Raw genomic sequence first — 71,325 nt, forward strand, 5'->3', positions numbered from 1 at the left:
ATAATGTTCTGCATCAGCTCTGCAAATTTTAGTGACTTTTAGCTGCCCGTTGATATATTTTATTTTGGTTGAGTAAAATAAATTAAGCCCAATAATTTTTTTTAGAAAAAACAGTGCTTAATATAAAAATTTTAGTATGATTGGCCCATTACACAAACGAGGAAAACTAGGGCTTCATTAAGTTTATAAGCTTCTAGCTCCCTAGGGTTTTGGGTGCCGTCTGGGGGAAAATGAAGACCATGGATATTCCAGAGGGCGTCAAGATCAAGTCGACTTGTTAGACATTTTTGAGGACGAGTTTACAACTTGTCGATTGAGAATTCACCCCTCCATTAATCGGTAGATGAGATCCTACCTATATGGGCACTATCTTTACTTCATTTCAACGGGTAAGATCTTGCCACACATATAATTTCAAAAAAAAAGTGGGTCTTATATATGCATGTGCAAATCTTGGTCATCCATCCTATCATGGGGACAATGCCCACATAGGTAGGATGAAATAAATCTCATTAATCATCCTTTGAAGTTAGAATCTACTGTGTTTTTGTCGTCATCATAAATGTGAAACTTGGCCACAATTGGATTAGTCTTGCAATCTTGCTATTTCTTAGCAATGATACCCTTTGAAAATGATAATTAATTCCCTTGACTAGATTTTCTAGAGTTTATGAGATGCTCTGATAATTTATATGCTTCTATATCCTTTTTTAATTTAAAACAGTTTGGATGAAATAGACATAAAATTAAGGGAGAAGATGAACAAATCACTTGGGTTTAAGCCAAATTGATTTGGAGTGTAAGATAAATATTGAGCTTGTTTTGGATTAAAATTGTAATAACCTTCTCTCTTATTTTCAAAGACTACATTTATAAAAAAAAATAAAAAAATTAATTGTTTGGATAGTAAAAAGGTGGCTGTAGCATCAAGTAAAAAGGAGTTTAACAATTTTCTTTTGGCAAAAACTTACGTGAGACGGTCTCACATGTTGTATTATGTGACATGAATATCTTATTTGAGTCATCTATGAAAAAATATTTTTTTATGCTAAGAGTATTACTTTTCATTGTGAATATCGGTAGGATTGACATGTCTCACAGAAAAAGATTCGTGAGACCGTCTCACAAAGACCTACTCTTTTCTTTAAACTGAGGTGTTTATATCATAGTAGTAGACCTTGTCATAGAATTACTGATCAGAGTCTCTTCGGGTCGACCCAACTCTGACTTTAGATTTTTGAATTTTTTGTAAAACCTTCAATCATTTTGTAGAATATTCTATAATGAAGATTATCAGATCGTGATCTTTATTAATTAAACTAAACTTTAAATGTTGGACCAATTTCCTCACAAATACACTATACCATATTATCAATACAAGAATATTCCAGTTTCTTCGATGTTAAAGAAGAGGAATAGAAATATCACGCCAAGATTTTTGAGCAGTGGGCTCCGAATAATTGAATAGCTTCGTTGTGTGGTCTATTGCGTATGGAACAACTCTGTTGGTATGATATTCTTTTTAGTTGGGAAATTTAAGGATAGATATGGGTGAACCAAATGGCTAGGAGAAAAATAGTCGAGGTAAGAGTTTGACTCTTTTTCCTTAAAACGATATTGTCCCGCCCCGATGCTCACGGTTGTTGGCAATTCGTTTCCCAAGATACAGCGAATACGGCTTTAAAATAGTAGCACTACAAATTTTAAAGCCACACGAACTTGAAATGTTTAGAACGCTATCAATATGGTATGCAAACTTTCTAATTTCGAATTCTAAGCGTTAAACTTAAAAATCCAATTCCAAGAGTTTAAATCTTGCAAAACTTGGATTTAAGCGCAAATGCTTAAAAAACTCAAAACTAGAAGACAACTATCAAATTTAATTCCAAAGTTCGAATTAAGTGTATAAGCTTAGAAAATTCTAACTCAAGATTTTATATCTTTATAATTTGAACTTTAAGCGCTAGTTCTTAAAATTCGCATAAAGAATTAAACTTGAGAGAAAAGAAGAAGAAGATAAATGGTGCAATGAATGCAAATGAGGGTGGACCTATTTATAGAAAATGAAAAGTCTTGAATCAAAAGACATGTCTTTTGGAGCTGAGAGCGCTCGGCAGCGCGCGTGCTCGTGCAGGCGCGAGCGGGTGCCTGCAGGTTTTCGTGTCCCTTCGATTTTTCCTGATGTTTTTTCATTTCTTTGGCATTGTTTGATGATTGTAATCAGTTACAATGGCCAAGGGATACACCATATGAATTAAAGATCATGCTTTTTCATTTGAAAAACATTAAATGCATGATTATTTAAAATCAAACACACATAATTTTAACATCATATGCATATTGTCTTCTTCTTCTTCCTTCTTCAAGAGAGAGTTTCTTCATTTCTTTGTGAAAGAACTTGAATATTTGAGTGCTCATTGTTCAAGAGTTGTAGTTGTATCTTGGGAGAAGATTGTCACCAACCTCTAACACATTGTGAGGGACAAATTGTGGGGCCCTTAGCTCATAATCGTTATTACAATGCAATCAGATTAGGATTTAATTAATCACAGCGGAAAACGGGTTTAAAATTTCTTTTACGACGAGCCCAAAACATCTCTTCTAGATTTATAATACTAAAAATAGTATTTAATCTCAAATCATAAAACATGCCAACACGAAATCAAAACCAATCATATACAAACAACTTATATCCTCGGGACATGCCCCGGTATATAGATACATATACATATATACTGGAAACAAGACATAAACAAAAACCTCAGCCCAAGCTGTGGCTTCCTTCAGAAGTGCCCTCTCTGGCCTCCTGATATCCTGGAGTACCTGCCATTGTCCACACACAAAGACAACAACAGCCCCCCTTGGGGGTGAGCAAAGCTCCGTATGGAACAACCAATCATATATACCACATATATCTAAACAATGATATATGGTATGCAATGCATGTATGTCGTGGAGGTATCAGGTCAAATGCCCATCCACTGAGCACATGTCAGAATCAATCGAATCGCTATCAAATCAAATCAATGCTCGAGCTGGCACACCGGCCGATATGGGAATACACATATGATAGCGTCGACGAAGCGCCATCAATCCCACATCTCATATCCAATCATATGGGGCCACAATTGTCTATGCTTTACGGGTCATATAATACCGGCATAGCGATTGTGTTCACAAACCCCGGAATCCAATCCAATCATATCAAGGTATCCAAGGATCATAGCTCAACGTGCATGTCATGTATCGATGTATGCATAAAATGATGTGTGTTAACAAAACATTTATTTTGTACATCGATACTCAAATTTCAATGTCATGTATGCCACATCAAATCATCAAATAGGCACATAGACACGTATTCCAATCCAATCAATCCAATCAAACCGACATATATCATATAATACAGATACCTGTCGTATGTTACCCGGTCGCAATATACCTCAATTCTTCGTTTTCAATTGATGTAGCCTGAAGATATCGGTATAATACTTTATCTACATCAATAACATACTCATTCCAATCAACAACATACTCCAAAATCATTAATATGAGTTTCAAATATCATTTGAAACTTCAAAAATTCATATCAAATCAAAATCATATCATAATTCAATTCCGACTTCAAAACTTAGTTTCTTGTCGGTTATTCTATCGCATATATTTATCAGAATTAATAACAACTGACAAATAATTCTCCGATCTCAATCCAACTATTAAAATTCTCTAATTATAATAAATTAAGAATAATTCAAAATAACATCACTATAATCATCTCTTCTTCGTTAAAATCATACACTATTTAACAATCTTCAATTTCTGTATGATTTAACAATTTATCGGATTTATTCCAAAAATCGACGAATTTCAAACATCACCAAAAATATAAAATTTATACCTCAAATCGAAGACCTCGTGTCAATGATCTCAGATCTAAAGTCGGTTCGTCGATTGGATAAATCGATAAATCGCACGATCGAAAATAAAAAATCAAAATCCCTTCTTCTCCATTTCTTTCTCTGTAACTTTCAAAATGAAAGTTACGATGATAATTTTTAAAGTTATTTTTTTTTATATATATATTTTTTTAATATTATATTATATTATATTATTATATTATATTAATAATAATATAATATAATATATATTATTTAACATTTTAACTTCGGTACATCTCTTTGGACCAGTCAAACGATCAAATATTCCAAAACTCAAAACATGAAACTTCTATATATTTGAGTTTTCTACGTTATACCCAAATTTCAAATCATTTGCACTTCATATGAAAAAGATATGTCAATATTTACCATTTTGCCCTTAAAATTAATTCATTATTTTTCAACTTATTTACGAAAATGCCATCAAAATAAATTGAATATTTTTCAACTTATTTACCAAAATGCCATCAAAACTATTTTAGTCTCGGGGTCTCACACAAATTCTTCTTAAGGAGAAAGTGTTCAACACTTGCATCTACAAAACCATTCATCTATTTTCTTCTTGCTTCTCCTTTTAATTTTGAATACCACAAACAACAAACTCCACATCGCCAATTAAATACAATCAATTAATCATACAAATGGTTCTCAATTCATCATTTGAAAGAAGCACAAGAGTAGCCACTGCATAACGCAGTGCCACTGCTATATGGGAACAAAGATACCGGTCGACTGAGAGGCAACTCGGGTACCGGTTTATCGACATTCAAGAACTCCACAACTTGCTCCATGCTTGGCCTCCCTTTGTTGTCATTGAGCGTACACATCAACCCAACTTCCAAAACCCGATTAGCTTGATCTGCGTTCACCGCCGAGCCCATTCTCTTATCCACCAACTTAACCTTTTCGCCACTTTCGTGCATGGCCCACGCCAGGTCCAGTAAGTCCATCTTCCCAGGGTCAGATCTCCTGCCCCTGCCCGACACAACTTCCAATATGAGCACTCCAAACTCGAAGACGTCAACTTTCTGGCTCACTAATGCCTCAAACTGGGTCGACCCAGTTGAAGACAATACGAATCCATAATCCCCAACCACCGCTCTGAAGCTGACATCAACAAGTACACTGCTAGTTTTAACATTCTTGTGAGCTAATTGCTTAGAATGAACATAGCTAAGCGCTTCTGCAACCTCCTTGATAACCTTAAATCGCCGTGTCCATGGCAATTCTCCAAATCCAAATAGCCATTTATCCAGACTGCCGTTTGGTATGAAATCATACACAATAATTGTCTCTCCACGATCGAAGCACCACCCTCTTATAGAAACTAAATTCGGATGCCGAATTTTTCCCATCTCCTTAATTTCCTTGTGCATTCTTTTCCTGTCTGATGCGCTTGAACTGAAGAACTGATCGGAATATCTCTTAACGGCCACGTTACAGCCGTTTACAAAGGTTCCTTTATATGTAACACTCCGACTGTCACCTCCCAACAACTGCAACTGACCAAAACCCCGAGTAACGGAAGAAATTTCAGCAAAACTGAATTTTCGGGTCCTATTTGGAGGCATCGGGCACCCTACGTTTAGCTCAGAAGCCACGACCGTTTCATCGGAGCTTTTCTTCCTTCTTTTCCCTATCAAGAAAAGACTGATCATGATTGCCAGCACAAGTACAAATACAGCTAAGAAAATCAAGAATATGCTCGGCGTCTTGTGATGAGCATTTTGATTATTTCCTTCGTTTTCCACGCGAATCTTACTGTCGCACGTTTCAGTGGACGCAACCCGAAGAAACGCCCGACTTACAGATGTGAAATTCCAGGAGCATACGCTGTAAACTTGAGCAAGATTGTTTCCAGTAGAAGCAGAGAAGCCAACAAACATATACTCATTCAAATAAGGTGACAGATCAAGAGTCTCAGAATAGATTCGTGTTGCATGTAAAACAGTTCCATCAGGCCCAAGAAAAATGTTGATGAAATTCTTAGTTCCGTCGTAAACAATCCAGGCCCGATAAACTGAACCAGCGTTGATGTGAACCCTGAAATCCATAGCATTTACCGCTATGGTGGAAACCATGCTACCCAATTTGACGCCGACTTGGATATTACCTTTTGAGTGCCCGAATTTGTGGTCCATGCGAGCATCTAATACCACAGCGACGGCTTTGTATTCTTCATCACACGCATCGTCTTGCGTTCCATATCTGCCTATCGTGAATTCATCCGATGCTATGATAAAACTCAGCCCACCTGAATTCGAGCCTGAAATGTTTGATAAGCTGTCAAATTGGAAGGAAAATGTGGTTTGAAACGAAGCTGGTGCTTGAGTAGTCGGATCGAACAGGCGGATGGGGGAAGAATAAATTGCTCTTCCTGCTGAATATGGAAGACTATTTTCAGGGACTTGGATACAGCCCTTTTGTTTTGAGATTGCTGCACTTCCTAAGAGAGTGATATCTTGATTGATAGTGGGATTGTTTGGGTTGAAATCCAGGAAAGATAGGTTCTTTGTGACGCTAATTTGAGGGCCGGAGGTGGTGGATGATTCAGCGAATGTGGTGTACGAGGTTGTGAGGATGAAGAACAATAAGAGATGGGCAGGAGTGGAGTCCATAGTTGACAGCACAGTAGAGAAGAAAAGGTTTATAACAATTAGTCACATGAAAAGGAATAAAAAAATGTATGTGCTCTTGTCGTGAGGGTATGGCGGTGGGGAAGCCGTGCCCGTTTCTTTTGTTTCGGTGAATATGTTTGATTCCTTATTTATATAATTTCCACACGCACAACTCGATTCTAATAATTGTGTTGGTATGAGATATATTTTGTTTAATGTTTTAAACGGTTGTGTATATCAAATTTAAATGTTGTCTCAAATCTTGTAATACCTAGTGACAAAACGTAGCTGAATAAAATAACACAAAAAAATAACTTAAATCATAATAATTATGAACAAGTTTAAATATTTACGTGGTGTCTCAGGCAAAATAATCACTAGAAAATCAATTTAAGTTTACAAAAACCAACACTAGTGATTTTAACGAAATCAATTTTCTCAACACGTTGAGAAAGCAAATTACTTTCTAAACCAAATAATCACACTAAAACGTATTCAAGAACGTAAAAACATTATGCCAAAAACGAGATTAATAAAAACACGATCTTCAGCCAACATTTCCACGCGTATTGTCTGCAGATGCCTTCAACAATCACGACAACATGTAAAACAACACTCTTCAAAACAATGGCTTCCTTGTTGATTTTTTATATATGAAAACCATGTTGTGTAGTAGTGAAAAAGTAAGCAGTCACCGAACGTCCAAGCTTCAGTTAAACACCAAAAGTCTTTTTCCTTTGCTTGCTTTTTTGTTTATAGTTTTCTTGTGTCCTAGAGTTTATCTTAAGAAGGAATCCTACAAGATATGGAAACCAATTGTTTTATTAGAAATAAACTTTTTTTAAATTATAATATCATATCATAAAATCCTATAAAGATCATATCTAGAAAAACAAAACCCTTAATTAATTTTTTTACACAATCTTATCAATAAGAAATAATATTTAAAAAATTATTATTTTAAGAAATAAATTATAACTTGAAAATCAAAACTGATTTTCTTTTCAAATTGAATACAAGGTAGTTTTAATTTCATCGACGAGTGGTGGAAACTAAGTGACAAGTAACATGGAACATGTATGGAGAACATACATATACAGACATGGATATGTGTGGTGGGTAAATTTTGGCACATGTGTCGACAACAAAATTTGATGTATATATAGGTGGTCCACATGCAAAAGGATTATTGATAAATGCTCCATACATCAAGATCAGTAATTAAATGTCACATGCAGGATTTTGTTATGGTAGGATATATGTAAATATATATGTTAAAGTTGGTATGGTAGGATAAATGTAAATATATATGTTAAACAGTGAGTCTCATGTGAGACCGTCTCACGGATCTTAATCTGTGAGATGGGTCAACCCTACCCATATCACAATAAAAAGTAATACTCTTAGCATAAAAAATAATACTCTCTCGTGGATGACCTAAATAAGAGATCCGTCTCACAAATACGACCCGTGAGACCGTCTCACACAAGTTTTTACCTATGTTAAAAGAGTTATGAGGAAGTTAAAAAGTGTGAGTTTTTAATTAGTTTGATGAAATATTGTATGGAGTTTAATAATTTTTGAATATGTTATGGTGTTTTCAAATATTATATTGGCTATAATGTACAATATTAACAGTTGCATCACCAGAAAGAAGCTTATCGAAATCTAAGTTTATAAAAACTTATATTCAATCAGCAATACTGTCACAAAATAGACTAAATGAGCTAGTTATGATGTTGATTGAAAAAGAAATTGTTTGACAACTAGATTATATAGATTTAATAAATATTTTGCATCTAAAACAACTAGATTAGTAGTATTTATGTAATTATTTCAAATATTTATCGACTTGTTTTTTATGTATATATTATTTCTGGTGTATTTATGTATTTTTTATTATATTTATTCTTTGTTAGTTGAATTTTACCGCTATTTATCACAACAAGATGGTTTATATTTAAATTTTCGCTACAGGCTCCATCAAACAGAGATACAGCTCTACCCTCTTGATGGACACTTCATATCACGCCCCGACCCCTCTAGAAACTACATCGTACCCATTCTCGTTTTACGAAAAATGGTTAACTCAAGTTACTATACGAGTCTAGCGTAATATTTTAAAATTTTATTTTCAACTAATGTGGGACGAGAGTATCACAATCACCATTCCTTAAGAATGTGATGTCCTCGTTGCGGCCTGCCCTCACAAGCACCGTGAATCTAGAGATGAGTCCTACATGTTCAAGAGACGGATCTCGTATTGTAACACTTTGTCCCGTAGATTAAAGAGGTGACTCTCACCCACAAAGAACTTTGCCTCGCATAACACTTATTTCTCGATTTTCTTGCTGATGATGGTCTCTGATATCATTTTGTCAAGCTCCGAAACAAGGTGAAACACCCCACTTAAATAAACATTTTTAAATTTAAAAATAACTCGACATCAGCGGAAGCATTTATCTTTAAAATAAAATATACTGTATATACGTTGCAAACATTATCTTACAATACATACAATACATAATCTCAAACATCTAATTCAAATAACATTATTACATATAATAAAATACATGCTATTTTTAAAACTTTAAATGTTCATCACACCCCAATAAAATCATTAACATATTCAAATAAAACTTTTCCAATACAGTAGCTATATGACTTCTTCCCCTTCGACAATCTGGTTCAAATCTTTTTATTACCTGCATCACATGACATTAACTGAAATGAGATAAAACTCAGTAAGTAGAGAACTTTACATAACAAATACATATTTATATGGCTTGGCTTGAAACATTGCAATGGCAATAAACATTGAATAATATCATCTTCGATGAACAATAATGATAAAATCGATATAGATGGTATATCATAACATGAATTAAAGGAAATGAAACAATAGCTCAATGATCTGTAATCTGTGAATGCTATCTCTGTTAATATATATAAATATATATCGGACTGTGAGAGATAACCATGAGAGGAAATGATAGTCTGTAACTTGTAATCTGTGACCTGTGAATGTTATCTCTGTTAAAATATATATAAATATATATCGGACTGTGAGAGATAACCTATGGATAGTATCTCTGTGATATATGAAAATATATACCAGACTGTGAGAGATACTCTTCATGTGATTGGCCAATGACATGCATGAATTACTATCATTCCTTGAATTGTAGCATATGAAATTCATTTGGACAATTGAACAAACACTTGATAGGCACAATAGCTTGCTAGCTTCTTTATCAATGAAATCGATAAAATTCTTGGATCAATGAATATATATCAACAAATATGGCAATAACATGTCCATTAAAGAAGCTAGACATCAATAAAAATGGCTTGGATACATATATATCATGTGAGCACAAGGAATAGCCTCTACTTACGACCCAATCAACACTTGGTGGCAAAGATGACCTCAAAAGAATCCCTACAACAATAAACACCATAAAATCTATGAATTAACACCATATATACATAGATCCAAAAATTCAACTCAAACCTTCAACCCAACAATTCCTTGCAAAACCAAAGAATAACTAAGATCTTACCTTGTAGCTTGCACCTAGACTAGGAGATGCTAAGATTTCCTCAAAAATCCTTGAACTTGGTTGAAGATTTGGAAGAGAATTTTGGGGAAGAAGATGAGAAGGAAGCGTATGAGAGAGAAGGAGAAATGAAGGAATGAAGATAAATCTCAAAACCAAGCATAAAAATCAATCCCCAAGCTTAAAATCGTGATTTGAAATAACACTTTCGTCAAATAATGCAGGGCAGCGCACCCGCGCTCGACTGTGCAGCGCTGCCCCACGCAGGCAGCGCACCCGCGCTGCACATAGCAGCGCGGGTGCGGCGCTGCTGCCGCACAGGCAGCGCACCCGCGCTGCATATAGCAGCGCGGGTGCGGCCTGCTGCCGCATAGCGCTGCCAGAACGCAGGTGCGGCCTGCCCTCGGCCAGGCAGCGCCCCTGCGCTGCCAATGGCAGCGCAGGTGCGGCGCTGCTGCACCCGAGCGCTACTCCTCCGACACGAACTCCTAAAAACATCCTTTCTTGACTTAATATCCAACCTTTTCTTATTCCACTAAATTCTTATGAATTATAACAACCAAACTCCTTCTATAATCAAGCATAAAACATCTCCCAAAACTTGATCATATCAATATATGAATATCTCTTAACCATAACACATGAAATCAATGATCATAGCACAATAAAAACTTGGGATATTACAATCTCCCCTCCTTAAAAAAAATTTCGTCCCCGAAATTACCTACTGTCGAATAGATTAGGATAACGTTGCTTCATCTCCTCTTCCGGTTCCCACGTGGCCTCTTCAATCACTTGATTTCTCCATAGAACTTTGACAATGCCAATTTCTTTGTTCCTTAACACCTTAACTTTACGATCAATAATTTGAACCGGCATTTCATCATAACTTAGGTTAGGCAAAAGCTCCAATGACTCGTACCGAAGAACATGAGATGGATTCGCAAGATACTTACGAAGCATAGATACATGAAATACATTATGAATTCGGTCCAAGTCCGGTGGCAATGCAAGACGATAGGCTCGGTCTCCAATCTTATCTAGAATTTCAAATGGTCCAATGTATCGAGGACTTAACTTACCTTTCTTGCCAAATCTCATAACTCCTTTTAGAGGAGCTATCTTGATAAAAACATGATCACCAACCTCAAATGCCAAAGGCCGTCTTCTCACATCGGCATAACTTTTCTGTCTAGACTGAGCTGTCTTCATTCTTTCTTGAATTAACGCCACAACTTCTGCTGTTTGTTGAATCAACTCAGGGCCCAACATCTTTCTTTCACCTACTTCTTCCCAATACAAAGGAGATCTACACTTTCTTCCATATAAGGCTTCATAAGGTGCTAAGCCAATGGAAGACTGATAACTATTATTATACGTGAATTCAACCAATGGCAACTTGGAATCCCAACTCCCAGGGAAATCAATTGTGCAAGCTCTTAACATATCCTCAAGAATTTGAATTACTCTTTCTGATTGTCCATCGCTTTGACGATGGTAGGCGGTGCTAAAGGCTAACTTCGTGCCTAAAGCTCGATGTAAACTTTTCCAAAACTCTGATGTAAATCTTGGATCATGATCTGACACTATAGATACCGGTATACCATGAAGTCTCACAATTTCTTGAATATATACCTCGGCATATTGATTCATAGAATATGTTGTCTTGACAGGAAGAAAATGCGATGACTTGGTCAATCGATCTACAATCACCCAAATAGAATTGAAACCTTTCTGAGTCCTTGGCAATCCAACCACAAAATCCATTGTGATGTGTTCCCATTTCCATTGCGGTATAGGCAAAGATTGCAATAATCCCGCCGGTCTTTGGTGTTCAATCTTAACCTGCTGACAGGTTATACATTCAGAAACAAATACTGTAATATCTTTCTTCATACCTGGCCACCAATAAAGACGTCGAAGATCTTGGTACATCTTAGTACCACCAGGATGTACAGAGTATGGCGCCGTATGAGCTTCTATGAGTACATCTCTTCGAATGTTATCACCTATAGGAACACATATTTTACCTCGAAAGGTCATCAAACCATCACGATTCAATCCAAATTCAGAAACTCCTGTTAATTCATTACTCCTTTTTAACTTCAATAACTGAACATCGGACTGTTGTTCTTTCAAAATTCGATCAAACAAAGTTGAGCGGAGAACTAATGTAGATAATCGAGCCACTGTCCCTGAAGATACCAAATTTATCTCATTCCTTTGCAAATCAAGGAACAAAGGTTTAGAAATCATAGCATTCAATTCTGAACTTGACTTGCGACTCAAAGCATCTGCAACTACATTAGCTTTACCAGGATGATAGCTAATGGTGCAATCATAATCCTTGACAAGTTCTAACCATCTCCGCTGCCGCATATTCAATTCTTTCTGTGAAAACAAATAACTCAAACTTTTGTGATCCGTAAAAATTTCACATTTTTCGCCATAAAGATAGTGTCGCCAAATCTTTAACACAAACACCACAGCTGCTAACTCCAAATCATGAGTAGGATAATTTTTCTCGTAGTCCTTCAACTGACGAGAAGCATAAGCTATCACTTTCCTATGCTGCATCAGTACAACAACTAACCCCAATTTTGAAGCATCTGAATAGATAACAAAATCTTCAGTACCACAAGGAAGTACTAACACAGGGGCAGAAGTCAACTTATCTTTCAACTCTTGAAATGCTTGTTGACATGCTATAGTCCACTCAAACTTGACTGACTTACGAGTTAAACTCGTCAATGGCAATGCTATCTTTGAGAAGTTCTCTATAAATCTTCGATAATATCCTGCTAAACCCAGAAAACTTCTCACCTCTGAAACTGTCCTTGGAATGGACCATTGCATAATAGACTCAATCTTAGAAGGATCTACAGAGATTCCTTCTTTAGAAACATATGACCCAAAAACGCCACTTGTTCTAACCAAAATTCACATTTCTTGAACTTTGCATATAATTGTTTTTCCCTCAACAATTTCAACACAATCCTCAAATGATCTCTATGAAGTTCTCGTGTCTTAGAATAAATCAAAATGTCATCGATAAAAACAATTACAAATGTATCCAAATACGTCGTAAAGACACGATTCATTAAATCCATAAACACTGAAGGCGCATTGGTTAATCCAAAAGACATCACCAAAAATTCATAATGTCCATACCTCGTTCTAAAAGCACTCTTTGGTATATCCTCATTTCTCACCTTTAATTGATGATATCCAGACCGGAGATCAATCTTCGAGAACACTGTGGCTCCTTGCAATTGATCAAAAAGATCATCTATCCTTGGCAAAGGATATTTATTCTTAATAGTTACCTTGTTCAGTTCCCGATAGTCAATACATAATCGCAATGATCCATCCTTCTTTTTCACGAATAACACTGGAGCTCCCCAAGGTGAGAAACTAGGACGGATGAAACCTTTATCTAATAGCTCCTGCAATTGATTCTTTAATTCTTTCATTTCAGTAGGAGCCAATCTGTATGGAGCCTTAGAAATTGGGGCTGTACCTGGAATTAAATCAATAACAAACTCTACTTCTCGATCAGGTGGTAATCCAGGTACATCCTCCTCAAATACATCAGGATAATCCTGAACCACGTCAATGTCCTGTAATTGTATTCTACTTTCCTTTCTTGTATCCAAAACTGAAGCTAAGTAACCAACACAGCCCTTGTGCAACAATTTAGTGGCTTGAAGACAAGAAATAATAGGGATACTTAATGAAGAGGTAACACCAACAAATAAATCCTTCTCATAATCATCTGCTAAAAATTTTACTGTCTTGCTAACACAGTTAATCACAGCACGATAAGCAGACAACCAATCCATACCCAATATCACATCAAATGCAACCATTGTAATTACAATTAAATCTGTATACAACAATCTGGATCCCATCAACACAGGACAAGCCTTAAACATACTATTTGTCCAAATTTCTTCTCCAGAAGGCAACACAATATTAAATTCAACAGGCACCAGAGTAGGTTTAACAGATATAGTATGCATAAACTCCTCAGATATAAAAGAATGTGTTGCACCAGTATCAATTAAGGTAAGTGCTTCTTTGCCCAAAATGAAAATATTACCTGATATGACTGAAGCATCAGGATTTGCGCCCTCTTTTGTGATCGTAAAGATTCTTCCCTGAACTTTTCCTTTTCCAAACGAAAGAGGACAATTATATACTGTGTGTCCCATTTCCTTACATATATAGCAACGACCACTTCCGATTAAACATTCTCCTTTGTGTGGCTTTCCACACTTGGGACACAATGGTCGTTCACTATCTGTAGGAGGCAAAGGAAGCCTACTACGCTGCTCCATCTTGCCTTTGCCTTTATAACCTCCTCGAACATTTACACTTGAACCCTGACCTTTAGCTTGAAAAACTTGTCTCCTCAACTGTCTTTCCTTCTCTATCTCTTGCTCATCATGTTCAGCAAGTAAGGCTCTTTCCACAATTTCTTGATATGTCACCACCTTGGACATATGCACATCCCTTATAATTTCGGGCTTCAACCCACGAAGAAAGTGTTCACCTTTATCCTTGTCATTCTTGGCAATAAACGGAACAAATACACAACCTTCTTCAAATTTCAATATGTACTCAGCAACAGACAAAGAAGCCTGTCTTAACTCAATAAATTCTTTCACCTTCTTGGCCTTAATTTCCCTTGAAAAATATTTGGCATGAAATAAATATTTAAACTCGTTCCACTTCAGTTCTTTTACATTAATAGTCACTTTGGTGGCTTTCCACCAAATACGAGCAGCCTTGACCAACATAAACACAGCACAACCAACCTTCTCTTGATCAGTGAATTTCAAATAGTCGAAGATAGCTTCCAAAGCTTTGACCCATTCTAGTGCTACTAATGGATCAGGACCACCAATAAATTCAGGAGGGTTCATCCGCCTGAAACGATCATAAGCACCATTTTCAGAACTATTTGTCGTGCCTTGAACTCTTTCTTGAACTTGACCTTGGATCGTCGTTTGCATAGTCAATAACTTTTGAATCTGTTCACCATGAACCTTAGCTTGCTCTTGTAATAACTTAGTGAATTCATCTACTACACGAGTAGTCTTGTCTGTGGGAGGGGTACTATCATCCCCTTCAACATTCTTACGCTTGGGAGGCATTTCCTATACATATGCTCACGTTAACATGGATAGGATGAAAGAATACGTCAATGGCAATGAAATAGAATCAACTGTCAATGTTAAAATCAATAGATGCAGGATCGAAAACATACCAGATTGTCCTAGGCAGAAGAAGTCATATATGGTCCAAAGAACTTTGCTCTGATACCAATTGAAACACCCCACTTAAATAAACATTTTTAAATTTAAAAATAACTCGACATCAGCGGAAGCATTTATCTTTAAAATAAAATATACTGTATATACGTTGCAAACATTATCTCACAATACATACAATACATAATCTCAAACATCTAATTCAAATACCATTATTACATATAATAAAATACATGCTATTTTTAAAACTTTAAATGTTCATCACACCCCAATAAAATCATTAACATATTCAAATAAAACTTTTCCAATACAGTAGCTATATGACTTCTTCCCCTTGGACAATCTGCTTCAAATCTTTTTATTACCTGCATCACATGACATTAACTGAAATGAGATAAAACTCAGTAAGTAGAGAACTTTACATAACAAATACATATTTATATGGCTTGGCTTGAAACATTGCAATGGAAATAAACATTGAATAATACCATCTTCGATGAACAATAATGATAAAATCGATATAGATGGTATATCATAACATGAATTAAAGGAAATGAAACAATAGCTCAATGATCAGTAATCTGTGAATGCTATCTCTGTTAATATATATAAATATATATCGGACTGTGAGAGATAACCATGAGAGGAAATGATAGTCTGTAACTTGTAATCTGTGACCTGTGAATGTTATCTCTGTTAAAATATATATAAATATATATCGGACTGTGAGAGATAACCTATGGATAGTATCTCTATGACATATGAAAATATATACCAGACTGTGAGAGATACTCTTCATGTGATTGGCCAATGACATGCATGAATTACTATCATTCCTTGAATTGTAGCATATGAAATTCATTTGGACAATTGAACAAACACTTGATAGGCACAATAGCTTGCTAGCTTCTTTATCAATGAAATCAATAAAATTCTTGGATCAATGAATATATATCAACAAATATGGCAATAACATGTCCATTAAAGAAGCTAGACATCAATAAAAATGGCTTGGATACATATATATCATGTGAGCACAAGGAATAGCCTCTACTTACGACCCAATCAACACTTGGTGGCAAAGATGACCTCAAAAGAATCCCTACAACAATAAACACCATAAAATCTATGAATTAACACCATATATACATAGATCCAAAAAGTCAACTCAAACCTTCAACCCAACAATTCCTTGCAAAACCAAAGAATAACTAAGATCTTACCTTGTAGCTTGCACCTAGACTAGGAGATGCTAAGATTTCCTCAAAAATCCTTGAACTTGGTTGAAGATTTGGAAGAGAATTTTGGGGAAGAAGATGAGAAGGAAGCGTATGAGAGAGAAGGAGAAATGAAGGAATGAAGATAAATCTCAAAACCAAGCATAAAAATCAATCCCTAAGCTTAAAATCGTGATTTGAAATAACACTTTCGTCAAATAATGCAGGGCAGCGCACCCGCGCTCGACTGGGCAGCGCTGGTGCAGCGCTGCCCCACGCAGGCAGCGCACCCGCGCTGCACATAGCAGCGCGGGTGCGGCGCTGCTGCCGCACAGGCAGCGCACCCGCGCTGCATATAGCAGCGCGGGTGCGGCCTGCTGCCGCACAGCGCTGCCTCTGGCAGCGCAGGTGCGGCGCTGCTGCACCCGAGCGCTACTCCTCCGACACGAACTCCTAAAAACATCCTTTCTTGACTTAATATCCAACCTTTTCTTATTCCACTAAATTCTTATGAATTATAACAACCAAACTCCTTCTATAATCAAGCATAAAACATCTCCCAAAACTTGATCATATCAATATATGAATATCCCTTAACCATAACACATGAAATCAATGATCATAGCACAATAAAAACTTGGGATATTACACAAGGCCCTCGCGACTGTAAAATATACACCTATAGAAACTACTTCACATCCATATTTGATTTATGAAAATGATTAACTCAAGTTGCTATATGAATCTATTGTAAGTTCTTATGACCCCTTTCATGAGCACGATAGGCGGACCCAAGATTTTTTTCGGCGGACAGATAGCCATAGATCACAAATATTTATATATATATAATTAAAATATAATGACGAAATCTAAAAAAAATTTTAAAAAAATTTTGATCTAACTTATAATGTCCCCTATCAATTGAAATTAATTAATAATAATTATATTCGACAAACTAAAAATATATATCAATTTTTATATGAGCAATTAAACTATAATTTTATAATAATCTTACATTCGATTAATTGATAAAGACTTTGGTTGGAGTATCGAAAAATAGCAACATAAATGAATTATTGTAAGGAAGAAAGACAATATCTTTTCATTCTCTAAATGTGTGTTGTTGGTTAATCGTGGAGAGATTGGGAAGATATTTTATTATTTTATTAATAATAATTATGTGTACAATTTTAAAAGCATCGAAAATAAAATTTCACATCAAAAGGGGGACAGCTGCCCTATTCTTCTATGTGGTGTCCATTTACGATGTTCATGAGATGTCCAACAGAAAAGCAGTGTATCAAAATTATCTATTTATTATATAAATAAATATGTGATTTTATAAGTGAATTTCCATTAATCTAATTCTCGTTAAATGTTAGCGTTAATTGTGTTTTTTTTTTCATTCATTTTTTAAATATATGTGATTATTAATATTTAGTGTTTTTTTTTGTATCTATCAATATTATAGTATTTAATTTTTTTTATGTAATGATTTAGATTTTTTTATATATTTTTTCATTACATAAATTAGTATGTGGTCTTTTTTACACATACCCACATGTTATTTTTAATTCTTTAGAACTTGTTATTTATCTCTCTATTATGTAAATTAAATTAATTAAAGTTTATAAATAGTTATTATTGAATTGTGAATTTTCTTTGGTATCTTATTAATTATTTTTCTTCATGTCCTCGTTAATTTTTTTGTGGTGTTGGCTATAACTTATGTGTTTTTAAAAAATTTTTTTGTAAATATTTATATTTAAAAATTAATTTAATAAAAGATGGTCAAAAAATTTATTGTAATACACATTTTTTTAATAAAAAAGAGTTTATAATTTTTAAGTATCTTTACCTGTACGTGACTGTTGGTTAGAATTTATTTGTTTAAATAAAGTTTTTTTTTACAACCAACATTTTTTTGTGATTTATATTTATAAATTATTTGAATAAAACAAGTTAAAATATCGCTGTGATTAGAGCCGTCAATTTGAGTCGAGTCTGTCGGTTTGACCCACTCCGCCAAACAATTTAATTGGGTCTGTTAAGATCGAGAAAGAGTTTAGAGAGGAGTGTGAATGAATTCTTTCAAATTTTTGTTTTTTAAAACTTTGATTTCAGCCGTTTTTGAGGCGGTTGAAAAATCTTCTCAAATGGTTGGAAATGTAAACCACTATCAAGTGCGAAAAACGGTTCACAATTTCCAATGACATCTTAAAAAAGTTGACATGCATTACAAAATGAAGCTGGAAAAGTATGTGCTTGCAAGAAATTAACAACACAAGGCTTTTATGGATGTTCGGAGATTGAATACTCCTACGTCACCCATTCTTTTTTTTCAGGAAGTATTCCACTAAAAGACTTTGGCTTTACAAACTTTTTGCAACAGCCCATTCCAATCAGGACTTATCACACTGCATGTTTTGGAACTTTTAGTGATCACTTTACACTTCTGGATTTTAAGAACACTTTGTTCACCAGACACCACAACTTAACCAAATAACCAAAATGGTACTGATATGAATAATCTGATTTTAGTAGCACGAAAATGATCCTTGAATGATCGAGTATCTTTCTGTTCAAAGCGTGCTAATTGAGCGATGAATCAAGTAAAGCTTTGAGTGCTCTCCGAATCTTCAAAGTATGCAATCAGATGATAGTTTTACAGATGTGAAAGGAGTTGTTTTTTCTCTTGCTACTTCTCTGTTAATATAGCCGATTGTTCCAATGGTCGGGAAGGACAAACAACGTTAACCTGAGCCCCTGAATAGATGTGTATCTGTCATCTTTAAGAGCATTAATTGTTCTTTAATCGATTCATTTAATATTCTTTTTGCTTAACATAGTTCTGAATCACATCTTTTGAAGAGTTCTCTTTTATGGTAACTGTTTGCAGTATCAGAACTTTGTAGTCTATACATGATCTCCCTTTTCTGGGATTTTGAAATGAATGCAGATCATTCTTGGAACTGGTGTAGAGATAAGTTGATTTTCGAGGCGGTGTAATTCTTTGAATGTCTAGAAGCGGTCAGAGAATGTCTTTCAATAATTGAGCAATAAATAGCTCTCTTTAATGATCCGGTTTTGAGAAAGATCATTCAAGTCCACACTTCATTTTATCCAAACGATTGAATTTGTAGGCGGTCTGAAACTCAAGCGGTTAGTCTTCTTGTGTTTTAGCCGATTGGAATATATTCCAGTTGCTGTGCTGGGCGGATGAACTGATACCTGTTACATATACGAAATACAGTTGTTCCCTGAAACAGTGAAGTACTGTCTTGATTTTGTCATACACCAAAATTCTTGGGCAATAATGATTTCTTAACAATTTTCTCCTTTTTGGTGATGACAAAACTCAGCTGCAAAAACTATTCAATACAATGATATTTAAAGAGATAAGAAAAAACAAAACATTGTATTTCATTAAGTAAATGAAATTACAATCCAAAACAAAATAACTAACTAAATGGATACAACAATTAATGTTTCTTTTGACCTGAAATTTGTTCTGCTTTGGCCCTTTTCTTCTTTTTCTCTTAATTATTTCATTACAGATAATTCTGCTTCTTGAATCTCCCTTTGTCGTTCTCGTTCCCCTTTTTTGACATCACCATAAACAAGAGACTCCATAATTTCCGTGAGTTGAGCTCCTTGGGCATTCATACGTTAGTCGACATGTTCTTGCAGACGATTCATCTGGCTTGAGAGCTCAAGACACATGTTTAGATATGTAGAATTATGTTTTTCTTGACGTAGGGAGAAGCTGGCATTCATGGAGGAGAATTTGTTACAAACATCTGACGCCATAATTTTAAATATCTTTACATGTAACTGTTGGCTAGAATTTATTTGTTTAAATAAAAATATTTTGCAACCAACATTTTTTTGCGGTTTATATTTATAAATTATTTGAATAAAACAAAGTAAAATATCGTTGTGATTAGAGCCGTCAATTTGGGTTGAGTATGTCTGTTTGACCCACGATGCCAAACAATGAAATATTGTCAGCCCATTTAAAGGTGGGCCTAAATGAGCATGCACGGATTTATGTTAAATATTTATATATCTATATTATCAATTTTCAACCATACTTTTCTCATTAGTATTTATTGTATTTTTTTTATTTCTACCAACATCATAATATTTTATTTTTTAATCTAATTATTTAGATTTTTTATTTATCTTTTCATTACGTAAATGAGTATCTGGTCTTTTTCATGCCTACACACATATTAATTTTAATTTAATTAATTAGATTTTTTCTTTATCTTTTCATTATGTAAATTAAATTAATTAAATTTTATAAATAACTCATTGTGAGTTTTCTTTGTTATCTTATTAATTGCTTTTTTCATGTCCTTGTTAACTTTATTTTGTGGTATCGGTGTTAACTTATGCGTTTAAAAAAATATTTATTACAAAGGTTTATATTTAAAAAATAATTTAATAAAATATGATCAAAAAATTTATTGTAATATACATTTTTTTATAAAAAAATTTATAATTTTTAAATATATTTACTTGTGACCGTCGGCTAGAATTTTTTTGTTTATATAAATATTTTTTGCAACCAACATTTTTTACAGTTTATATTTATAAATTAGTTGAATAAAACACGATAAAATATCGTTGTGATTAGAGACATCAATTTGGGTTGGATCTATAGGTTTTGCTCATACAAACAATTTAATTAGGTCAAGTTGAAATTTGTCAACCCATTTAAAGGTGGACCTAAATGAGCCTGCATGATTTTATATTAAATATCTATATTTTCGATTTTCAATCATGGTTTTCTCATCAGTATTTGGTGCTTTTTTATGTCTATCAACATTATAGTATTTTATTTATTTTTTATCTAATTATTCAGATTTTTTATTTATCTTTTATTCTGTAAATTAGTGTTTGGTCTTTTTTGTATGCTTACCCACATGTTATTTTTAATTTAATGATTTAGATTTTTTTCTTTATCTTTTCATTATGTAGATTAAATTAATTAAAGTAGAAATAGTCCATTATTGAATTATGAATTTCTTTGGTGTCTTATTATTATTTTTTCTATTCATGTCCTCGTTAATTTTTTTTTTTGTGTTGGTTATAATTTATGCGTTAAAAAAATATTTTTTTCAAGGTTTTATATTTAAAAATTACTTTAATAAAATATGGTCAAAACATTTATTGTAATATACATTTTTATTAAAAAAATTAATTTTTAAATATCTTTACCTGTGACTGTTGGTTAGAAATAATTTGTTTAATAAAAGTTTTTTGTAAACAACATTTTTGTTGGAACTTTTCAAGTTCGCAATCTAGCTTTTGATGTTAACAAAACTCGTTATTTTGTATTAGTAATAATCTACCTTAATGTGCAGAACCTAGGATCAGTCACGAGCTGTCTACATCGCAAACTGAAGATTCAACTTATCACACAAACTGAATCAGTCTAACTGTTACGTCAATTGAGCAGGCCAGCTGATTTTCTAGTTGATAAGTGGTTCAGCAGGAGAACCTCAGAGGCCTGGCCAGCCGAAGGAATGTTCAACTGATGAAGAAACCCAGCTGATCAGTACAACTGAACGAGAGTGAAATCAGTTCATCTGACGAGTCAACTGATATCACCAGCCCAACTGAAGATCAGTTCAGCTGACTAGTTCGAAGCATCAGTCAGAATCTTTCAGTTGTAGATCAAGACAAGCTCTTTCTAATGGATTCCACCTATACACAAAGGTAAAAAGTAATTGTCCAGTCAAAAGACAATAATGGACGTTGTATCAGAACATTAAAGACAAACGTTTCAGAAGGGCAGTCGAAAAATCGAGACACAAAGTCAAAGAAACGAATTCAAAATGCAACGGATACATTAAATGAGTCTCACTGTACAATCTAACTTTGCGCCTATAAATGGAAGATGAAGATCAGTGAAGACAGAGAGAGCTACAATGCAAATACCACAGAGAGTGTGGTAAAAGAAAGGCACGCTTATCTGCTCATCAATTTTCAAGAAACAACTAGCCCAGAGGGATACCAAAACCATATCAACTTAGTTTAGAACCTTATCTCTCTCAGTGTGTGAGAACATCCTTGTTGGGTTCTCACACACAAACACTATCACCACCACTCAAACATAGTCTTGCACAAAGACTTTAAACTTGTGTATGTAGTCTTTGACACATACACGTTAAAGAAGTGTTGGCTGGAAGGTGCTTTCTTCAGTCGTAGCTAGAAGTTCAGTTTAGGCAGTAGTGTAAGTCCTAGCTGAGTGGGTTTGTACAAGTAGTTGTATAAATCAAAGTCTTCTAGTGGATCCTACCCGTGGAGGTAGAAGGGGTGACATAAGAGCAGTTGAAGTTTCCGAACATTCATAAACATATTTTGTGTATTTAACTGATTAACTGTTGTTTTCAAATTGTTTGAATCATTTAGAGTATCTGTCAGTTCAGTTGTCACCATAACTGAATTGATAAATGCAAAAACTAATCTACCATTTTTCAGTTATTCAGTTTATATGAGTTAAAATATTTTCTAATACAACAGTCTTCTTCACGAATGATTAGTTCGAGTTTCTTCCGCTTGGTTTTAACCAAACTCGGTTTAATTCATCGGTGTTAACATTATTAGAACACGAGCTATTGCAGCTCATTGGAGAATATAGTGTTCGAAATGCCTTCAAAGGCACTAGCACACTCGATCTTTCAATTTTTTGTGGTTTATATTTATAAATTATTTGAATAAAATATGGTAAAATATCGTTGTGATTAGAGCCATCAATTTGGGTTGGGTCTATTGGTTTGACCCAATCCGACAAACAATTTAATTGGACCAAGTTGAAATTTTGTCAATTGATCTAAATGAGCCAACACGATCTATATTAAATATCTATATATCTATATTATCGATTTTCAATCATGTTTTCCTCATATAAAGGAGAAAATATCGCCTTGATTTTAAATTGTGGTGTTTCTATCTTGTCCATAGATTACGGGTTGTTGAGATATTTTGGTAGTTACTGAAAATCGAGTGTCAAAGTTAACATTTGAATTGTATTTTTGGATTCTTGACAATATGTTCGTTTGACATATTATTTTTTTAAGTTATTTTTATCAGTATCGTGAGGGATAAACATGTTTATTGTAATATATAAATATTATCATCTCTTTAAATTCATATTCAATGTTTGACATGTTATGTGTCTTCGAAAAATAAGGAACAATAAATTCAAGCAAACGAATACACAAATATCAGGCGAAACCAGAATTATGTGGTAGCGAGAATTAAAATATAAATCAATAAATTTTTAGTGAATTTATTGATGTTAAGATGCATAACAAATCTTCTATCATAATATATAAAATTTCAACCTTATAAATGAAATAAATCAAACATATATAAAATATACAAAATTTCATTATAAATACAATCAAATAGTTTATTGTAGTTTTGTTTTATTCTACAAGAATTCTTATCAAACTCAATGATTTTTGACTTAATATCTATAAAATCAGCAAATTAAAGAGCGTGTCAATCAAATTAATTGAGTAACCACATATTCGTAAATTTTCTAATTAGTTTTTTATCTTGATAATGTTTCGAGTCCTTGTGAAATTTTTTTTTAAAAAAATTGATAATTTATTTCATTTAGTATTTTAAATCACAAGACATCGTTACTATAACTAAAGACAAAATTTTTTTTTAAACAAATGTTCATAAGGACTCAATAAATAACTCATATGGGAAAAAAATTATCAACATATTATATTGGAACATTCTAATTAATTCAGCAAATCTTTTTGAACTAACACAATTGTTTCATAAGATATTTATCACAATTATTTATTAGTATCTTAATCTTTAAATCTGAATTATGATATATATTTTTGTTGGGTGCAATAATTGTCCCTGCTTGGTAGAGCGATCGAACCGTGGTGCTTGTGCTGCTGTGCGGTTTAAAAAGATTTGAGTTGCACCATTACTACTAGCTATAGCTTTCGGTAAAGCGGTAAGCACTCGGTCCTACAATTGGTATCAAAGCCAAGGTCACGGGTTCGATTCCCATTGATTGCAAGGAGTGCAATTATTGGGAGGGAGATTGTTGGGTGCAATAATTATCCCTGCTTGGTAGAGCGATCGAACCGTGGTGCTTGTGCTGCTATGCGGTTTAAAAAGATTTGAGTTGCACCATTACTACTAGCTATAGCTTTTGGTAAAACGGCAAGCACTCGGTCCTACAATTTTTTTTCCTAAAAGTTCTTAAATAATAATTTAACACATTTATTTGATACTTCAATATTCATATTTTAAAATATATTAATTTTATATGTATATTGTAAGGGTGCAATAATTCTGATCTTGATTATAAAAATTCAATAAAAATTATTAAAATAAATTAAGTCGGACATAAAAATTTTACAATTAAACAAAAAATAGAAAATAAAAACTAAATAAATGTTTATTACTTATAAATTATTAATATCGACTTCTAAAGATTGAAATTGGTGAGAGTGGAGATTACTATTTACTAAAATAATCAAAATCTAATGTTTGAATGAGTCACATAGGTTGATGTCTACACTGTTGGGTTAAGCATGAATGAGTGAGAGTAGTACTGAGATAAGTAACTGATGCAATCCGGTTGAAATGGATGAGCAAGGTCGGGTGCTCCACTGGATCAGCTATCAGTATGATGAGGGAAATAAGAGCAAAATATTCGGATCAGAAGCTTTCCTCCCTTGGACAGGCAAGAAGATCTGCGAACAAGAAAGTAACCACGTGAATGGGTGTCGGAGGGGTGTCCGGTGTGACCACTCCGATGCTTAAGTCAGTGGAGGACCCAAGCTATAAACCAATGTAACCAGATGATGGTTGTGAGATTGGTGTGGAAGTTGATAGTAAATGAACAATAAATGTGTGTATTCAATATCTGAATAGACAGTAAATGCAAAGATGGAACCTTATATTTATAGCAGAGGATATAACGACGACCTCGTTCTTTGTGTTGATCATTAATTAAGTAAGACGGTTGATTATACCCTATTATTCTGACATGTCAAATCTCATACTAGTCTCATCCAGCCTACCTGATTTTGTCAACCACTTGTATGGGTGTCAGAGATAGGTCGGCTACACACACCCTACTTTGTCGGCGTAATTAAATGCGGCACTTATATCGAAGCAGCCCTGGAAGAAAGCCTTCTGAGTACTTGCATGAGAGCCCGGGCACACAATAGCCCGGGAAGGTTACATCCCTGGTGTTCCACGGCCCGGCCTCTTCACAGATTCTCCCTGTCAAGTCGTACTCTCCATGTCCCGGGTAGTTTGAGATCTGGATTTTTACTCAAATTGTCGTCTTATTGACCCGAGTAGCCCACGACCGGGGTATAATCTATCTTCCTGACCCGGGCACTCCATGGACCGAGACATCCTGAGCATCATCCATGACTCGGGACGTCCCGGGGTATTAGTGACCTTTTGGGAAGTTCTCATGCGTCAAGCTGGTGGCGTTGCGTTGATAAGTGCATTTTATGCACTTAAATTATCTTTATAAATCATACAGACTGTTAGTCTTTTTGAGCGGAATTACGCGCTTTTGTTGTTTTTTGGTGTGATTGCAGGAATCTAGGTGCGGATACAACACGTGCATGAAAACAAGCTAAAATGGCGCCCAGGAGAAGAAGTGGGAGCAATGCCTCGAAGGGTGGAATGCAGTAAGTCCCGCGCACATGCGCGACTTATTCCCGCGCACATGCGCGCCACTGGCAGAAAGATTGGCGCATATGCGCCCCCAAAGACGCGCACATGCGCGACCCATACAGAGAGTTCAGCACATATGCGCCACTCAAGCTGCGCATATGCGTGAGAGACAACATGCCACAACCCGAGAGCAGAGACAACAAGCCAATGGGCAAGCAGAGATATCCAACCGGGAGATCAAACAAATATTAGAAAAGACAGTAAAGACAAACCGGAAGGATTGGGCGATCAAGCTAGATGATGCATTATGGGCATACAGGACTGCATATAAGACACCTATCGGGATGTCGCCTTATAGGTTGGTCTTTGGGAAAGCTTGTCATTTACCTTTGGAACTGGAGCACAAGGCATTTTGGGCTGTCAAAAATTAAACGGGCGAACAACGACTGCTGCAGCTGAATGAGATGGAGGAGTTTAGGAATGATGCATACGAAAATGCCAAGATATACAAGGAAAAGACCAAGAGATGGCATGACAAGCAGATTCTTCGACGACTTTTCGAACCGGGGCAACATGTGTTATTATTCAATTCCCGACTGAGGCTGTTTCCTGGTAAGTTAAAATCACGATGGTCTGGACCATTCACAGTGGAAACAGTGTACCCACATGGGGCAATTGAGCTAAAATGCAAAAATGGTGAGACATTCAAAGTCAATGGTCAGAGGGTCAAGCATTACTTTGGAAATGAAGTGCGACACATGGACAATATCCCACTGGGAGAACCAAAGTAGACTGAAGAAAGTCAGGCTGATGACGTTAAACCAAGCGCTGTGTGGGAGGCAACCCACGTTTATTTAATTTTTGCATGCGTTTTGTTTTTATTATTTTATTTCGATTCCTTAGTTTATTAATTTTAATGTTCTCGATTCAAGTATTAATTTGCATTTTGTTATTTTTTGTGCAGGTATTTAAAAAAAAAGCAAAGATAGTATGCCCTGCGCACACGCGCGACGAATTTTCACGCACATGCGCGACATTGGCCGAGAGCTCGGCGCATATGCGCCATTCCGAGCGCGTACATGCGCGATATTTACAGAGAGGTCGGCGCATATGCGCCAATCCGGGCGCGCATATGCGCCACATTCCAACATGCCGACAGTAGCTGCGGCGCATATGCGCCACTTTAGGTCGCGCATATGCCCGCGACCTGTTATATAAAAAAAAATCGGCCACTCGAATCAGACAGCAGCCCCCTCACCAAAAACACTGAACCCTTGTCCTCACACACCACCGATCGCTGCCGCCACTCGAAGAAAATCGGTCGCCGCCGCTCAAGCACCGACCCAAATTCCGGCACACTCCTAATTCCGGTCATCCTCTCGTTCAAGTAAGGGGTTTCTCTTCAGATTTTGTTAAAATTTTCAGATTTCATAGAAATTGGTTCAAGTAATTTGGGGGAACTCTTGATATCGTGAAGTGGGTACGTCGAATTGGTATACATTCTCTGTGACTGGGTTGTACGTTGCATTGATTATTGGATTTGTTGGTGTGGTGAGATATTTGCTCTGCTACTTGATTTGTTGAATTTAGTTGGTGTTGGTGTGAATTGTGATACATTAATTGAGATGGCCCCAAAAAAGAAGTCAAAGAAGGGTGTTTCTTCCTCTTCGAGCTTTGATTCGCACCGATTTTGGAATGAAGAAGCCCAATAGGTGTATGAGAGCTCGATGACTCAGTCGATTATCCCAGAGAGGGGATTTAATTTATCAACATTACGTGGTTTTATTAAGCGTGAACTGCAAAGAAGACAATGGGTTGAATTTGCTCAACCGCCTCTAGAAGCTGTGATTTCTGTCGTGCGAGAATTCTAGGCCAATCTGCGGATACGGCATGATGAGTCAAAGGTACTAGTGCGAGGTAAATTGGCATCGTTTGATTCTCAGACGATAAATACGATATATTAGATGCCAAGCCTCGAAGAAGATGAGTACAGTGCATTCTTAGACGACGGGGTTGATTATTCAGAGGTCATCCGGACTGTGTGTCAGGCAGGCGCCGTATGGAAAATGAGCGCGAGTTGTCCAATCTCACTGAAGAAATCCGAGATGAACCCTAATGCAAGTGCGTGGACGTCATTCGTGTTGGCTCGGGTTCTCCCATCCTTGCATTACCACGACGTAACCAAAGACAAAGTTGCGCTTGTCTTTGCTATCTTGATGGGCAAATCTGTTAACTTGGGAAGAATAAGATATGGATCGATCATGAGAGCCGGCATTGGATTAGCCCCGGTCGCCCTTCCATGCCCTCACATTGTCACCGAACTATGCAGACAGGCCGGCGTCTCTTGGTCGCCTGATGAGCAAGTGCTTAAGCCGAAGGCTCCCATCATTGCTCCCTATATGCCTCCCGTTGATTCAGATGACGATGACCTGCCACAGGCACCGCTTCCACCACCACCACCACCTGCAGGAGTCCGATAGCGCAGGGGAGACAGATTGAGACGACTAAAGATTGAGATGCAGGATCAGAGGCAGTTACTAGTCGAGCAGCGCCAGGTGCTAGATTCACTTCAGTACCGCACAGACCACTTTATGGGATTCATGATGGATTTCACCTCCGTGCTTGCTCAGCGTTTCCTGCCTATAGGTCCAGATGATCCCATGTTTCCCCAGCCGCCTGCATGGCCACCGCAGTACCCAGGACCACCACCGCAGTATCCAGGACCTCCTCCACAGTACCCACCCCAACACATGGATGAGGATGTCGATGATGATGACGGCGAGCATTGATGCTCGTCGTGTGAGGTATGCGTGTCCCATTTCTTTCTTGTTTATACATTGAGGACAATGCATATTTTAAGTTTAGGGGGGTGATTTGATTATTTGATCTGAGTTGATTTGTTTCTTTGATGTTATTTTTTATGTTTATTTAATTAAAAAAAAATTGTTTCATTTAATCTTTATGTTTTTCTTTTCGTAGTCGTTAATTGTTTTTGTTGGAATTGTGGAATTAAGGTAATAACCAAACAATGATGAGAGTTGACCCGAAATTCATGTTGTTCCTTGATTACGAATCCGAATGCATGCTATCTTTACTTAACCATTTAGACCTTAATTCACGATTGCTATGATTTTTGATACACCCGATGTCGAGAGAGTGTTCATGTGGTTGTGATTTGAAATGAATGAATGGACTCCAAAACCTGCATGTTGATTACTTGTTGTTGAGTTACATGTTCACTAACACAAAAATGATTCAGGCAGTCTTTAACTTATGTTGGGCCTGTTTTTCCTTGAATAATTTGTCAATTGTTAGCCCTTTGAGCCTAAATGAGAATGAGTTGTGGAATTCTTTTTGTTTGAATACCCGAAAACATGATCTGTCTGTATTTGTTGATTGGTAAATTGAAAGTAGTCTAGAACTTAGTTTGGCACTCTTCGAGGCGAGATACGGGTATTGTGTGACTTAGGGATGATTTAGGCGATTTTTAGAACGTTTGAGCCTTTCAAGCCTACCCATAACATCATATACACCCTAATGTCCCATGTTTGAGCTTAATGAAAATCGAATGGAGTGTGCCAAGGCACACAAAAGCCCCCATTCGTATCAATTCTAAACTCCTACGTCAACTACCAACTTTTGAGCACATACACTAATACCTACCGAAAACTGAGAGAAAACGAACTGTGTATCACTACAAAAGTTCTTCTCCTTTGTGTGCATATAAGAATATCATAAAAAGGTGAAAAGAAAAGAGTATGACATGTGATGAAAAAAAGAGGACAAAATGATGAAAATGTTGTGGCAAGGCAAGTGGAAGTGAAACAAAAGGAAGGAGACGCGTGTTGAAAAATAAATTTGTTTGTTTTCTCTCACTTTTGACTCCCTACCTTCATTTGAAGCCATTAGCCATAGCCTAACGTTATAAGCTTAAAAGACCTATTAACCGAGTCACGCGTACCCAATATACTAGTGGAGAAGAGTTGTCAAGGTTAAGCCTATGGACACTTGAAAAATACCGTTGATAGACACATGATTTGATTGTGTACATGTGTGCATCTCATGATATTGGATTTTATTTGGTTAATTGTTGTCTTCATAATACCACTTTCTTTAGCCAAATGTTATCCTATAAGTCCTGTTGATTTGTGAAGGTAAATGTGTGCTTCAATGATTTTGCTAATTACATGTGTGTCGAGGAGTCCAGAATTTTATGAGATGAACAGCTATGAACTTATCTTGGCATTGGGAGTGGCTAAACCAGAATAGCATGACACACACGCACGTGAACTTTGAGTAATTTGGCATGTGTTCAATTTAACATCATGGAAACTGTAATATCTGAGGCTAGAGGTTATCCTTTTATTCCACAATTCTTGCTCGTTTAGTTATTTATTTTCTTTAGGATGTGTTTAATTTAATTTAGTCTAGTTAATGATTTATTTACTTTTAGTTTTATTTTGCTCGGGACTAGCAAAAGTTTAAGTTTGGGGGGATTTGATAAGTGCATTTTATGCACTTAAATTATCTTTATAAATCATACAGACTGTTAGTCTTTTTGAGCGGAATTACGCGCTTTAGTTGTTTTTTTGTGTGATTGCAGGAATCTAGGTGCGGATACAACACGTGCGTGAAAACGAGCTAAAATGGCGCCCAGGAGAAGAAGTGGGAGCAATGCCTCGAAGGGTGGAATGCAGTAAGTCCCGCGCACATGCGCGACTTATTCCCGCGCACATGCACGCAACTGGCAGAAAGATTGGCGCATTTGCGCCCCCAAAGACGCGCACATGCGCGACCCATACAGAGAGTTCAGCGCATATGCGCCACTCAAGCCGCGCATATGCGCGAGAGACAACAGGCCACAACCCGAGGGCAGCGCGCATATGCGCCGCTCATGGCGCGCATATGCGCGCAAGACGAAGAGCAGCACCAGAAGCACCCGCGCATATGCGCGAGTTTGTGCCGCGCATATGCGCACGGCGCGATGTTCAGAAATGAAAGGGTCTCGGCGTTGATTTTAAAGGGAGTTCGGAAATATTTTTAGCACAACTGTCACACCACTCGAGAGAAAGGAGAAAAAGTGAGAGCGCACGGAGCACGGGACGCGAAGAACGGAGATAGAAGACGTTGAATCCGGACACGGAGAAGCACTTTCATCTCTCGCCAACACGTTCTTAATTCGGTTTCTTACTTTTATGTTTTTAATGATTACAAACAGGTTTTGTAGTGATTTAAATTTGAGCATGAACTAATTTTATTTTCTAGAGATTGATGTAGTCGTGGTTGAACCTATGTTAATGACGATTTGAATTTTCATTGAATTATTTCATCGTGTCTATTTGTGATTTCTTATTTTTAATGCTTTTGAATTACTGACCATAATTCGATTGATTACATAATTGAAATCTAACACTCGACAGAGGGGATTGAAATTAGGACAGAAGAAATCACATCGTTAGATATTTATAACGTGCAAAAGACGTATAACTCTGACGAATCCATAAAAGAACCTTGTTTACATTTATTACGTGTTACGTGATTTTGAATAGACATATTAAAATCAGTAATAGGTAGTACATTTCTATTTATCACTCGACAGAGGGAATAGAAAATATTGTGAGTTCTTGGTTAATACACATGGTGCAATTTAATTAAATGTTAGTCAATGTTAATTTAGCATAGGGGAGACTCGACGAAATCATATCTCTAGATTTATTTCCTCAGTGAATTTTCTGCTGCGTGCTAGAATTACAGGAATTGTTATTTTATTTGAATTGATTACAAACCAACTATTTGATCTGTTTAAATAAAGTTGAGCTATGTCAATTATGGTAATTAATATACAGTTTTAAATATTTACTCTTCGTGGGATCGATATCTGTACTCTAACCAGTACTAAAACTTGACACCGTATACTTGCGGTAGTGAAACACGCTACATGCGTCACTTAATCTGGTTGGCTAAGTGGGCCGTAAAGAATGACACCCGATCTTAACGGGTAATACTGTATCTGCTGGGCACATGGCCGATGATAGGAACTGGGTAAGACTGATCTCTAAGGAATATGAGATAACACCAGCAAATAGACACGTACCTCCCGAACGCATGAGCTTAACCGCCCGACCCATTAACACCCAAGTAGGTGCACTCTGCGGTGCCACAAGTATAAGGAAATAAAGTCGCGCCTTGGTTAATAGTTATAGCTTTTAACCTAGTGGTAAGCGCTTGATCTTAACAATTGGTATTAGAGCGAGGTCATGAGTTCAAGTCTCCCAAGAATTATATTTCTATGCTTCTTGGGGAGATATTGGGTTAAGCGTGCATGAGTGAGAGTAGTACTGAGATGGGTGACCTCTTGGAAAGTTCTCATACGTCAAGCTGCTGACATTGCACCACTTGATCTGGCTGGCTAAGTGGGTTGTAAAAGAGTGACACCAAATCTTAACGGAAATATTGTCTTTGCTGGGGACAGGGCCAACGGTATGAAAATGGTAAGACTATCTCTAAGGGAAATGAGACTGCACTGGCAGATAGACACACACATCGCCGAACTCATGGGCCTAACAGCCTGACCCATTAGCTAGCAACCAAGTAGGTGCACTATACGCTGCTACAAATATAAGGAAATAAAGTTGCGCCTTGACAAACAGCTATAGCTTTTTGCCTAGTGGTAAGCACTTGATACTAACACACACTGCAAAGTTAGTGAAGTAAAAATGAAGAACAAAGTGAGTTAATAAAAATATTATAATGGCTAAGCTAAATGAAACTCATATATATAAGTATCTCACTTGGTATAAGTAGTTAACCCACCTTATGTTTTGTCACTGCACAAAGTGAAAATTCATGCAATGTAGTGTTCTACATTTTCTTAATTTTCTCTTGATTTCAAATTTACACTATGATTATCTAATGTAAAATATTAAATTTAACACACTAAAATCGAAAATGTGTTTATTGAGATAAAGACTATGATGATAAACTAAAAATAATAATTTATTTATCATTGTAACATAATATTAATATGATCATTATTCAGAATCAGAAACTAGTGTAACGTAATAATAATGTGATCATTATTTAGAATCAGAAAATATTAAAATTAAATAGTAGAATTTGATGATGAGTAGAAATCATTAATTCAACTTTCAATTTAGGTTTCCAGATTTTATCAGCATGCTATGTATTTTTTCTTATTTTTTTAATTTTAAAATATAAATTATCGAATAGATGAAAATGATTTTTTTTTCTACTACTTATATGGAATATAAAGTATATACTGATCTACTCAAATATCTTATACATTTGTGTGATAAAGTAAAAGGTTATTTGCTTAAACTTATTTGGTGGTTACAATAATTGATCATGTTACGAACAATTGAAATGTTGTGCTTGAGCTGCTGTACTCTTTAAAATATTTGGGTTAACTGTTACCATCATCTATAGTTTTTGTTAAAACAGTAAACGTTCGATCCTATAATTTGTATCAGGGCTATTGTCACGAGTTTAATTCTTATTTATTGCAATTGGTGCAATTATTAGAAGAGATGTTGTTCGGTAAAATAATTGTCACTGTTGCTTAGGCGAGCTAATGTATAGTTTAAAAATTTGACTTGCATCATTATCATCAGTTATATCTTTTGGTAAAGGGCGCACGATCGGTCCTATATTATTCGTTTATAAAACTATAAGAAACAAGTTGCATCAACTTTTAGTTTGAATTGTCCCTTGTTACTCGATTTTTAAATTTAGAAGCATTATTCAGTTTTCACATATTGTTGTAGATTGAATTATAATTGACTCTTTCAAATGGAAGAAATACACAATAAAACTCATGTAAGTATTCTTAACAAAAACATTTAAATGAATTATTTAATTTGTCGATCATCAAGATAAGAAATAAACAAAGTTTCATCCTTGAGTGATAAATGAGATATTTAAAGAACATTATAATCTTCACAATGAAATAGTACACCTACATGCAATTATGATTGTATTTTGCAACTAAAAGGTAAAAACAATTTCCACCTATTATTTTTATATCATATTTAAAAATAATTATGAATCCAAATTTCATTATTTTGAGTTGGTCTTTGTTCTGAAAAACCATTGTGAATAAATTGAATTTGAATTTTTTTTATATCAATGTATATTACATTTTAATATATCGGCCTTAGTTCAGGTAATAAAAAACTAAAAATGAACTTATTCATCTTTAATATACACAAATTGTATAGTGAAAACATATGCCGATTAAGACAATGAAGTATAGTATATGTTCACATATAAAAAAAAATTTATAGACAAGAAAAACAATAAATAAAATTATTTTTCTAGACTTGAATTTTTTTTTTGTTGCTATTTATATCTTTTTATAGTGAAATGGAGAAGATAAAAAAATATTAACTCTTTTGGTTACAAAAAATTAGAAACAGAGGAAAAATTGTGGTTTTTCATACAATGGTCAGTTTCCAAACTAAATTATACTTTAAAGTTATATTTATTATTCAAATTTTATAAATGCAATGATTTTTTTCTCAAAATAAGGATATATAAATTATCACGTGAAGATATTTAAACAACTAAAAAAATTAAAGATATTATTTTCTGAAGATAATATCAATATGACATTAATAATTTAATTGTGCTCATTATACCAATGACTTAATATGAAATATTAAATTAGGTGCCATAAGAGTTGTTAAAAAAATGATTTATTGTCAAAAATATTATTATTATAAATTACAAATAAATGTCAATATTCAATAAAAGTTTTCAGTACGTCGCTACTTTTTTATGTGATAATATATTGTTATAATAATATGCAATTTATATGTTATCTGGTATAAATGTTTAATAAATTAAAGGCGACTACATTTATTATTTAATCTTTATAAATGTAATGATTTTTTCTCAAATAAAGTTACACAAATTATCTCATGAAAACATTTAAATAATTAAGAAAATTAAAGATATTATTTTGTGGAGATAATACCGATATAACATTAGTAATTTAATTGTGCTTATTATATTTACGAGATAATATGAAATATTAAAATAGGTGTAATAAGAGTCGGTGAAAAATGATTTATTTTCAAAAATATTATGATTATAAATTGCAAATAAATGACAACTTTCCATCAATTTTTTTTTTTATCAGTACATCAATACTTTTTATGTGATGATGGATTGTTATAATAATTATATGCGGTTTATATGTTATCAATAATAATGTTTAATAAATTAAAGGTGACTATGCAAGTAGGAACATCTAATAACAATTATTATCAGTTTATATGAAAGAGAATAATATCTAGCAACATTGTAAATAAAAAATTTCAGATCATTGACCAAAAAATTGTAATAATTGAATATCATAATAAAATATATGTATTTGTTAGAGAATATGATAAATAACAAAAGAAAACGATAAGAGAAAAATTTGAGTAGTACGAATCTTTTTTTTTAAAAAAAAAATTAAACAAATATGTTTTTTTTTTCTGAATTGTCAAAATTTACAATACTATTATTATTATCTTGTGTTGAGTTACCTAATATTATTTCGAATTCTAATTACTCTAACGTATATTTCTCACGTGTAACGCAACATTATTTCTAGTATATATATATGAGCTGAAATCACAATCCATGTCTTGATAATTCCACCCATGGTGATCACCAGCAGCATGGGCAGCTCTTTAATTTCTTAAAGCCATCCATCTTAATTATGTTTCCAAATTATTATTAATTCGTAAGAATACAATGCAGAAAAACTGTTAATTTTATTCTGATGCATAATGGATCTGGAAAAACACTCTCATCTCACCTGATGACAAATACATATATAATTCAAAATAAAACCTAAAGCCATCTTCTTCTTCTTCTTCTTCTTCTTGTCAGTTTACCATCATACTTTAACTACTGGTGCAGAATCCTCAGCTTTCGGTTCCTCTTTTGGTGGCTCCTCATCAACGGCCTGATCGGCTGCTGGTTTTTCTTCTGTTTTCTCGGATTCCTGAGCTGGTTCAGGTTCAGATACATCTACCAAAGGTTCTTCTTTCGTAGTCTCATCTCCATCTTTGTTCTCCTGACACAGAAACAAGAAAACCATGGGCTACCCTAGCTAGCTAGCTCGTAAAAGTAAAATTTTAATCCATATACATAGAATATTATATATAACATTTAATTAGTTACCTGTGGAACGGCATCAGCCTGGACGTTTTGATCTGCAGGGGTCTCAGGGGCAGGCGCCTCTTTGGTATCCAAGTCTTTGGGTTTGCTCGCGCAGCCGCCCATTATCGTTGGTGGTAAGCGAGCAAATTCAAGAGGCCGCAAAGGAGAATGACGACGACGATGAAACTATATATATATATGATCAGTCACTAGCTTGAATGTTTTGGCAAATGCATGCAAGAGTTTGTTTATATAGGGAGAGACATTAAACTAGCGTTTAATTATATTTGTGGTGCATGGCAGTTGGTTGGGTGAACGACCCTCGTCAGAGGACTTTTCGGGCTTCTTTTGGTTGGTTTTCATGCCTCAAACATATGTACACGAATTTTCCGAAAATTATTTCCTAAAACTATGCCCTTCCCTCGTTTTTTTTTTTGTTCTTGGTTGCCATTTGATTCTTGGCCAATGACATCAAAATCAAAAATATAAATGAATAAATTTCATATTGTTCGTGGATATCAATTAAGAATCGAAAATCTGGTGAACTTCTGTTTTTCGAATAATCAATTGTTACCTACATAGTTTAGATTTGTGACTCTAAATCGTGTAACATGAGATGTTATACGGTTTGTAAGAGACAAAATTTTTATTCTTCCTCGGACCCATTAAAACTTAACATACTTGGTTCCAAATAAACAAAAGATGACTCCAAAGAATTCATTCATCTTAGAATCGATCCATTTGGGGGCCAGGGTATTGGTTTTTCCATTCAAGTTTCGATCTAAATTATTTTCAATTCAACACTTTTGATTAGCGAATTACCAGTGCCCTTTGTCTGTTAAGACATGGAAATTTGACTAATATTATTTAGTATGTGAACAATTATATGAATCATTTGGTTGGAGTATGTCACGGACTTGTCTTTATTTTGCCACTTAATTTCCAAAAATATGATAAATTAATATTCAATGTGTTTCTTTTATTGATTGAGATTTTTTTTTTATGTGTTTTAAGACTTGTAACTGATCTGAAAATTTATTTATTTATTTAACCAATATCACCATTCACAAGGAGCAAAAAAGCGGAATGATATAGATTTTCGGACCTTATTTGAACTTTGTTATTTAATGTTTGTTGTAAATGTATAAATTCAAGATATAGAAATTAAAATACAATTAATATAAACGATTCTCATGAGTCGGGGCGGTGTGCATTTAAATTTAAACGAGTGGGTTGGATATCAAGTCATAGCAAACCCGGCTCATATTCAACCCATTGTCGTCGTCCCTAGCTAGTCGGTATGAACTATGGCTAGAGTTTTTGTTAAATGTCTAATGAACCGGTTGCATTAGGATGACGTACACCAAAAAATTTGCAAAAAACACTTCAACATGCATGTTGTCCTTTGCTTTCGCAGCTGACAAAGTTTGACAACGATGTTTCTCACTTTTGGGCATGATTATGGGTGGCTAGAGTTTTAAGGGTATCGTGAATGAAGTTGCCATTTCCCACTTGGTTTTATTTCTCCCTTTTTGGTACATAAACGTGTTTTCTCTTTTTAAAAAAAAGGAAAGGAAAAGAAGAGAGATTGTGAGTTGATTTTAGTGCACTTTCCCTTAAATTGATTTCATTTTTTTGGGAAAATGTGTAAGTTTGATCCAAAAACGCAAGCTAAATGAATCTCACCAGAGGTCAATCAAGGAGTTTGGTGAAATTGTTTACAAAAGGGAAATAGAAGACTAAATAATTTATCAAACACTCACAGTACGGGCCTCCTCGTCCATACATACATTCTCTTGATCTTGTGAAACCACGCATCCGAAATCAAACGTCACGTCAAGGAAATAGAGAAAGAAAACCAGCACTACGCAGCACAAGAACATCGGAATGGGCCCGAACATCCACAGAAATAGAGGGAACGAGAAGTAAAATGCACGCAAACCCAATGACCAAAAATAACTCCCCCTGTTCACGATACGTCCCACGTACTCAGCACTCGCACAATTTCTATAATCTTTTTTGTTGTTGAGAACATTCGGGACGTTGATGAGTATGCTTGCATGGCTATAGTACCTAATCGACTGCACATTCAACAAGAATGCCACCAAAAAACACACCAATATCGAGAAAAACTTTATAGAAAACCCAAGTTCGCTCCGGTCACCGTAAATCACCTTCATAGGACGGTTGTTGCCACCGCTGCCAGTCATCAGGACGGCTATCAGGGAGCTGAGCATTATCGCCGTCGATGCTAAAAGGGTTGATGCCATTATGTTGTTTCGCAGAGTTTGCACCGATAGAATCCCATTCTTGGATGGATCCTGAGGATAAGAAAGAAAGAAAGATTTTTTAGTTTTTACTATATTTGAACTTAAATTATATTTTATTTCAAGAATTCCACTCTAAAACGTAGGTGTACAAATCGAATTAACCGAATCGTAATATAAGAAACTAAATTGAATCAAGATGCTATGAATTTAAAAACCAAACCAAAATCAACCCGATCATTGGTATCCCCTGATTGGAAACAAGTAAATATGAAAGAAAAGAAATACACGATGAAGTAATCATCATGCCACACAGCTCCAACTCAGTCCACACAAACGACACAAAATGCTTTGATTTGAGTTTTATTTTATTCATCCGATATTGATTTATGTTAATCCAAACAATTTTAACAGTAGATTAGTGGAATATATCCATTAAAAAATCTAGATTTCCCAAACAAAAAAGACGGTAGTTAGTTGTGTGAATGGGTCAAAGTGGCCAGCCATGTGTGTTTACTGTTTTCTATATCAAACGCAAAACACGCAGTAATTCTGCTAATTGCATGCAGATAAAAACTATGTTTTTCTTGGCATATATATAAAATGGGAAACGAAAGACAAGGATTTTTAGACTAACCAACCTCCATCATTGCTCGAACCCAGAGACGGCGGTTGATGGCGTTGATGCCAACGACGGTGGTGGCGGGACGGGTTATTATCTGGCGGAGCAACCAGATGTGATAAGCCACCATCAATGTCAACCCCAATGGCACCAATACATAATCAAGAATTTGTTCCTCCATACACAATTTATTTATTTAGGAGTAATAAATAGAGATCATGTGAAATCTGAGATTTATGTAGAATTTGTGCGTGGGAGACGGAGAAGCCTGATAAGGCACGGCTCTTTCTCTTCCTATTTTACAGCAAACGAAGTACCACTGTATTTATAGACACTATTAATTACGACCGTTGGATTTCAATATATAATATATCATGTTAAATTAAATTCAATTCAATTCACAAGATAATATGTATGTAATTTGTAATTTATATATATATATATATATATATAAAGGTTATATTGTGCTATTATTGTATTCCAGAATTTGAGGAATTAATTTCCAGATTACGAGAAAAGTTTGACCCTAATGCGTCATTTTATAGCTAACATTAATTCCGGCACAAAATCTATTGAATTTCAGCTATTTCGTGTCCTCTAAATTCACTTGATTATCAATAAACAACCTCAGAAAATGTAATTAATTAACATTCGCAATTTTGTATAAAAGTAGTAATTTATATATATTTTTTAAATTATACCAACCTGATGCATCATATACCAGATTCTGGATTTGGATCCAATTTTTTATGGTGAATATCTGGGACATTGACGAGTATACTTGCATGGCTATAGTTCCCATCGGACTTCACAGTCAACAAAATTGCACCAAGAAACACACCAACAGACTCGGACCTCCTTCGTGGTCAAGCAGGCCACGGCCTCAGGGTCCAGCCCAGTAAAAGACCCAATAATTCAAAAAATTATAGGTATTGTTGAAAAATATATTTAAAATGTGTATATTGAATATTTGAATGTTGAATATTTGAATGTGGAAAATAAGAGTTGTAAATATTGAAAATTAGTGTGTGATGATGTATGTAGGGGTGAGTATTCGGTTAATTCGGTTAAAAACCGAACCGAATTAACCGAAAACCGATTTAACCGAAAATTTTTAGACTAACCGAACCGAACCGAATTTTCACAAAAACCGAATTAACCGAACCGAATTAAAATCGGTTATTTCGGTCGGTAACCGAATTAACCGATTTTTTTAAAAAAAAATTTAAATTTTAAAAATTATATATAAAATTAATAATTAATATTCTAAAAAAATTAAAATTTTAAAAATTATACATAAAATTAATAATTAATATTCTATTTTAATCATAATAAAATACTTTATTCGTAAAAAAGTTAATTATAATATACAATATTAAATATAAAAATATTATAAATTATATTTAAAACATAATAAAATAAAATCAAAATTATTTATTTAATAATTCAGTTAATTCGGTTAAACCGATATTTTTTTACAAAAACCGAAACCGAACCGAATTAACCGATTTTTGAAAATTTCGAAACCGAATTAACCGAATTAACCGAACCGAATTTCCGAATTAATTCGGTTCGGTCGGTTAAATCGGTTTAACCGAATTTTTGCTCACCCCTAGATGTAGGTAATGATGTATTTTATTTTTGGATTATTTGTAAAGATTTCCTATAAATAGATATCTCATTTGTGAAGAAAATCACAATTGAGTAGAGAGAAAATTATTATAAAGTGTGTAATTTGGTAAATTTTGAGAGTTTGATATTTTTACTTTTTACCATAAATTTTTACTTTTTCACAACACGTTATCAGCACGAAGCTCTAAAAGTCCTACAGTCATGATTAAATACGAGGTCGTTAGACGTAGTTGTCGCATTTTAGAAATTTAATTGCATAAATTTGCCTAAGAAAAATCCATTGCATATTTTCATGGCATTTTTAGGTTGCAGCGAGCCTGGGGACGATCCATTCCAGTTGGTAAAATTTCAGGATATTTTCATTATCGTCAGTTAATTATTTTACGTGCATGAAAACAGAAAAATGATTATTTTTGAGATTTATGCGATATGGCTTGTGGTTCATTCACTATGTGGGAGCATTATTATTATTTATACGGTCGCCAGTGACCGCTCAGTTCAGGTTGGTACCATCGGGTCTTCAGTGACCGCTCAGTTCAGGTTGGTACCATCGGGTCTTCAGTGACCGTCAGCTCAGTTCCAGGCTCCCCGGTAGTCAGTTACCGATCAGTTCAGCTTAGTGCAGTGGCCACAGGCGTAAAACATAATCTCAAAAGAAAATTTTATCAGTTATTTCAGTACAGGCTCCAAGGAGCAATTATTTTTACTGTGATTATCAGTTCCGCATGCACGTATTATAATTGCTCAGTACAGATTATTTTCAGCATGTCACATGGCATGATATTTTACCCCATGCATATTTTTACTCAGATTTTACTCGTTACCTGCGATATATGCATGCTGAGTCTTTAGGCTCACTAGACTTGATTGTTGTAGGTACTGATGAGGTCAGGGCCGAGGGCGGGGACCAGTGAGCCAGCTTGGGTCGGCAGTAGTGGCACCCGAGGACCTCAGTGCAACAGTGTTTATTTTATTCCGCAAACAAAATTTTTATCAGTCATTGGATATTTTTAAGTTGTTATTGTTGGCAAACAATTATTTTCTTCCGCTGCAACATTTTTGAAACATTGAACTTGATTCACCAGTTGATTTTATGAATGAGGCCATTTAAGTTCTTTTAAAATTTTTTTTTTAATTTTCCGCAAAATTCTAAAGCAAGAAGTTTTAGGGCCTTTACACCTACATACTTTTCCAAGCTCCAAACAGAAGAAAAATGTAACAAAAGTAATAATATTTATTTTACTGTTATTTATTTATTGTGTATTTATTTAATATACAATATAATGTTATTATTAGAAATAATAAAAATAAATTTTTCATAAACTTGTTATAAATCCTGGGAGGATGTTAAGACGACATCCCACACTCCCGGTAAGGGATACGACAAGTATAAAAGCCTATAAGGTTTTTAAACAAAATAAATTATGACACTCATTATAATATTATGATATGATATACATAAATTTAAACATGTCTAATATTATATATACCATATTATTATCATAAAATTATACAAATACATACATTTATTTTTTTGTACACCAAGTGTCATAAATAGTAAAAAAACGGCTAGTTTTTGCCCTATAAATATGATCTCACAAACACATTCAATCACTCCAACTTTCTCTTCATCTCTAAAAATTATTCATCATCAAATTTTTCGAAGAAAAAAGAAGATGGCTTTCTCAAGGATATTTTTAATTATTTTGGTTATCATACTCACGAGTCTTGTATTTATCGGAGAATATCCTCCTCGTGCTTTTTCTTTATTTTTACAAATACTTGTACTTGTTGTTTATCCGTTACTTTGTATTGCAATATTTATTAACTAATAAAATGCATCGTAATTTTTTTTAGTACCACCATGTCAAATTTAACAAAGCTCGAATTTTTTGCGCTCGACATCACGAGAAAGAATTATATGTCATGGACTCTAGATGTAGAAATGCATCTCGAGTCATTGGGTCTAAGCGAGACCATTAAAGAAAATGGCATATGCACGTCACAAGAAAAGGCAAGAGCCATCATATTTTTGCGTCGACATCTCGACGATGGATTGAAATGTGAATATCTGACTGAAAAAAATCTCATGGCTTTGTGGAAGGGATTAAAAGAAAGATGCGAACATATAAGAGAAGTTATACTTCCAACCGCCCGGGATGAATGGAATACATTGAGATTCCAAGACTTTAAAAAAGTCAATGATTACAATTCGGCGATTTATAGAATAATCTCGCAATTAAAATTTTGTGCACATGAGGTCACAGAATCTGAGATGCTTTAAAAAAACATTTTCCACGTTTCATGCATCAAATATTACTCTACAGCAACAATATAGAGTACGTAGATTCGCGAGATATTCTGAACTCATCGCCTGTCTTCTTGTGGCGGAAAAAAACAACGAGCTATTAATGAGAAATCATCAGTCCCGACCCACTGGATCAACAGCATTTCCAGAAGTAAATGCTGTAAGTAAAAATGAATTTAAACCTGGAAACCAAAATCAATTTCAAAGACAAGGTTTTGGTCGAGGTCGTGGACGTGGAATTGGTCGTGGTCGTGGACGCGGCCGTGGTTTTGAAAATAATAGAGATAGTTATTTTTATAACTCATCTCAAAAGAGCATCCCAAACCATCCACTGAAAAGGCTTCATGAGAATACAAGTGTTAATGAGAATAACTCAAAAAGATATGAAAGTTCTTGTTACAGATGTGGTACTCCAGGACATTGGTTCAAAGTTTGTCGAGCCCCTGAGCACCTTTGTAAACTTTATAAAGAATCATTAAAGGGGAAAGAAAAGGAGACCAACTTCACTGAACGCAGTGACCGTTTGAGTGATTCAACTCATTTTGATGCTGGTGATTATATGAATGATTTCTCTAGAAATGATCAATATGTTGGTGGGATAGAAATGAACAATATTGATGCTGCAGATTTTCTCAACGATTTCTCTGAAAATGAACAAAATCCAAACTGAATCACCAATGTTTCTTGAACGTATTCAGGGTGATATTTGTGGACCAATCCATCCACCATGTGGACCATTCAGATACTTTATGGTATTGATTGATGCCTCCAGCAGATGGTCACATGTATGTTTATTGTCAACTTGAAATGTTGCATTTGCAAGATTACTTGCTCAAATAATAAAATTGAGGAATCAGTTTCCCGATTATACAATCAAGAAAATTAGACTTGATAATGCTGGTGAATTTACTTCCCAGACTTTCAATGATTATTGTATGTCTTTGGGAATCATTGTTGAGCATCATGTTGCTCATGTACATACACAGAATGGATTGGCTGAATCATTGATTAAACGTCTGCAAATGATTGCTAGACCAATGATTATGAAAACAAAGCTCCCTATTTCTATATGGGGACGTGCAATTTTACATGCTGCTTCATTAATTCGCATCAGACCAAGTGCATATCATAAATACTCCCATTACAGTTTGCATTTGGTAAAGAACCAGACATTTCTCATCTGAGAATTTTTGGATGTATGGTGTATGTGCCTATTGCACCACCACAACGAAAGAAAATGAGACCTCAAAGAAAGGTTGGAATTTATATCGGTTATGATAGTCCATCAATAATTCGATATCTTGAACCCCAGACAGGCGACGTGTTCACAACACGTTTTGCTGATTGTCATTTTAATGAGGAAATCTTCCCAATGTTAGGGGGAGAACAGAAACATACCGAAAAGGAAATTACATGGTATCTATCATCATTGTTACATCTGGATCCAAGAACAAAACAATGTGAAAAGGATGTACAACAAATTGTACACTCGCAAAGAATAACAAATCAAATACCAGATGCATTTGCAGACACAAAAGGGGTAACTAAATCATATATACATGCTGCAAATGCCCCTGCTCGAATCGAAATTCCAAAGAAACAAATGGAAGATACTCATGATGTCATTAAACGCCTGAAGCGTGGAAGGCCAGTCGGTTCCAAGGATAAAAATCCTCGAAAAAGAAAATTCATAGAGAAACACGATGATCACAAAATAAAGAATGATGTTTCTGAAGAAACACATGATGATTACAAAATAGAGAATGGTGTTCCTGAAGAAACACATGATGATGAAAATGTTCTGTCAGAACCACAAACTGACGAGAATCATGAAATCTCTATCAATTACATTAATACTGGAAAAATATGGAACCGAAAAGATATAGATGAAATTGATGATATATTTTCTTATAATGTGGCAATCGACATCATAAATGATAACGAAGATCATGAACCAAAATATTTTGGTGAATGTAAAAATCGGCAGGATTGGATAAAATGGAAAGATGCCATCCAGGTTGAATTAGATTCGCTAAATAAACGTAATGTTTTTGGACCTATAGTCCTTACACCTGAAGGTGTAAAACCTGTTGGATACAAATGGGTTTTTATTCGAAAGCGAAATGAGAAAAATGAAATAGTAAGATATAAAGCTCGACTTTTTGCACAAGGTTTTTCTCAAAGGCCTGGAATTGATTATGAAGAAACGTATTCTCCTGTGATGGATGCAATTACGTTTCGGTATTTGATTAGTTTGACGGTATCTGAAAATTTAGAAATGCGTCTTATGGATGTTGTTACAGCTTACTTATATGGATCACTTGATAGTAATATATATATATGAAAATCCCTGAAGGATTTAAGATGCCTGAAGCACAAAGTTCAAAACCCAGGGAATGTTATTCTGTGAAATTACAAAGATCATTATATGGGTTAAAGCAATCAGGTCGAATGTGGTATAATCGACTAAGTGATCACTTGATGAAAAAGGGATATGTAAATAATTCAATATGCCCTTGTGTTTTCATTAAGAAAACAACATCCGGATGCGTAATTATTGTTGTATATGTGGATGATTTAAACATCATTGGAACGAATAAGGAAATTCAAGAAGTTGTGTCATACTTGAAGGAAGAATTTGAAATGAAGGATCTTGGAAAAACCAAGTATTGTCTGGGTTTACAAATTGAACAAAAAGAATGTGGAATGTTTGTTCCCCAGACAAATTATACAGAAAAGATCCTTAAACGTTTTAATATGGATAAAGCAAATCCTTTAAGTGCTCCAATGGTTGTTAGATCATTAAACATAGAAAATGATCCATTCCGTCCATGTGAAGATGATGAAGATATTCTTGGTCCAGAAGTACCATATCTAAGTGTCATTGGTGCCCTTATGTACCTTACAAATTGTACAAGGCCTGATATATCTTTTGCCGTGAATCTGTGGGCAAGATTTAGCACATATCCAACAAAGAGACACTGGAACGGAATTAAACATATATTCTGTTATCTACGAGGAACGACAGACTTGGGACTTTTGTATTCAAAAGATGCTAATCCAAGTATAATTGGTTATGCTGATGCTGGATACTTATCTGATCCACACAAGGCACGTTCCCAAACTGGATATGTATTTACTCGTGGAGGCACTGCAATTTCTTGGCGTTCACATAAACAAACGCTTGTAATAACTTCATCAAATCATGCCGAGATTATTGCACTACATGAAGCAAGTCATGAATGTGTGTGGTTAAAATCAATGACCCAACATATCCAAATCTCATGCGGATTATCATTCGACGAGAAGCCTGTGATACTATATGAAGATAATGCTGCATGTGTTGATCAAATGAAAGAGAGATACATAAAAAGCGACATAACTAAACATATTCCTCCTAAGTTCTTCGCATTCACCAAGGAGTTAGAGAAGAATAAATGTATTGATGTTCGTCACATTCAATCAAGTGAAAACTCATCAGATCTCTTCACAAAGGCACTACCTACGACAATATTCAGAAAGAACATATATAATATTGGGATGCGCAATCTAAGAAATTTGTGAAGAATTGTTCATGTCAACATCAGGGGGAGTTAACGTGACTGCACTCTTTTTCCCTTACTATGGTTTTTATCCCAATGGGTTTTTCCTAGTAAGGTTTTTAACGAGGGAGTATAAAAACACGTAATGAAGACAATCATTATGATCGTCATCACAAGGGGAGTGTTGAAAAATATATTTAAAATGTGTATGTTGAATATTTGAATGTTGAAAATAAGAGTTGTAAATATTGAAAATTAGTGTGTGATGATGTAGGTAATGATGTATTTTATTTTTAGATTATTTGTAAAGATTTCCTATAAATAGATCTCTCATTTGTGAAGAAAATCACAATTGAGTAGAGAGAAAAATATTATAAAGTGTGTCGTTTGGTAAATTTTGAGAGTTTGAGATTTTTACTTTTTACCATAAATTTTTACTTTTTCACAACATGTATATGTTAATTGATGATGATTCAATAAAAAATAAAAATAAGCCCCCTATGCCGATTTCCAGTGGCAGGCTGCCGTCGTCCCACCGGCCGCTCGCGTCTGATTTATCTTCTCTCCTTCATTCTTTATATTGAGATAATATTTTAGTTATTTTCCTTTCTCATTAAATAAGGGTTTGAGTGTTTTCTTGTTTTAATTGGTATAATTTATGAATTTATATAAATTTTGGTCAATTTTTATTGTTTTGTATATGTTGATTGAGAGTAGTTGATTTTGTTTTTAGTTTTTTTTTTAAAAATATTTTAATACATAATTTAATTTTGTGGTTGCTTGATTGAAAAATTTGGGAACTATTCATATTTAATAATTTGTAGATACAACAAACGAAACTGAACATCTCTCTTAAATATCAAAAGAGTGAAATGAAAAAAAAAAAAGATGAGTAATATTTATGTCGTTATTTCAAATATTTGTTGACTTGTTACTTGTGCAATATATTCACATTTTTAGTATATTTTATGCATTGTTTAGTGTATATATTAATTACGAATCATGGTTATTTACCGCAACAAAAGAATAATTTTTTTATTTTTCGTCTCACACACCATTAAACATAAGTACGACTCTACGTTACCAATATAAATAAGAGTGAGTCTCATGTGAGACCGTCTCACGGATCATAATTTTTGAGACGGGTCAACAATACCCATATTCACAATAAAAAATAGTACTCTTAGCATAAAAAGTAATACTCTTTTATGGGTGACCTAAATTAGAGATCCGTCTCACAAATAATTCCTGTGAGACCGTCTCACATAAGTTTTTGCATATAAATAAGTACTTAATGGAGAACCTCTGTCACCATAAACCACCTGCACAGGGCGGTTGCCGCCACCACTGCACGGCAATTAGGGAGCCGAGCATAACGGCCATTATGTTGTTTCGAAGATTTTGCACCGATAGAATACCATTCTTGGATGAATCCTTTAATTTCACATTAGAAAAAGGATTCTAAATTTATTTTCAGTAATCGGCCTTTCAATTCTAGAATAACATTCAAAGAACAGCTATCAAGGAAACCTGATAGTGATTTCAAGAAGATTGCTTATGTTGGGTGCAATAGTTGTCTTTGCTTAGTAGATCGATCGAACCGTGGTGTTTGAGCTGTTGTACGGTTTAAAAGATTTGAGTTGCACCATTACCACCAGCTATAGCTTTTGATGAACCGGCAAGTGCTCGGTCCTACAATTGATATCAGAGCCAAGGTAACGGGTTCGATTCTTATAGATTGCAAGGAGTGCAATTATTGGAAGGAAGATTATTGGGTGTAATAATTGTCCTCGCTTGGTAGAGCGATCGAACCGTGTTGCTTGAGCTGATGTGCGGTTTAAAAGATTTGAGTTGCACCATTACCACAAACTATAGCTTTTGGTAAAGCGGCAAGCGGTCGGTCCTACAACTTATATTCACAAGACGTTTGTTACGAGGTCTACTGCCAGTCTTTTGTGATCTTCCCTTTCAATTTTCTTTACGTACTCTTTTCATAAATGTAATTATATCTTTGATCGGACAATTATTTATTTTAAGCTTTGGTCAAATAATTTCTTTGGCCGGTTTAGGGATGTAAACGATCCAAACCAAGCCGAACAGTATCAGGCTTGAGCTTGGCTCGTTTAAGATTAATTCAAGCTCCAGCTGGAGCTCGAGCTTGATTCGAGCTTTTATCATCTGGCTTGAGTTTGGCTCGTTTAAGATTGATAGAGCTCGAGCTCAAACTCGAGCTTTATTCGAGCTTTTATCATCATGTTAGAATTCGACTTGTCTTGAAATTACTAAACTTGTGAAAAGCTCGAGTTCGACTCGTTAAAAGCTAGTTATCATGTTAATCAAGCCGAGCTCGAGCTTGGTTTATTAATAGCTCGTTTGTCATATTTAACAAGCCTCACTTGAGCTCGGCTCGTTTTCGAGCTCGTAAAACATACAATTGAGCTCGAATTTGAGCTTGATTCGAGCTTGTTAAAATTAAATATATCTATGAACTAATTTTGTATTAGACATACAAGTTTAACTTTTATTAATACTAATATTTTTATTTGTCAATTCAACAAATGAGTCAAGCTCGAGCTGACGAGCCACCTAAACGAGCCGAGTTCGAGCTCGCGAGCCTATTAACGAACATGTTTGCGAGCTCACGAGCTGAATACGCTTAGGCTTGAGCTTGGTTTGATTAAGTTGTCGAGCTCAAAATCGAGCTTGAGCTTGGTTAGATATGATTAACAAACGAACTCAAACAAGCTTTTTATCGAGCCGAGCTCCGAATAGCTCGCGAACGGTTTGATTTGTTTACATCCCTAGGCCGGTTACTTCCTGGAAAGTTGTATTTTAGCCTTTATGTTTATCTATTATTTTTCTCAATAAATATATCATTTCCCCTTATTTTACTTTAAAAAAACTGCATGTTAGGAATTTTTGTTCCCACTTTGGAAGTTCTTGTCGAATCTCATTAATTTGGTAATTCAAGTTTATCTCACTTAGTAATGTGACGATGCTAGTTTTTAAGACTTCGTTCAAAATTCCTTGTCTAAACTATCAAGCTACTTAATCTATATTTTCAGTTTCATAATTAATTTCTAATTTTTTGTTATGTTATACCTTCAGAAAAAATTATTATAAAATTAATAAAGCTCTTTTAAGACGATCTCACGGACTTTATCTGTGATACGGGTCAACTTTGCTCATATTTACAATAATAATCAATAATTTTGACATAAAAAATAATACTTTTTCATGGATAACCAAAATAAGAGATCTGTCTCACAAAATCGACTCACAAAATTTTTTGTGTTATAAAATAATTCATGTATGTATGTTTAGTATTTTTATATTGAACATCAATTAGTGTTTCTCAAGATAAGTATGAGTAAACTTATTTATTATTATATACTTTTACTCTTGCTTTATGATTAATTTATATTTTGGTAGCTATATGTTTTTCTAACCTATTGATATGACATGTATAATAACAACTCTCTTAGCTTATATTAACTTTAAATAATTGTTTCAATCATGTTGTTTTGAATTTTTATATAACATAAGATTTAGACATTTCATCGTTAACTTCCTAGTATAGGATACAGTAATATCTATCATATTTATATGGTGTCCATGCACATTAAGCGTAGTTTAGGTTAATAATAATAAATAATAATATAAGGCACAGTTTCAGTCTCACTTAATAATTATTTGATACTTTATCTATCATATCTTATGTTTATTTTATCATATTATTTAAGAATCTACCAATTATTTATTTTATATCAATCAAATCATTAAATTTAAATTATAATATTATCTTTAATAAATAATATTATTAATATTTTATTAATTATTAAAAAGACAAAATAATAATCTATCATCTTATCTTATATTTAATCAATTAAATCAAATAAACTATTATTTATCATGTCATGAAGTGTGGTAACAAGATCTTCTCGTGTGAATTCATCAGAATTAAAGTCAAATATCACTTCATCAATAGATTCTTGATCTTCTATTGCCATCAGACACTCTACTTTCTCATCTTCGCTTTCACTTGAAGATTCTTCAGAAATGGATTTTTCAGATTCTGATTCAGCCCATTTATCTTTATCTTCTTCTGCAACTAGGACCCGCTGATTCTTCTTGTTGATGTATCTTTTGTTGTCTTTAAATCGTCTTCTATCACTTGATTTCTTTTCATCTTTCTTTGGCCTGTTGCATTCTGCAATAAAGTATCATTTCTTTCCACAGTTAAAACAAGCTTGACCATCATCAGTATGGTCCTTGTTGAAGTGAGGTATATTCATCTGTGATTGATTTTTACGCATGAATTTACTGAATTTTTTAACGAATAATGACATGGTTTCATTGCTTAATTGCTCGGCCGATGCCTTCGTCTGTTGATAATGACCATCATCAGCTGGCAATGCCTTCGTCTGTTGAGATATGGATGGATCTTCTTCAGTTCGTATACCAAGTTCAAACTCATAGGCTTTAAGATCAGCAAAGAGATCGTGAAGTTCCAGTTTATTCAAGTCTTTGGATTTCTCGCATTGCGATAGTCTTTACGTCCCATTCTCTGGGAAGAGCTCGCATAACCTTTAGAGCAATTTCTCGATTAGAATAGTCTTTATCTAATGAAATGAGTTCGATAATGATACCAGTGAACCGTTCGTCGAATTCTGCTAGAGTTTCTCCTGGCTTCATTTTTGCATTGTCAAACTTTTGAATAGCTACCGTCAACTTGTTTTCTTTCGTTTGATCATTGCATTCACATAATTGAGTAAGCTTCTCCCATATTTCCTTGGCAGTGGTGCACGTCTTGATCTTGACGAACATATTTTTGTCCAAAGTTTTGTAGAGGATATCTTTTGCAACGTTATCCAGATTTTCTTTCTTCTTATCTTCAGCAGTCCATCCGGATATGTGCTTTTCTACCATCTGAGGAGCACCTTTTATTGTAGCGGCAGCTGTGTTTACTTTCAGAATTTTCATCGGCCCGTCAGTGATAGTGTACCACATATCATCATCTTGGGCTGCTAGATGTGCCTGCATACGAATCTTCCAATCATCATAATCTTCTTTAGAGAACATAGGAATTTTATTAAAGACGCCATAAGTGTTCAAAAGATATTAGTGTTTGAGAGAAACCCCGCTCTGATACCACTTGTTAGGATCGAGAAAGAGTTTAGAGGGAGGGTTGAATGAACTCTTTCAATTTTTTTCTTGTAACAGTGTTATTTCAACCGTTTTTAGGCTGTTGAAAATGTCTACTCAAATTATTGAGAATGTGAACCACCATAAAGTGCGGAAAACGGTTCACAATCTTTAATGCAACTTAAAATACAATATCAGGCTAAAACAATGAATAGATACTAGACAGATAACTGATTGCAGAAAGTAAAGTAACACATGTTTGTTATGGATGTTCGGAGAATGAATACTCCTACGTCACCCCTTCTTCCTCCTTAGGAAGGATTTCGACTAAAAGACTTTGGCTTTACAAACTTCTTGCAACAGCTCACTCCAATCAGGACTTATCACATTGCCTGTTTTGGAACTCTTATTGATCACTTTACACTTCTGGATATTTAAGAACACTTAGTTCACCAGATATCAAAGCTGACTCAAATAACCAAAGGGTTAATGATATGAGTAAATGGTTTTGATTTAGTAGCACGAAAATGATCCGTAATTGATCAGATAAATTTCTCTTGAGTGCGTGCCGATTGAGCGATGGAGTGTATGAACTTTTGAGAGTGCTTAGAGATCTTCTTGAATAGCAAACGAGTTGTGATAATGTAGCTAAGAAAATCTCCTTGCGTTTGCTTGCATACGCTTCGGTTGATATACACGTTTTCCTTAACGGTCGGAAAGGACATAACAACGATAACCTGATACTCTGTATAGACGAGTTGCTATCGATATATTTGAGCATTATATGATCTTTGATAAACGCATTTAATGTTCCTTTTGCACAGTATCGTTTCTGAGACGCTTTTCTTGAGGAATTCCTATTTAAGGAAACTGTTTTGTGCAACAGTGCTTTAGGTCTATGATTGTTCTTCCTCTTTCTGGGAAAGATATTCAAATGTATATCAATCTTGGAAACTGATGTAAGAGATTGTTGACTTCAAGGCGGTGTAATATACGTGAATGTATTTAAGCCAGTCAGAAAATGTCTTTTGAGTAATAGCGAGTTTACTTTAATGACCGGTTCTGATAACGATCTGAAAGTGAGCGGTTGAAAACGACTTAGATCACGGTTAAATATTTGGGCTGTTGAACTGCTACAAATCTGATATCCGAGCCGCAGCTAAAACTTGTTTTTGTCATACACCAAAATTCTTGGGAATAATATTTTCTTAACATGGACATTAACAGAAAACAAAAAGTTTGATACATCATTTAAGTCATTATGCACAAAATTCAAATCATTGATAAATCATATAATATCACAATCTATGATTCACATTGAAAATATCCGCAATGTCTCAAAATCATTACTTTATTTGTCTCAAAATCAATTCTTATAAACATACACTAGTTATACTAAAAAAATTAAAATTATATAAAACTTTTAGTATTAATATAAATTAAATAAATATATAATAAAATATGTAGTAACCGCATAATTATATTATCATATTAGCTCAATTTAATATATTTGTGTGTTAATGTAAATATAGTCTAAAAATATATTTAAAACTTAAAGTTAATTTTAAAAATCAACTTACATTAAGTTCTTCAACCTTTTGAGCAAAATATTAGTGAAAGTCAAATTTGATTATAAGTATTTGTAGAAGATCATTTTAAAAAATTCCTTATAGTTAGAAAAATTTTTCAAATTTGCAACAATAAAGTAAAGCTAAAAAAAACTAAAAAATAATACAAAACTTAAAAAAAATACTGGAAAAATAAAATAAAATTGTAAAATTTGGGTAGAAGCTGGAGCCTACCCTAGCCCAAGGGTGGCTCCACCTCTGCTTGAAGAGCTGCATACATGAACAGTTAAAAATCAATCATTACGTTAAAAAAATTAAGATTTTAGACCTAACTCAATAACAAAAGATAGCTAAAAAAAAAAAAAAATTGTCCAAGCTCAAGAATAAACAACTGAAACGTGATGTTTACGTAATATTATCTGGTGGTATATAAGACAATCTGAAATTTGATATAATATTAAAATTGATACTATAACTTAACCTCAAAATCTAATTATCTTCAAGTAATTAATTCGGCTGGTGAGATATTCAACATATTATATAGTAATTAATTCGGCTGGTGAGAGATCTAACGACTAACAGATTATATACGAAACAATATTAAATATCATGTCTTGTCGATCGGTGTGAAGTTCACACCTGCCACTTGGGCTCCGGTCCAAACATTTCAGTCTAATGCATGCAAAAAAATCAAATTAACATTCTAAAAACACGTGCGTCTAGCTACTTCATGTTGGCCATCCATTCGAAACAAAAATCAAAGTGCATTTAATGTTCTCTTAGAAAAATTAGAGTGAGATTCAGGAAAAAAAGTATGCTCTCTTAATAATAGAATAATACGACTCGAGACTGGCGAAACAAGGAAGTCGCCATACACAGACGAAGCTTTCTTCCTAGCTATTGCTGTGTGTGAACCTCTCAAGTGTTCATCTCACGTTCTGTAAGCAATGAAGGATGTCTACATTATTTTTCATTTCTTCGGAGTGGTAAATTTTTATGAAGCGTATATCACAGTAATTGAATATTATATCAAGCTAATTATGAGAAGCTAGCTTGTAATTTGTTCATTTTTATTATACTCGAAATCAAAATATCGTGTTGTTTTCGATTGCTCTTTACGCCTGCTAAATATCCATTAAGTTTGTGTTTGTATTTCAAATATATTTATGTAGAAGTAAGATCACAATAAATTTCAAATTAATCTGAATTATGATATATTCCCGTTTTATATGTCAGATTTCCAAATTTATTTATTTCCATTGAGTCAACTGGATCTGTATTTTACATAACATGCCTGTCCCACATGAATTCTCATGTTGCATTTATTGAACCGCGCAATAAAAAAAAAGCAGTATAAACTAATATTTCTCTTGTTTTCTGCTACATTTAGACTCACAAGACTTGCTTGCCAACGCTTCTTTTTCCATTAAGTATCGTTACAGGCGGTCTCTGCATATTAATTGTGTGTGAAGATGGCAAACAAAGCACAGAGACTGGAGCATGACAAAATTTTAAAATTTGAAACTGAAGGTCAGTAGATTATATATAGATATTAATTCAAAAAATGGTTTGGATATGATACTAATTAATTTTTTTAGAAGTAGGTTATATGTGATACTTGGACTATGTAGAACTAGTAATTCTGTGTGTTCTTGAAGGGAGAATCTAAGAAATTTGGAAGAATAATATACGAATCCAAGGTTACGTTTACACTTTTAGAGGTAACTCCCAACTTTAGTTTAAGGTTAAAAAGATCTTACACGAAAACATATGATTTCAGGTGTTGGGCATGGAAAGATGGAGGTATCGTCTCAGAGTTATAAGGCCTCGGAAGAGATTGAAAGTGCAGATATTGATCTGATAAACAAGGAAACAGGATACGACGTTAAAACAGTGTTACGAAAACAAAACACGCATGATCTATACTGTCCTCATTGCAAATCTTGCATCACAGGAAGGGTTCTTCTTCACAAAATTAGAAAACGCAACAAAATTCAAATTTCAGTTAAGCCTACCAAACCAGAAAAACCACCAAGGTTAACTCAGGCACCTGATTATGAAGGTCATCTTGACCATATTATTTGTGTAGAAGGAGCGCAAGAACGAAAGGAGGATGTTAGAAGAAATTCTGAAATAGAAGCTATTAAAAGCATAGTTTATGGTGGATTGGCGGAGTTGATTACCAGCCTAAGTGTATTGTCATCTGCAGCTGGAGGTGATGCCACCACATGTAAGCATCATATAAACATTCTCATTGCAATGAAGTGCTAGATCTATGGTTTTATATAATCTTCTTCTCTTGAATCACAGTGAATATTCTAGCTCTCGGAATGGCCAATCTGATAGGAGGATTCTTCGTCATTTGTAACAATGTAAGGACACTCACCCCTTTGAAACAAGAATTATCATCTACGTGTAAACATAAACAGGAAGATAAGTTGATAATACTAAAATTGCAGCTTTGGGAACTAAGATGTGAGCAGACAGACCAAGTAAACAGTCAAAGTGATCGATACCAAGAGCTCCTAGGCCAAAGGCAGAACTTCAAACTTCACGCAATAGTTTGTGTTCTATCATATCTCATATTTGGTTCAACGCCTATCGTAGTGTATGGTTTTTCATTCCGGCAAAGTGAAGAAAGTGAACTAAAACTGGTGGTGGTAGGTGCAGTCTCTCTCGTGTGCATTATTGCTCTATCTATTGGAAAGGCCTATGTGTGTAGACCGCCTAAGGCTTACGTAAAAACAATCGTAAATTTTGTTATATTGGGGTTCATGGCCTCAGGAATTTCATATGCTGCTGGTGTGCTGGTGAAGAGATTTTTGGAGAGGCTTGGTCTGTTCCAATCAACTTCAGTTTCTGATATGATTTTTAACCGAGACTCAACATGGGCTTCTTATTGAGTGTCGAGCCTTTGTTTCTCCATTTCCTTGTAAGAATTCACCTCTTTGTCCAAAACTCACGCCTGGATCCCATAGCTTTTGTTGGTTTGATTTCTGCACTGAGTGTTTGATTTATGTATTATGAGTTCTACATTTTCAAATTCAAAACTGTTGGATTACGTGTTCAAATGGTTTCCTTGCTAATTTTTTTTTTTTTTTTGAAAACCAACGACAAACTTGAACAATTTATCAGCTGTCTGATATACAAGTTACATCTATGGAGTAATATCAACGAGATAGCAAGTTACATAATGAAAATGTGACTGCTAAATGCATTAGCTGTCTGATAAACAAGTACATCTATATATGGAGTCATGAAGGTTGATAAAAGTATAGTTAAAGTGATGTAAGTGAGAACCCGGATTTCCAGCGGCTAACATTTTTGCAGCAGCTAGCAATATTCAGTATCAATGGAAAATTCCTGCAGAAGCTAACAATTCCAGCAGCAACTAATGTTTCAGAAGATGGGTATTTTTCCAGCAGATTAGAATCCAGCAGCAGACAACAGGTAAAATCCAGGAGCAGAAGAGCGAAATTCCAGCAGACAGTTACTAATTCAGTTTATGACTTGTAACTGAAGCATTGAACATGAAATAAAGGCTGTTAATGTCAGATTGTGGCCATTAATTGGGAGGCTAATAGTCAGAATTTTACCTATAAATACAACCTTCAAACCTCTGAATTAGTGTTACACAAATATTGAGTTATCACTTGAAATTAGAGCTAAGAGAGTGCATTTTTCGCAGCTGCAAAATCCAGTAGCGAGAAACAGCAGATTTCATACTTCAACCGAAACTCTAGCAAATTACAGTAAGTGGGCTTATGTATTAATATCTTGAAACATGTTTGATGATTTCTGTTTTAAAGCAAAATATATTCTTGATTTTCTGATATCTGATTTTGAAGCACTGAAACCTAGTGAACTAATGGTAGGAATATATATTCTGAACATTACTGAATTCTGATTCCTGATTACTGGCCTCACCCCTTAGAGGAGAGAACATATAAGGGACTGATCTCAGTTTAGCCATGAAATTCACAAACGTGCTCAGTGCTTACTTGTTAAAATTCTGATTTCTGTTCTGAATACTGATTACTGAATACTGATTTCTGTTCTGAAATAAATAGTATCTGTATATTATTCGTATTACTGTTTTTGTTGAAAATGATTTCGAAAACTGAGAGTTATTCCCGCCCCCGCTTACTGAGTGACGGCCATATCACTCACCCACCAAACCCATCTCAGATAAGAACGAGGAAGCTGAGTGACGACCATTTCACTCACCCACCAAACTCATCTCAGATAAGAACGAGGAAGAAGCATTAGAAGAAGAAGAGCAGATCCATTTCTGGGCTGGTGAAGAAGATTGTTAATTCTCAGTTTTATTTATGTTGTTTTCCGCTGTATCTGTAAGACATTGTTATGTCTGGTTTATTTTAGATTTCCGTTGTAGAACATTATTATTTGATGTTGTATCAAACAATGATTATTAAGTATTATGAATAAAAGACTGGTTTCTAAATTTTATACTTTTGAGGCTTGTTGTTTTTTAATCTAAATTTGAGAGCAACGGCGATGTCAACCAACCCCTGTCCTGGGGTATGACAATGTAAACATATGCTAAACACCTAACAATCTAGAAAATTTTAAAATATAAACATGAAAATTCATACTTAAAATAAACAACAAAAAACATAAATCCTATTCTAGATAATTTGTTGGCGCAGTTTGTTTGTCTCTTACGTAGCATTGGTCATTTTCGTGTCTGAAAAACCATCTTGCCCCATTTCTGCTCAGCTTATTGGTTCCCTCGAAGGCCCAAAGAACTTGAGCATACATGCATGTGTATCATTTTATCAATACACACACTAAAAAGTAGTTGAAAACAATTCAGATCCGAATTTGCAAATATAACCATCCATCTTTACATTCTTTCTTCACGCCACCCCTTGGTATTTAACTCACAACTAAGTTAAAGCCAATCGTATACCACCACATCGTAGTTCAAAAAAGAGGAAACAACATTAATCCTTGCTGCTTATCCGTTTGAGCAGTCAAGCCCAGCATGGGCGGAGCCAGCTAAGGCCCAGTGTGGGCACTTGCCTACACTGGGCCTTAGCTAACTATGTATATATATTATAATTTTTAGGAAAAAATTTAAGTATATATATATATATATATATTATAAGTTGTAAATCAAAAATTTTAAGTTTTGATATTCTAATATTGTGTAATTTCCCAAATTAACTTAAAGAACAACAAAAATATTTCTTTAATAATTTATAGACTCAAATTTTAGATTTTTACTTGATAGTACTATTCTGATTGACAATATGTAATATTCTATACGATTTTTTCCACATAAGCCCCATACTTCATATGATTTGATTAATAATCATTCCAATTCATATTTACTAATGTCACATTTTTTATATTCCCAACAAAATCCAGAATTTTATGAAATTTAAGATCGTTTTTTTCATTTAATATTATTCGATCATTCAACTGTTTTATTTTTTTGCAATCGAGAATGAATTTATGCATATTTTTCGTTTGTAAAATTTATATTTTCTATCAGATTTTGTTTTGATTGTTGGTTTTGTACGCAATATTTTTTGTCATTTTTATGATGTTTTCCATCAACTAACAGATGTTTCTGGCTTTGTGTAGCTTGTGTTCTAATCTTAGAACACATTTTTTATGGTTTTTGTTTAATCGGTTTTTTTTTTTTGCTTTATTAATTATAGTATATTATTGCCTACACTGAATAATAATTCTGACTCCGCCCCTGAAGCCCAGAAGCCAACACTTTTTGTTCCACTTGACTCAACAAGCTCCCTGAATTTAGCCTTCTCGCTGAGTTCCTCAAATGATTTCACGATATTCTAAAGTCTCGCAACAAACTCAATCAACGAGAAGGCTTATTCGGTGAATAGGCACCATCAGATGGAAACACATATAAGTATAAAGTCAGATAGGACATATTGTATAAAACACTGGACAAAGTAACGTTCAGTAAAATCAAGATGTGCAAGACAGGCAAAGAGATTTGGGAGAAGTTAATTCAGCTTTGCGAAGGCAATGAACAAACCAAAGAAAACAAACTTTCTGTTGCCGTGCAGAAGTTCGACAACATCAAGAATGAAAGTTGGAGAAACAATGCATGAATATGATGAAAGAACCAGCTGCATCATCAACGAACTAAATGCACTTGGAAAGGTGTATTCAAACAAAGAAGTTGCATTGAAGATAATCAGAGGTCTTCCCAAGGAGTGGGACGTGAATACCATGGCAATGAGGGAATCTAAAGATCTGAACAAAGTTGAACTCCATGATTTATTTGCTGACTTGAAGGCATACGAGTTTGAACTACAAACTCGAGAAGGAGAACCATCTACTCCAGCAGCTACTACTGCCTTAACTGCTGTAAGAACAGAACCAACTGGTTTAGTTGAGAAAGCTGCTGATCAACTAAGCAATGATGCCATGTCATTGTTCATTAAGAAATTCGGAAGATTCATGAGGAAAAATCAAGGAAACTTTCAGAAGAACTATCAAAGAAACAACTCCAGAGAAGAGTCAAATGCATGCTACAACTGTGGCAAACCAGGTCATTATATTGCTGATTGTCCCAAGCCTAAGAAGGACAGTCAAGTTTCAACTGAAAGAAAGAAGAAAGTGTATGAGCACAAGAGGAGATCTAAGGACGACAAGAAGCATTAAAGAAAGAAACATGAAGTACTCCTAGCTGAAGATAGCAAAGCCAAATGTGCAGACACTGACAGCGAGGAGTCAGAACAAGAAACTTCATGCAGTTCTAGTGACAATGAAGAAGAAGTAAAATGTCTGATGGCTGCTGATACAGAACTAGAGTTCAATAGTCAACAGGTATTTGATTTTAGTTCAACTGATTTTACCAGAGAAGAACTTATTTCAACATTGCATGACATGGTTAATGAGTATCAAAAGCTTGCTTTATCTTTTGAAAAAGCCAGAGCGAAGCAAGATGATCCCAAAGACGATAAAACAAAAATAGATGAATCAGTTGATATGTTGAGTCTGAAAAGGGAAATTGCTGATCTCAGAAATGAAAGAAGCAGGGATCAATTAAGGATTCAAAAGTTGTTGCTTGAAAATTCAAAGCACACTGAGCTTATTCAGGCTTGGAACAAATCGTCTGATGCTTTAACTGATATAAAGAATTCTCAGAAATCAGTTACTGATAAAACTGGTTCAGGATTCTGTAGTAAAGATGATTCGTCTTCCAAAGATACTCAGCCAAAACTGAATATAAACAAAGGGAAATACATTCACTTTGTAAAATCAGTTATGGTACAAGAACAAGATGAGCCGAGTAAACTGATTGAACAGCCAACTCAAAGTATGAACAAGGGCAAAAGATGTGGAATTTTTTATAGCCCAAAAGTTGTGACTGACTCTCGAAGTCAGCAACCAAAAATTTTCAGCAAAAATTACTCAAATGGCTACTCAAATTACTACAACAGTAAGCCAATTCAGAAAAGATACTGGCTGAACAATCAGTTGAAAAAAGGCGAATCACATGTTGTATCTCCTCTACACCATACACCAAGCACACACAAATAGGGAAAGACCATCTGGAATACAGCAACTGGACGGTCAGTTAGACTGATCCAAGTCTGGATTCCTAAAGGACTAATCAACTTTGGACCCAAATAGAAAAAGGGCTACCAGAATCTTATCTTGTGTGTGATTGCAGGTAACAGGTACAAACATTGAATCTATATGGTACTTGGATAGTAGATGTTCACGCCACATCAGTTTTACAGGAGTTTCAAATTTATTATCTCAACTGGTCAAATACACTGGACCAAACATCAGTTTTGGAGATAATTCAAAAGCTAAAACTGTGGGTAAGGGTAAGTTTATCCATGGTAACTTCACCATTAATGATGTATTATTAGTTGAGAATCTTAAGTATAATCTGATCAGTATCAGTCAATTATGCGATAATGGATTCTCAGTTCAGTTTGACAAACATTCTTGTTCAGTCAAAAACTCAACTGAAGAGATCATCCTAACTGGCGAAAGGTGTGGAAACACTTACGAAGTCAGTTGGAATGATCAACCTTATGCACCAGTTTGTTTTATTGCTTCAAAATCTTCTAAAAACTGGTTGTGGCATAAGAGATTAAACCACCTGAACTTCAAATCTATTGCATATTTGAGTAACCACGATCTTGTTACTGGACTGCCCAAAATGGATTTTATCAAAGACAAAATTCGCTCAGCATGTCAGTTTGGCAAGCAAATCAAATCTTCTTTTAAGAACAAGGGTCGTAAATCTTCTTCCCGATGCTTAGAGCTGTTACATATGGATCTATTTGGTCCAATACCAGTCATGAGCTTAGGGGGAATGAAATACACCTTGGTGATTGTAGATGATTTTTCCAGATTCACTTGGGTTATATTTCTCAAGTCCAAAGACCAAACTGCTGCCCAACTGATTAAGCTTTTCAAAAGATTATTAAATGAAAAATCAGTTGGAATTGATAGAATCAGATCTGATCTAGGAACTGAGTTTATCAATCAAATTTTTTCAAATTATTTAGAGAATGCCGAAATTAAGCATGAGCTCTCAGCAGTTAGAACTCCTCAGCAAAATGGTGTAGCTGAAAGGAGAAATCGGACCCTCAAAGAGGCTGCTAGAACAATGCTTGCTGATTCTGTATCTCTCAAAGGTTTTGGGCAGAGGCAGTGAACACTGCGTGTTACACTCAAAACAGATCAATGATTAATAAGAATCATATGAAAACACCTTATGAGATCTGGCATGGAAGAAAAAGTGTGGTTTCCTACTTTAAAATATTCGGCTGCAGATGTTTTATACTTGTCAATGCTAAAACTCTTTTAAAAGCCTTTGATGCTAAATCTGCATAAGGAATATTTCTTGGTTATTCTTCAGTGAGTAAAGCTTGTAGATTCTTCAACAAAAATAATTTAAATGTTGAGGAATCTATTCATGTTGTTTTTGATGAAACTGTACTAACTGATAAGCCAACTGATCAAGTTGAGCTAGCTGATAGATTTACAGATATAAGCTTGGATGATGATGATGAAGAAGATGTCCATATCAATCAAAGCAACCTCCAAACACCCGAACCAGAAGTATTGGTTCAACCAGAAGAACCAGAAGTTGTTCCTAATGATCAGTTAATAGAGCAACCAAATGACATTCAGTTACCAACTGAAATTGCTCCAACTGAAACTGAAAATGTTCAGTTACCCACAAAAGCAGTTGCTGATTCAGAAGCAATAAATGCTGAACTCATATGGAAGAAATCATATCCTCCAGAGTTGGTAATAGGTAAACCATGTGATCCAGTAAGAACAAGAAATCAGATGCTCAATCTATTTATTCATTCAGCTTTCGTATCACAACTAGAACCCAAGAAGACTGATGAAGCTCTTGTTGATCCAAACTGGATAAATGCAATGCAAGAAGACCTAAATCAGTTTATCCATAACAATGTATGGAACTTAGTTCCAAGACCAGTTTCGAAAACTGTTATAGGTACAAAATGGGTGTACAGGAACAAACTGAACGAAGATGGTTCAGTTTTGCCTAACAAAGCAAGGCTAGTAGCACAAGGCTATAGGCAGGAAGAAGGAATTGATTATGATGAGACATATGCACCAGTTGCAAGACTGGAGGCAATCAGAATATTCATTGCCTATGCTTCATTCAAAAACTTCAAAGTCTATCAAATGGATGTGAAGAGTGCATTTCTGAATGGCCAGTTGCAGGAAGAAGTCTACGTTGAACAACCTCCAGGTTTTATCAATCATCACCTTCCTGATCATGTATATCATTTGAACAAAGCCTTATATGGTCTTAAACAAGCTCCAAGAGCTTGGTACGAAACTCTTTCAAAATTTCTAACTGATCACGATTTTTCTGTTGGATCAGTTGATCAGACCTTGTTCAAATTTTCCAAGAATGATCATATTCTACTCGTTCAAATTTATGTTGATGACATTATTTTTGGGTCAACTAACCCCAAATTATGCTAGAAGTTTGCTAAGTTAATGCAGGATAAGTTCGAAATGAGCATGATGGGTGAACTGACATTCTTCCTTGGTTTACAAGTGAAGCAACTGGATTCAGGAAATTTTATCAGTCAAACCAAATACACTAAGGAATTGCTGAAGAAATTTGGTATGGAATCATGTTCAGCTGCAAGCACTCCCATGAGCTCATCAGTTAAATTAGACATTGATCAAGGGGGAATATCAGTTGAGACGACACTTTACAGAGGTTTAATAGGTTCATTATTGTACCTAACTGCTAGTCCTCCTGATATTGTATTTGCTGTATGCATGTGTGCTAGATTTCAAGCAAATCCTATGCAATCACATTTTACTGCTGCCAAGCGTATTTTGAAATATCTTAAGGGCACACAAAATGTTGGATTATGGTATTCTAAAGATTCATCTTTCAATTTAGTTGGATATTCAGATGCAGATTATGCAGGATGCAAGCTTGATCGAAAAAGTACAAGTGGATCATGTCAGTTTCTAGGAGACAGACTGATCTCTTGGTTTAGTAAGAAGCAAACATCCATAGCAACTTTCACAACTGAAGCAGAATATCTTGCTGCTGGAATCTCTTGTGCTCAACTGCTCTGGATTCAGCAACAACTGAAGGATTATGGTGTTGATGCAAAGGAATCTCCTATATTCTGTGACAACACAAGCACAATTGCTATTACCTATCAACTGAGCAGCAAGCAGCTTATATCTTCACCAAACCATTGTCTGAGACTAAGTTTTCTCATTTTTGCAATATACTTGGATTAATACATTTATCCTAATCAGTTGTTATTGTTGTCTTGGTTCTTAATTCATCTTTCAGTTTTACTGTCATTTACTGACTCTTCAGTTAATTGTTTATTTATAAGACTCTCAACTGATGTCAGTTAATCTTCTATCAGTTAGTGTTTCATCAGTTCATTAGTTTATCTGTTATTAAAACTTATTACTTGCAGGAAAAAGAAACATCAAAGTTACACCAAAATAAACATTTCATTCAACGAGAAACATTCGCTTCAATTACACTGTCATATTTTTCCTCTACATCGTCTATCCACATTCTCAACCAAACTGATAGAGTTGAGGAAGACGTCTTACAAAAGCAATGAGAAGAAGCTAGGCGATTGAGAATCTCCAGTTCCTTCTGAAACATCAGCTGATGAATATGACCATCTCTAAAGACGTCCAACCAAACAGCGATATTCAAGCGCTCCCGCACTTCTGTCAACTGTTTCACCAGTCTGGGAGTGGTAGCTTCTCCAGAGTTATACAGGAACTCAAGCTCCTGTAATTTTTCCCAGTAGGGAAAACTGGTGTAGAAGACTTCATCTTCAATAGCCGCCTTCCTAGCTTCTAGAGAAAATGGAGAACCACTTGAGCCACTCGCATCTGCCATTTTTTTTTGTTTTCTCCTTCTTCCACCAATTTGACTGAAACTAACAATGTCACTTCTATTTATAGCAGACTTTCAAGGAAGCTGAAGGGTCGTCAACGTGTCATCAGAAAATAATATCTATGATATTTACTTTTCGCTTTAATTATTTTATGCATTTATTTAGAGGGAATATTGGTTCTAAGAGGTTAACTGAGAAGACAATTGATTAGTCAGCTCTCAACTGAAAGGATACAGTAACAACTGATCGTTCAGTTGAGCTTCTTATTAATCTTCTCATATAAGTTAACTAATTAAACCTATTATATTCAAAATCAAGCGACGTGACTGTCTTTCAAGCATTAAATGCCGTTTTTCAGTAAATGATTAGTGTCAACGTGGACACTTTTAAAACCATCAAATTACACATGCTTACAGCACACGTACATACGTTGTAATTCAGAATTTCTATGGACTGACACGTGTCCAGAATTTGAATAGTCACGTACATATGTACCATTCCCCACTTCATTTCAGTTTTACTTTGCGTTTATCCACAGATTTTTGAGAGCAAGAACAAGTTTCATCCTTCAACTTTTCTTTCAGGAATTCACTCAGTTCGAAATGGCAACTCAAATTCCTGCTTATATTCTAAATGCTATGGCTATCAATTTTTGGTCTTCTATCCTTCGGTGTGATGAGGATGTCAAGAAAGTTTTTCAAAAACTGGAAACTGCTGGATTACGGACGTTCTTGGGTAAATCATTGTTGCGTGTTTTCTTGATTGCTCGCAAGTGCACGACGTCAAGTTATAGTAAAATGTAATTTTGAGTACAAGTGTCGATCCCACGAGGAATGTATTTCTAAATTTATATTAATGCTTGTAATCAAAATAGTCTCGGTTTTATTTAGAATATTCAATTAACAGATTTGTTCACCTCAATAACTAAATTGAAAATAAATTTAATTGTATTACCAAACAAAGTTGAACAACAATGGAAATAAAGATCTAGAGGTCCGATTTCACGCAACTATCCACCATGTGCTATTTTGTGTAGCTATATTATAAATGTCCTTCTTATTCATTAGCCAAGAATTCTATAATTATCTACTCCCTCTCCCGAGTGCTAAGTAGATACTAATTATCTAACAAAGGATTGTAACGTCCCCATCAACAATCTATAATTAAATAACACAATAAGCACTAACTTCTTTTTATGGCTTCAATAGCAATAGATGTCCTCCCGAACTATATAAATACCATTGATGTATTTTTCCCTTTCTTGTTTATAAATTCCCTTTTCCAAGTGATAATTTATAAACATAAGAATCATTCAAGATATGGCCAATAAATTGAAAGCATTAAGATTGGAAAAACACAAATGAACAATAAGAAAACTTATATAGCATAAATCATAAATCCCAACACATGGTTTCTAGTTTTGTTCCATCATTCCTCTAGAAATAAAAATTAGTTCATAATAAAAATAACACAACAATACATGAATCTTAAACAAAACATATCAAATAAGAGTAAAAATAAAGAAAGAAGAACTTAGAACAAGAGTTTTGGAGTGTAATGAAATTTCTGTCCAAAATTGGGCAAGAACTTTCCCAAGATCTTCAATCTCTTCTTTGTAGCCTCCACCCTTTTCCTTTGCTCCTCTATGACCTAGATGATGAATAATAGAGGCCTTTTATAGTCCTAGACAAATCTTATACGCAAAACATCAAAGTCAGCAACTCCCATGCGCAGCACACCAAAGTTTCAGAATTTCCGGACTCTGTCTGTGCATGACCGCGGGTGCGGTGTAAGTAGGACCGTGGGTGCGGTCGTGCTTCGCAACAAAAATCATTCTTCAAACATGTGAGACCGCGGGTGCGGTGCTAGGAGGGACCGCGGGTGCGGTGCTGCTTCGGCAGAAAAATCCTTTGCACCTTCTAATTCATCACTATACTACTCCAAATTCTCATTTCTAAGCTTCCAAACTACAATAACAAAACAACAACAAATCAAATAAAACTTGCTCAAAAATCACAAAATTCCAAGTTAAAAACAAGTAATAAAAGTACAATAAATTGCACTTATCAATCATCTCAAGAAATCTACCCAAAAGAACTTCAGGATTTCTACTCCACCGGTATGGTCGACTCTGATGGCAACATAGTTTCTACTGTCAATGATCAGTCATTGACCATTTCTGAAGACTCCTTTGGAGAAATTTTCTCTCTACCCTCTGATAGATTGACACAACTCTCGGATGTTAAAGCCTCTGATATTGACAGATGCAAACCGCAGTCTCTGATGATGGACGGAAGATCAAAGTCTCCGATCCAAAGAAAGAACTGAAGTATGAAGTTCAGTTACTTGCTGATGTTGTAGCTCTCCTATCCAAAGAAAGAACTGAAGTATGAAGTTCAGTTACTTGCTGATTTTGTAGCCAAAGGACTTTTAGCAAAAGCTGGATCATTTGCTGCCCTTACTTTGGAGAAATTTCAAGTCATTTCTGTTGTTATGGCTGGTCGTCAATTCAACTGGAGGCATCTCATATTTAATATTCTGAAGAATATGTTCCTGTCTTCCAAACAATCCAAGGGATTTGCTGTGCAACTTAGTTATCTGCTGAAAATGAAAGGGTTAGTGGCTGATGACTCAGAAAGATCATCAAGGTTTAAAGTTTTTAATGCGAAGAACACTATGCCACTGAGGACCAAACTGGACATTTCTCCTGCTCAGTTTGTCAAGATCAAACAGGAGATTGGGACTGATAAAGCAGCCCCAAAATCAGTGAAGAAGGCCAAAACTTTGGCTCAACTGAAGGTAGCTAAGAGGAAATTACTTTTGAGTACATCTGACTCAGAGAAAACTCCATCTCCACAGATTGCCAAGAAACCAAGAACCCAAAGGGTTAAATCAACAACTGCCGAGGTATCCATTTCTACTGATACAATTATCTCTTCAGATGCTCAGCAACCAATAGAAGCAGTCCCTTTGAAAATCATTCCACCAGAAGCTTCAGTTGGTGCCAAAAAGGAATCAGTTAGGACCAAAGCGCCTCTGATTCAGATCACTCGCCCTGCTAGTGTGGCACCTGCTCGACCCAAAGGGATAGAATTTATAGAGGTGGTGGAATCAACTCGAACAGGATTGGAAATCCCTCACATTCTGAGCACTGATAAAGGCAAGGGTAAGCTGATTGAAGAGCCCAGACCTTCCAATGCCATTCAGACACACATTGACCTTGTTTGGGCAAAGGTTAATAGTTATGCAGCTTCAAAAATTCAGTCCTATGATGCTTGGACAGCTTTTCGCACACAAGTTTTTGCCAAGCAACTGAAGAAGAAATCACAGCTGAAAACCTTCATCAAATTGGAAGCTTATGTTCTAAGAACGGTGAAAGCTGCAACAATTTCTCAGGCGATGGAAAGGAAATCTTATTTGTTTGATCAGGTGAGAGCCAAGAAGTTGGCTCAAATTGTCAGCAAATTGAAAGACAACTACGTTCCAACAAATCCTACTGCGTTTGCTGATCAAGCAGCAATTACTCAGCTTGATACCGATTTGCTTGGGTTACAATCTCAAATAAAATTTTGGGAAATGGATCAGGAGTTGGTTCTTCATCAAGGAGATTCAGAAAAAGATGAAGAGGATACAGTTGAAAAACCATCCTTAGAACAGGCTTTGGTTCCAACTGACAAGTCAGTTCAGGATATGCCTCAACCATCTCCTGCTGAACAGCAACTGTACACTAAAGCCGAGCTTTCCTTTGCAAACATTGAGGAAATTATCCAAGCAGTGGTGCAGGATACTAAATTGAGTGAACTGATGTCTAATCCAGTTGATCACTCTGCTGATCAAATCAATCCAGAGGTCACCATCTCTTCAGAAGAACCAGTTCAGCAAGATCTATTTGCTGACCAAGCTATTTCAACTGATGTGCCGATTGATTCTCAAGATCATTCTTTAGAGGCACCAGTTTTGGTTTCATCACCATCTACCATTCATCTAGCCAGTTCTTCTGCCGATCAGAATCCACACTCATCGTCTCCAGGTCAAGGAGAAATCATTGTAACTGATGTTCCAGTTCAGAATGTTGCTGATACAATCTCAATTGAAAAATCTCTAGTCATTTCTGAACACAACTCAGGAGAACCAGGAACCTCTCATCAGTCTCCTCCTCCATCTTCATCAGATTTTGACCTTATTTTTGAAGAAGTTCAGAATATGCAGAACAATATGCAACAAATGATTACTGCCATTTCCAAGATTCAGAACACTCAGCTGTGACACACTCTGAAGTTGGACCATTCTCATCAGTTCAACTTAGAAAAACTGAACGCCATACAAGCTGTTGTTACCTCTTTGACATTGGCAGTTGAAGATATACAGAAAAACAGAGGGATACTTTCAAGTCTCACTGCCACTCAAGACTCTATCAACAAACGAGTTGACAGTGTGGAATCACTTGTTTCAAGAAAAATCGACTTGCTTCAAGTTGCAATGACTACTGTTATCAGCAATATTTCCGACTCTGTTAAGCTCCTATCAATCGACGTTCGGAAATTATCTACTAAGATGGAGCTGTTTGACAAAAAGGGGGAAGAGCCTTAAACTGATTTTAGAAAAGCAGAAGTAATCTTAAATTCTTGTATCTATGAAGAATATGAGTTCAGTGGAATCTACATCTTATTTTATCTACAAGAGTTCAGTTATTCAGTTATATTTTATTCTAAGTTTTGTCAAACACCATAAAGGGGGAAATTGTTGGAAACTTAATTCCGGTGTTTTGACAAAATGACTTACCAACTGAACTAAGCAACTGAACTGATCATCAACTGAACACGTCATCTGCTGAACTTAGTTAACTGATCAATACAACTGAAGTTCAATCTCGTCAACTGATTCCTTACCAGCTGATCTCTCAGCAGTACACGTCATCAGTTGAAAGCGGCAACCGACAAAATAGTACATATACCTGCAACTAGTAGTGGAACGCCGCATTACAGAATGAACAGTGTAGTCAGAATATATCGACGTGGCAATCAACGGTTAGAATATTCAAACATTCTTTAATGTTACCGTTGAGAGGAGAGCCTATAAATAGTCGAAGACAGCAATTGAAGATTAATCCCGACTTTCAGTTATCTCATTCTACTTGCTGTTACGCTGCAAAAATATCTACTCACATCCAGAAATCAAAAGCTCACGCTTATCAGTCATATCAGTAGTATTCAAGACTACATTCTCGAGCTTAAATAGCACTTTGTAATCGTTGATCGATTTTCTAAGTTGTGCTCAGATCAGTTACGATCTATAAAAGTGTTGTATACTAAGAGTTTCAGTTTTGGCAAAGTGATAAGTCCAAACTGAAGTGGGTCAGTACGGTGTCGTGTATTTGATCAAAGTCTTTTAGTGGATATCCTATCTTCGTGATAGAAGGGGTGACGTAGGAGTTATTCAAGTCTCCGAACATCCAGAAACATATTATGTTGTTATTACTTCAGTTGTCATTTTCAGTTAGATACTTTATTTTTCAGTCAGTTTATTTTCCGCAACTGTTTTATTCAGTTTAACTGATTGTTATTGACCGACGGGATATCTGGTTTCAGTTTGTAACAAAACTGAACTCATATTGTCGAAGAATATTTAAATTCGAGCAGTGTTTATTCAACCCCCCTTCTAAAAACTCTTTATTCGATTAACCGATCCTATCATTCTCACACGTGGCAAATAATATTGATTCGGATTTTCTGAACTAGTCCAGATGCAGCCTATAAATGGAAGCTGATTTCTTTTGTTTCTTACACTGCATCCTTCAGAGAGAGTTCTAGCCTTATACCTTAGTCTTCTAGTCAGTTTCTCGGGCACTTTGGTGTTGGAAAGTTTCGGAGCTAGTGTCGACTCGAGGAGAGGTCGGTGAAATGAGATCGAGACATTATCAGCGTGATGACGACGGACGCAGGTATAATTTTAAAGGCTTAAATAATGATTTAAGGATCATTAGGGAGAAATTTGTAGCAGTTTGATAATTCAATATCTGGTTTGATAGTGATTTCATTATGTTCGTATTGTCTAGGTTCAGAGCTTTCTGTCAAATTGTTTTAGTGAGGTATGTGATGTACTGACTAAGATATTCAAGCATAGTATATACACTTATATGCGGCATATTTATCTGTTGCGTGATGCATGCATGTTTTACTGCTTTGACATATTATGCATGACATATCAGGTTGAGCCTAATATCTTTTGAGATATACCTTGTTTGTTGGGGCCGCTCAGCCCTATTCTATATTGTGGACGATGAGACATAGAGAGCTACAGTGTCTGATAGGACCCGCGGTTTCTGATGACCTGGACATTGTAGGTCCACGTCTTGATGATGAGT

At 35.0% G+C, this 71,325-nt stretch overlaps 5 protein-coding genes across 6 annotated transcripts; 2 read left to right on the plus strand and 3 right to left on the minus strand.

Moving 5' to 3' along the window:
* Positions 1 to 1,290: 1,290 nt before the first annotated feature.
* Positions 1,291 to 6,700, minus strand: LOC140826674 (L-type lectin-domain containing receptor kinase VIII.1-like). 2 transcript variants are annotated; one of them, XM_073189185.1, is made up of 3 exons: positions 4,537 to 6,700; positions 1,429 to 1,500; positions 1,291 to 1,358 (listed from the first exon to the last, which is right to left on the minus strand). In XM_073189185.1, exon 1 carries the CDS (start codon positions 6,554 to 6,556, stop codon positions 4,595 to 4,597), a length of 1,962 nt encoding a protein of 653 aa, XP_073045286.1. In that variant the 5' UTR covers positions 6,557 to 6,700; the 3' UTR covers positions 1,291 to 1,358; positions 1,429 to 1,500; positions 4,537 to 4,594. The 2 variants fall into 2 exon arrangements, with proteins under 2 accessions (XP_073045286.1, XP_073045277.1); XM_073189176.1 differs by having other exon boundaries at positions 1,291 to 1,500.
* A 4,136-nt stretch (positions 6,701 to 10,836) lies between these two features.
* On the minus strand, positions 10,837 to 15,275 carry LOC140803531 (uncharacterized). Its single transcript, XM_073159442.1, has 3 exons — positions 13,547 to 15,275; positions 12,015 to 12,410; positions 10,837 to 11,405 (listed from the first exon to the last, which is right to left on the minus strand). The coding sequence occupies exons 1-3, from the start codon at positions 15,273 to 15,275 to the stop codon at positions 10,837 to 10,839; spliced, it is 2,694 nt and encodes an 897-aa protein (XP_073015543.1).
* An 11,485-nt stretch (positions 15,276 to 26,760) lies between these two features.
* On the plus strand, positions 26,761 to 27,087 carry LOC140803540 (uncharacterized). The gene has a single exon (XM_073159453.1). It carries the CDS (start codon positions 26,761 to 26,763, stop codon positions 27,085 to 27,087), a length of 327 nt encoding a protein of 108 aa, XP_073015554.1.
* Positions 27,088 to 38,074: 10,987 nt separating this feature from the next.
* Positions 38,075 to 39,718, minus strand: LOC140811128 (uncharacterized). Its single transcript, XM_073169002.1, has 2 exons — positions 39,378 to 39,718; positions 38,075 to 38,790 (listed from the first exon to the last, which is right to left on the minus strand). The coding sequence occupies exons 1-2, from the start codon at positions 39,537 to 39,539 to the stop codon at positions 38,221 to 38,223; spliced, it is 732 nt and encodes a 243-aa protein (XP_073025103.1). The 5' UTR covers positions 39,540 to 39,718; the 3' UTR covers positions 38,075 to 38,220.
* Positions 39,719 to 54,363: 14,645 nt separating this feature from the next.
* On the plus strand, positions 54,364 to 56,624 carry LOC140826686 (membrane protein of ER body-like protein). The gene is made up of 5 exons (XM_073189194.1): positions 54,364 to 54,493; positions 54,944 to 55,083; positions 55,334 to 55,783; positions 55,864 to 55,925; positions 56,013 to 56,624. The coding sequence occupies exons 2-5, from the start codon at positions 55,026 to 55,028 to the stop codon at positions 56,454 to 56,456; spliced, it is 1,014 nt and encodes a 337-aa protein (XP_073045295.1). The 5' UTR covers positions 54,364 to 54,493; positions 54,944 to 55,025; the 3' UTR covers positions 56,457 to 56,624.
* The last annotated feature ends 14,701 nt before the right edge of the window (positions 56,625 to 71,325 follow it).

This window comes from Primulina eburnea, chromosome 1, assembly GCF_022965805.1.
Source record: "Primulina eburnea isolate SZY01 chromosome 1, ASM2296580v1, whole genome shotgun sequence".
NCBI lineage: Eukaryota > Viridiplantae > Streptophyta > Magnoliopsida > Lamiales > Gesneriaceae > Primulina > Primulina eburnea.

Bases quoted from the DNA above. Each gene is read 5' to 3' on its own strand.
- LOC140826674 (XM_073189185.1), bottom strand. From the start codon at position 6,556: ATGGACTCCACTCCTGCCCATCTCTTATTGTTCTTCATCCTCACAACC.
- LOC140803531 (XM_073159442.1), bottom strand. From the start codon at position 15,275: ATGCCTCCCAAGCGTAAGAATGTTGAAGGGGATGATAGTACCCCTCCC. The intron at 12,411-13,546 runs GTTTCATCCGTC...ATGTAGTTGCAG, and splicing joins GCAGGAGCTATTAGATAAAG to ATGCTTTGAGTCGCAAGTCA. The intron at 11,406-12,014 runs GTATGAAGAAAG...TGTATTGGGAAG, and splicing joins ACGTCTTTATTGGTGGCCAG to AAGTAGGTGAAAGAAAGATG.
- LOC140803540 (XM_073159453.1), top strand. From the start codon at position 26,761: ATGGAGGAGTTTAGGAATGATGCATACGAAAATGCCAAGATATACAAG.
- LOC140811128 (XM_073169002.1), bottom strand. From the start codon at position 39,539: ATGGAGGAACAAATTCTTGATTATGTATTGGTGCCATTGGGGTTGACA. The intron at 38,791-39,377 runs GTTGGTTAGTCT...TCTTATCCTCAG, and splicing joins GGGTTCGAGCAATGATGGAG to GATCCATCCAAGAATGGGAT.
- LOC140826686 (XM_073189194.1), top strand. From the start codon at position 55,026: ATGGCAAACAAAGCACAGAGACTGGAGCATGACAAAATTTTAAAATTT. The intron at 55,784-55,863 runs GTAAGCATCATA...CTTGAATCACAG, and splicing joins TGGAGGTGATGCCACCACAT to TGAATATTCTAGCTCTCGGA. The intron at 55,926-56,012 runs GTAAGGACACTC...CTAAAATTGCAG, and splicing joins TCTTCGTCATTTGTAACAAT to CTTTGGGAACTAAGATGTGA.